Source organism: Macaca thibetana, chromosome 2, assembly GCF_024542745.1.
Source record: "Macaca thibetana thibetana isolate TM-01 chromosome 2, ASM2454274v1, whole genome shotgun sequence".
Lineage (NCBI taxonomy): Eukaryota > Metazoa > Chordata > Mammalia > Primates > Cercopithecidae > Macaca > Macaca thibetana.
The window spans coordinates 51,851,927-51,921,037 of NC_065579.1; the positions used below are offsets into that span (position 1 = coordinate 51,851,927).

General features: G+C 39.2%; 1 protein-coding gene across 2 annotated transcripts; it reads right to left on the reverse strand.

Moving 5' to 3' along the window:
• Window positions 1–14,077: 14,077 nt before the first annotated feature.
• Window positions 14,078–23,576, reverse strand: TM4SF1 (transmembrane 4 L six family member 1). 2 transcript variants are annotated; one of them, XM_050778221.1, is made up of 5 exons: window positions 22,853–23,576; window positions 21,015–21,104; window positions 20,778–20,923; window positions 16,733–16,913; window positions 14,078–14,915 (listed from the first exon to the last, which is right to left on the reverse strand). In XM_050778221.1, exons 1-5 carry the CDS (start codon window positions 23,027–23,029, stop codon window positions 14,901–14,903), a joined length of 609 nt encoding a protein of 202 aa, XP_050634178.1. In that variant the 5' UTR covers window positions 23,030–23,576; the 3' UTR covers window positions 14,078–14,900. The 2 variants fall into 2 exon arrangements, with proteins under 2 accessions (XP_050634178.1, XP_050634179.1); XM_050778222.1 differs by having other exon boundaries at window positions 16,713–16,913.
• Window positions 23,577–69,111: the final 45,535 nt, after the last annotated feature.

Here is a 69,111-nt window from a genome sequence, read left to right on the forward strand (position 1 = left end):
GGATTCCTGGCCCGCAGAAACTGTGAGAAAAAAACTGTTGTTTTAAACTATTACGTTTTGAAGTAATCTGCTATGTAGCTGTAAATAATGAATAAGTGCTTTTCCAAGGTTACCCCTTGAACAATCCTGAGGGATAGTTATTGTCATATTTAACTTAATCTAAGATGCCTCAATTTGAGGAAGACCCATCTATGAGCCATTCTTCTGTCCATGAGCTAGTCTATGAAATAGTTAAAAGGGCAAAAAATGCTGCTAATGAGTCTATGACCTGCCCTCAGTTGTAAGATACACTCAAATTTCAGGTATGTTATCGGGTGACAAAAATGTGCATCTTATAATTGATGAAACATATTGCCTGCATTTTTGTAACAGGGATTTCTTCTCATTCATTGGGAAAATAAAAGCTTTCTTTTCATCCCCATTATTCAGCTTGATGAGGAGTAGTCAGTCAGTATATGTTTGTTGAAAGGTTTTGTTTTTAATAGAGATGGATAATATACCAGGACTCGGTGGAGAATTTTTTTTTTTTTTTTTTTTTGAGATGGTGTCTCACTCTGTCACCCAGGCTGGATTGCAGTGGTGCCATCTCAGCTCACTGCAAGCTCCGCCTCCCGGGTTCACGGCATTCTTCTGCTTCAGCCTCCTGAGTAGCTGGGACTACATGTACCCGCCACCTCGCCCAGCTAACTTTTTGTATTTTTAGTAGAGACGGGGTTTCACCGTGTTAGCCAGGATGGTCTCAATCTCCTGACCTCGTGATCCGCCCGCCTTGGCCTCTCAGAGTGAGCCCAGATCTTGTTCTTAACTATCTATCCACGTGGAAAGTGTTTTGAAGACATAAATTCTTCTGAATCTCGTGTTAGTCAAAGGAAGGCTCTTTTCCAGATTTCTTAATCAGCACTGTCCTCTACATTTTCTTTTGCTTAACTGAGAATGTATTGCCTATGTGGCCCTTTAAAATCAGCCTAAGGCAGTTCCCAGCTCCTTAGAATAACTGACACTGAACGTCTACTCCATGCCAGCATTCTCGCTTACGTTATCTGAGCCAGACATTATCATTCCTGTCGGACGTATGAGGGAAGAGAAGCTGAAGGATGCTATGAAACTTGCTTAAGATCACAAAACTAAAAAATGATAGAGGCTGGAGTTCTACCAGGCTATTCTCACCGCCTGCCTTCCAGTGTCATTGCACCTTCTCTAAAGAATGGTGGTGTGGCCTGTCCATTGGCCTTAAAGGATTTTCACAGCAAAGCAAAAAAGGCAGCCAAGATGGGCAAGAGTTTTCAGAGACTTCTCAATGTGACTTTTACATGAATAACATGCTGTGTCTCATCTTGGGAACACAGAGTGTTTCAGAAACATTATCTCATTAGTCCTCACAACACCAGACATTTTCAAACAAATGAGTTAATGTTTGCGGAAAGTCCTTGAGATATGAAGATTGTAGGCACAGTGTGAAAGTACAGCATTGTCCTAAAGCCTAAACAAGGCTGTCGAAGGGTCACAGCCTTGGAGAGCTTTCCTGTGAAAATGTCAGATCTTTCAAGTCATGGAGATGGAGGAAGGAATCAAGCTGGTCAGGTCCAACAAAGCCATCTCTGGTTTGGGGATGGAATACATGTATAATACAGAGATGCCAAAGGGGATTCCACTGGCAACTCAGAACAGTTATTGATCCTGCTTGACAGGCTGAGGAGAGATGGATTTCAAAGCCTAGGTTCATTGGCAAACAGTTCTGGAAACGAGTAGCGATGTTTACCATGGGTGTAGAACTGAGAGCTGGAAGCATATGTTCTAGGAATTTACTATTCTTGAGGTCAGTGATTCTCAATCATGGCTGTATACTAGAATCATCTGAAGAGCTTTTAAAAATACTAATACCCAGGCATTGCCCCAGATCAAATGAATTAGAATTTCAGTGAGTGGGGCTTGCTCATCTATATATTTTTTTAAAGTGCCTGGATAATTCTAATTGGCAATTCTAATCTAACTCTAAGTGAGCTACAAGTGGTGAGTCTAACCTGACTCTAATTGAGGAGCATTCTCTAGGGCAGTAGTTCTCAGCCTTGACGGTTCTTTGTGATTCACGGGTTCTATCAAAAACTTACTGATGTCTAGGTCACACCTCATATATCCTGATTTAATTGATTTCAGGTTTGGCCTAGGCTTTGGGAATTTTGAAAGCTATTGGGTGATATTTTTAATACAGACCTTATTTTATTTTATTTTATTTTATAAGGTTTTATTTTTCCAAATATACAATTGGTTGGACTTGCTCCTGCATCTTCACCAGAAGCTGGAATACCTCCACACTGGGTGTTTCTGGTGTAACTTATTTGAGCTCTGTGCCTTGAAACCGGTTTGATAAGTCTTTTACCAAACAGCTCCTGAAAGGTTGCCCTGGACAGACAACTTTTACTCTTCAGTCTCTCAGAGACCTCAGTTGGGATTATAAGCTTACAGCTGGGACTTCCCTACTGAATTTGTCATATGTAGCTTTGTCAAGCGAGACTAGGTTACTGAGCTTGTCCCAAACTTTGCCTTTGGACCACTTCTTCTTTCTGGCCTTGCCACCAGATTTGTTCACTGGGTCTCTGTCTTTCTTGGCTGACTTTCCAGTGTCTTTCTTCTTCTTGTCATCCTTGGGCATCATCACGATGCCCAGGGGGTAGCAGTAACCACTTTAACCTCGCTAAGATGTCAGACAAAAAGCTATTTAGTTTTAAGATCACTTTTAAGTTCACAGCAACATTGAACTGAAAGTAAAGAGGGGTCAGTTCACATATACCTCCTTTCCCCACCCTCAAGCCCACAGCCACCTCCATACACACAAAATCTCCCCCACTGCCAACATCCTGCATCAGAGCAGTAAATTAGTTGCAACTGATGAACTTCCACTGACACATCATTATCACTAAAAGTCCATAAATTACATTAGAGTTCACTTGCTGTTGTTTATTCTATGGACTTGGACAAATGAAAAATGACATATATCCACCATTATAATGTCATACAGGGTAGTTTCACTCTCTTAAAAATCCTCTGTGCTCCACCTATTCCTCCCTCCCTCCTCACTAACACTTGGCAACCACTGATCTAGTTACTGTCTCTATCGCGTTGCCTTTTCCATGGCATTTATAGTTGGAATCATACCATATGTAGTATTTTCAAACTGGCTTCTTTCACTTCATAATATACATTTAAGGTCCCTCCATGTCTTTTCATCACTTTATAGATCATTTATTTTTAGAGCTAGATAATATCCCATGGTCCAAAAGTCCAGATGTACCACAGTTTATTTATTCATTCACCTATCGAAGGACATTTTGGTTACTTCCAAGTTTTGGCAACTATAAATAAAGGTGCTATAAACAGTCTTGCATAGGTTTTTGTGTGAACATAAGATTTCTACTTATTTGGGTAAATACCAAGGAGTGTAATTATTGGATTGTAGGGTAAGAGTATATTTAGTTTTGTAAAAAACTGTCAAACTGTTTTCCAAAACTGCATTCCCATCAGCAATGGATGAGAGCTCTTCTTACTCCACATCCTCACCTGTATTTGGTGTTGTCAATGTTAAGGACCTTGACCATTCTAATGGGATTATAATGGCATCTTGTTTTAATTTGAAATCTCTAGTGATTTCTGATGTTGAGCATCTTTTAATACGCCTATTTGTCTTCTGTATATATTTTTTGATGATGTGTCTGGTCAGGTCTTTCACCCTTTTTTTCATCAGGTTGTTTGTTTTCTTATGTTGAGTTTTGAGAGTTCTTTGTGTTTTTTGCATAACAGTCCTTTAAAAGATATGTATTCTGCAAATGTTCTCTTCCAGTCTGTTGTTTGTCTTCTGATTCCTTTTGATAGTGTCTTTCATAGAGCAGAAGATTTTAATTTTAGTGAAGTCCAACTTGTCAATTATTTCTTTTATAGATTGTGCCTTGGGTGTTATATTTTAAAAAGTCATCTCCATAGGTCATCTATGCTTTCTACAATGTTATCTTCTGGGAGTTTTATAATTTTACTTTTCACATTTAGGTCAATGATCCATTTTGAGTTTATTTTTGTAAAAGGTATAATTTCTGTGTCTGGATTCTTTTTTCTGGCATGTGACGTTCAGTTGTTTCAACATCATTTATTGAAAAACAACTGTCTTTTCTCTATTGTATTGACTTTGCTCCTTTGTCAAAGATTAGTTGACTATATTTATGTGGGTCAATTTCTGGGCTCTATTCTGTTTCATTGATCTATTGTTCTATTCTTTCACCAATACCATATTGTCTTGATGACTGTAGCTTTTATAGTAAGTCTTGAAGTCAGACAGTGTCAGTGCTGAATGCTGCTCTTCTCCCGCAACATCGTGTTGGCTACTGTGTATCTTTGCCTCTCCATATAAACTTTAAAATCAGTTTTGACACCCATAAAATGACTTGCTGGGATTGCATCAAACTAAAACGCTTCTGCACAGTAAAGGAAACAATTGACAAAATGACAAGGCAATCTATGAAATGGGAGAAAATATTTGTATCTAATAAGTGGTTAATGTCCACAATATGTAGGGAACTTAATAGCAACAAACAAATGAACAAACCTAAATAGACATTTTTCCAAAGAAGACGTACAAGTGGCCAACAAGTTTATGAAAAGGTGCTCAGCACCACTAATCATCAGGAAAATGCAAATCAAAACCACAATGCCATGTCACCTCACACCTGTTAGGATGACTATTATCAAAAAGAGAAGAGATAACAAACATTGTCAAGGGTGTGGTGAAAAGGGAACCCTTGCACACTGTCAGTGGGACTGCAAGTTAATACAGCCATTATGGAAAACAGTATGAGGCTTCCTCAAAAAATTAAAACTAGAACTAATATATAATCTAGCTATCTCAATTCTGAGTTTAATACATTCAAAGGAAATGAAATCAGTACCTTGATGAGATATCTATACTTCCATGTTAATTTCAGTATTAAGTGTCCATTGACAGATGAATAGATGAAGAAAATATATATGAAATATTTTAAGTCATAAAAAATGAGTAAATTCAACTTTCAACAACATGAGTGAACTTGGAGGACATTGTGCTAAGTGAAATAAGCCAGACATAGAAAGAAAAAAATGCTGCAGGATCTCACTCATACGTTTAAATCTTAAAAAGTTGAACTTATAGAAGCAGAGGATAGAATGGTGGTTGTCAGGGACCTGATGGTGGGGAAAATGAGGAGATATTGGTAAAAGATACAGACTTTCTGATATAAGATAAATAAGTTCTGAGGATCTAATGTACAGCATGGTGCGTATAGTTTATAATAGTGTACTGTATACTTGAAATTTGCTAAGAGGGTAGATTGTAAGTATTCTCACTACACACACACACACAGAGAGAAATGGTAACTATGTGGGGTGATGGATGTGTTAATTAACTGTGGTAATCAATTCACAATGTATATGTATATCAAATCATCACCTTCTACGTCTTGAATGTATAACATTTTTATTTATTCCGTTATACTTCAATAAAGCTGGGAAGAAGAATCCCAAAGTTCATGATTTGTGTGAGGAAGGGGAAAATGGGGCAAGAACTGAGGAGACAATTGTATAATAGAAACTACAGTTCTAAGTCTTTTATGGCCAAAATAATCATATCTGATGCATAACTTTATAGTTTATGATGAATTTTCATATGAGATCTAATTGAACCATCCCAATGTTGGTAGGCAGGTAGACGTAGTATTATCATCTCTATTTTACAGATTAGGAAACTGAGACTCAGAGAGAAAAAGTGACTTGTCTAAGATCAGCAACCATGACCCAAACAAAAGGTTCTTGAGTGAAGCCCAGCAGCCTGTTTCTTCAGTTGTTCAAATCATATGGTTGCTCAGCTACTTAAAGCTACTTTCTATGTACTTCACAGTTGTCATTTAATTCCCTGTGACATTAAGAACACAGTTGTCAGTTAATTCTCTGTGACATTAAAGAGATAATAATTTCCAAAGAAAAAAATTAATATTCACAAAGCCAAATGGGGAAAAAACAACACCTACTTCTGGTCTATGGGAACTGTTTAGTTTGCTTTACCTTCAAACCTGTTTCTGAGTGTTGCCAATGGGAGAGTGGAAGATGGGGAGCCATGGAAAGGGTGGTGCTTAAGGAGGGCCCAGGGAGCCTCTGCAGCCCTCCTCATTCTTTTTCTCTGTGCCTGAGCCCAGTCCTCCCACCTGGCATGGCTCTACAACCATGAAACCCTGATGCCCTCACATGCATAAGGAGCCCTGACAATGTGGACGTGGATATGTCTCTCATTCTGTAAAATGAGACTCACAATGGCCTCCAGTGTGATGCTTCTTTGGGCCAAAACAAAACAAAACAAAAACAAACCAAAAAAAAAAAAAAAAACACCTGATTGCTTTCAGGTTGCCTGACTCACAGGGCACCTCGATGCTCTGGCCAGGGACACTGAAGACTGAATCACCTAGCTTGCCTTTGCAGAAACTGTTTACTAATATGTCATTTCATTTCTGTCTTTTTCCAACCTTAAGCTTTGTGTGCCCCTCATCCACAGCATGTCCTTGCCCCCCATACCTCTACTCCCATGCATAAAAGGATGCATAGGCAAATGTACATGGAAGTCTCTTTTCAACCTCTGCAGGGGATTGTAGGTGACATATACTATTGCCCACACTTACATACAAGCGTACCCTATGATAAGCATTATTGGGATTAAGAAATATTGAGTGGTACTTCTATCTCTGAAATTCTGTTGTCTCTCCTATTTAGAGAAGACTCTTACAAGTCAACTACAATAGGACTTTTTTCCTCCGAAGTTGTGACATCGGAAATCAGGACTCGCCTTACAAACCCAGGGAGCTGAATTGTTTAAAGGACATATAGTATTTTCCTAGAGAATTGAAGCAAGAACAACAAGGTAGAAGCCCTGCAGACCTGTTTGAGTGCAGAAGACACGGACAAAGCATATCCATGTTCCCATCCATTGAACAGGCCGTGGCTTATAATGTGATAAATTTTCTTCTCTCATCCTAAGCTTTTGGTTGTCATTGAAGTACTCTTCCAAATTCCACGTATCTATTGTCATTTAATGAGAGTTTACTATGTTTCCAGCTCTGCGCTTTTTGTTACATCTGCTATTCATTCTCTTTCCAAAGCTGTAGCCCTACAGTCTCACAGTTAAATAATTCAGAAGTTTTGAGTTAAATAGGTTTTTACAACAAGATTTTTCAGAGCTAGTGGAATGTCCATGTGTGTAGTGAATCTTTTGGAAGATTTATTTGGTATATATTATTTCCCAGACTTTTTCAAGGCATCTCATAAGACGTGTTTAGTTCAGAAGATGCTGCTGAGGTCTCAGAGACTGCTATCCCTTTTTCTGTTATGAGTTGAGTTGTGTCTTCTTAAAAAAGACATGTTGAAGTCCTAACACTTTAGAATGTGACCTTTTTTGGAAATACAGGCTTTACAGAGGTAATCAAGTTAAAATGAAGGCATTAGAGTGAGCCTTATTCCAACATGACTGGTGTCCTTATAAAAAGGAGGAAATTTGGACAGAGAGGCAGACATGGGGAGAGGGAGGGCAATGTGAGGAGACAGGGAGAAGATGACCATCTACAAGCCAAGGAATGTCTGACATTTCCCAAAGCTAGGAGAGAGATCTGTAACAGATCCTTTCCCAGTGCCTTCAGAGGGAGCATGAGCCTGCTGACACCTCGATTTCAGACTTCTGGCCTCCAGAAACATGAGACAATATATTTCTGTTTTTCTAAGCTACCTACCAGTTAGTCAGACTTTGTTTTGGCAGCCCTAGGAAACCCATATGTTCTAGCTGGGTGGTGGGTAAATCAGGCTCAGTTTCTCCTCTCTTTACTTCTTTGTTTTAAAAACTATATATTTGAAAACTTCTATCATAAGTATAAAATTAACAAAAAATACCCATTTATCTCCTTTTCCATTGTAATAGAAGTATCCATTTTTATCTAGGCAAATAGCCAGCTACATTGGAAACAAACTTTTTCCACAAATGACCACAGAATAAATATTTTAGGCTTTGTGTGACTTATAATCTCTGTCAACTGCTCAACTCTGCCATTATAGGGGAAAAGCAACCATACACAACATGTAAATAAATCAGTGTTTCTGTGTTCCCATAAAATTCTATTGACAAAGCAGGCAACAGACCAGATTTGTCCTTTGAGCCATAGTTTGCTGACCCTGGATTACTGAGCACCTACTATATGCCAGGCACTATTCTAGAAGTTGGCAATGCAATAGTGAGCAACATAGTCAAGGTTTCTGCTCTCACAGAGCCGGAAAATCTTGTTCACAGCTGTGTCCTCAGCACCTTGTGCAGTGCATGACATACAATGAGCAATCCATAAATACTGAATCAGTGAGTGACTGGAAGTCCCCCAGACAGGAAGAGATGAGCCAAACCTTGAGAGTGCTAGGCTAGAGGAAAATTCTGGGAATCCTGGGATGCTAAGTAATGCAAAACAAAAGAAGCTCCACTAGCAGTTTGATTCCTTGACAAAAAACAAACAAACAAACACAAATCAGTGAGTTCTCACATGCACCAAATGCACCAAAAGACGTACAAAAATGATCACAGCAACATATTTCCTAAGATCCCAAAACTGAAAACAACTCAATGTCCATCAGTAGAATAATGGATATTATTCTACTCCACTGCAACATTTCACACAGAAGTTTTGTATTTTATTTTTATGTATTTATTTTTCATGTCAATGAATTCAAAGGAATCACACGTAGGTTTTTGTATAGAAACAACACTAGTTTCCTAAGAGGTGACTTTTCAAGATATCTATGTTCACTAGTTGTAGCCTACAACTAGAAGGCTCTGTGTGTCAAACATTCCACTTGCTACTAATTCTTACCACAACCCCTTTGTTCCCAGAACATGTACCCCACATGTATCCCAGAACTTAAAGTATAACAAAAAAATTAAAAATAAAAAAATGAAAAACTAAAAGAAAAAGAACAGGAATGGTGAGAGGAGATAACTTGGCTTTGTACACAATCTTGGTGGGAAAGTTTCTAGTTCCTCATCTTGAAGTATTATGTTAGCTGCTTTTTGTAGATGTTCTTCATCAAGTTGAGGAAGTTCTCCTCTATTTCCAGCTTGCTGGAAGTTTTTATCATTAATGAGTGTTAAATTTTTTCAAATACTTTTTCTACAACTAGTGATATAATCATGTGATTTTTCCTCTATAGCCTGTTGGTGTGATGGATTACATTAATCAATTTTCAAATGTTGAACCAGACTTTCATACCTGAAATAAATACCATTTGGTCATGGTGTTTAAAAAAAAAAAAGAAAAGAAAAGAAAATAAACCAAAAACAGGAACCCTTCAGTAAAGATTGTGATATAATTTCTTAAGACTGGTGGAAACAGCAAGGCAAGGACTTTGAGGTAGGGGGTTCAAAGGCTCTTGAGATATAAACTGCTGATGTTTTCTATTGAGGAGATGATGGATCTTTCAGAGAGTTCCAATAATAAATAATAAAGTTATTTGCTTAAGAAAGAGTCTCCTGGAATAGTAAAACTGTGCTCAACAAGAGTATGGAATAATAAAACCATGAGGATGTCAACAGTAAGCTGTGGAGCAGTTTATGGTTTCAGTTCTCCATGCCCAAGTTGTGTGAGTCTTGGGGGAGGAGGGAGTAGGTGATTTGGGTTCTTAATATTTGTGGGATTCATTCATGCTGTTTCATGTATTGAATATATGACAGTTTATTATATGGATATCATCTGAGACAGGAGTGGCCATTTCAATTGTCCCTTAGTCTTGCACACGAATCAAGGATATCTGTACACATGTAACAAAGAGGAGTGTGGTGAGAATTAGTCGCTGGTGGAATGCTTGACACAGAGCTTTCTAGTTGCAGGCTGCAACTACTGAACACAGGTACTCGAAATGGCACCTCTTGGGGAACTGTATTATTGCTCCTATACGAAAATCTGTGTGTGACATGTTCATGAGATATCTACTGTCTCTGTCTCAAGGAGTTAGCTACATTAGCTGAGATTACATGCAGAATTATTGTGTCCTCAAAATTGGGGGGCAGGGAAGGAGGAGAGATTGTTTTGATTCTATTTATTTATTTAAGATGGATTCTGACTCTGTTACCCAGGCTGGAGTGCAGTGGTGCCATCTTAGCTCACTGCAACCTCGGCCTCCTGGGTACAAGCAATTCCCCTGTCTCAGCCTTCCCAGTAGCTGAGATTATAGGCATGCACCACCACGCCTGGCTAATTTTTGTATTTTTAGTAGAGATGGGATTTTGCCGTGTTGGCCAGGCTGGTCTCGAACTCCTGACCTCAGGTGATCCACCCGCCTCGGCCTCCCAAAGTGCTGGGATTACAGGCCTGAGCCACAGCACCTGGCCTTGATTCTCATTATTTACAAGAATCATCCAAGTTGTCTCATGCAGAAGTAGTTTGTTCTTTTTAATTGCTGTATATTAGGAAAGTGTGTGTGTGTGTGTGTGTGTGTGTGTGAGAGAGAGAGAGAGAGAGAGAGAGAGACAGAGAGAGAGAGAGAGAGAGATGAGAGCAAGTAATTGATTCTAGGAAGTAACATGAAATCTAGCTCCGGAAAAACATAATAGACTTCTTTAACTACGATAATTAAAGTATGTGTCTAAATTGGTCAGGACTTGCATACAGAAAATATTTAATGTTAAGAGAAGGACAGCCAGGGAGGGTGGCTCATGCCTGTAATCCCGGCACTTTGGGAGGCCAAGGGGGGAGGATTATGATGTCAGGAGTTCGAGACCCCTAACCTGGCCAACATGATTAAACCCTGTCTCTAGTAAAAATACAAAAATTAGCTGGGCATGGTGGCGTGCGCCTGTAATGCCAGCTACTCTGGAGACTGAGATAGGAGAATCGCTTGAACCCAGGGGGCAGAGGTTGCAGAGAGCCGAGAAAATTAAAATAAGGAAAATCCAAGCTGTGGTACACAAAGCCCTGATAAAAATGCTCAAAGTAAAGGTATGTCATTACTTTCATTTTTAAAATACAGAAAACAGATACGTGGTTGATATTTGTAAAAATCTTACTTAGTGGCTAGACTAAGTAGAAACTGTGCACTTAACATTTCCCAAACACACAACAGAAATTATGGGCTCCCCATTATATTTTTAGCCTGTGGTTACTGCCAGCCTCACCTGGCCCATCCCTTCACCTAATTGCAGGCATAATTATTCCCCCGCATTTACGGCAGGATGACTCCTCTGTCCAAGCACAAGAACAATGGTTTTCTCACATACCTGGGGAGTTTCCCTTAAAGACTGTGCACTGTTCCCTGAATTATTTTAGGACTGCATCTTTTTTCTCATCTCATTTTTGTTTTATTTCTAAAAGTAATATGTGCTTATGGTAGAAATTTCAGAAAGTATAGATAAGCGAAATGAATCAAGACAAAAATCACATCGAATCTGATTGAAATTCCTTTTCAGTAATATATTTAAATGGTATTTATAATATACATATACCTAGTAGAGAGAGATATAGAACCCTTCTTTTCTATATTTTTGAAAATTTCTTTTTCATGTAATGTTGTGTGGTTCATACATTTACCTGATTTAACAGTCACCAACTACATTTATCAAACCAATTCCTTGTTATCAGAGATTTAGACTCTTGTCGTTTTTTTCCTGGTGTTACAAACAATACTCCATGATTATTCCTGGAAGCTGAACTACTGTGAACATCCTTGATGATTCTCTTAAAATAAATTTCTACAAGTAAAAATACTTGGCTAAAGGACGTGCTGCCTTTATATATTGTGGACACGTATCACCAAATGGCTTTTCTGAAAAGTTGCATCAAATCCCATACCTGTTCTCACCATGGGTAAGTGTCAGAGAAAACAATAAAAAAGAACTCACACACACACAAGAAACTCAAACTGTGGTGAAGGTAACATTCTATCAATTGTCTGAGATTTCAATACATGAGATTTCCTTTATGTAGGAATATATTTATAAATTTGGTAACTATGGTAAATTGACACTCAGAGGCCATGTGTACTACTCAAGTGATTCAGATTCTACAGTAATTTTTATTGTTTTAATGTTGCCAGGTAAGAATGAGCTGTTTTGGTACAGCCCCTGAGGGAGTTTCCAGCCAAATTGAAAGGCCTAGAATATTACAAACCAGGAGCGTAGGCTATAAACAGAACTTAACGAGGGTATAAGGTAACTTGATGACAATGTCTACTATTAAAGGATTCACAAACAAGGGGAAATGTTGAGTCACTCAAACTTGGGCTCTAGGATAGGGATGACTGAGGCTCTCAGGGGCCAAAGTCCCCATTAGGCGGGTGGAGTATCTGAGTGCCAGTGTAGGATAAGAGGAAGACTCTAGCCCCCGGGCCCTGGTGGCAGAGAAGGTAGATGAGGCAGAAGAGAGGAGCAGGGAAAACACAGAGCTCAGATTACACCTACTTAGACTCAAATCGGTTTTTTCGGTTTTTTTGTTTTTTTGGGTTTTTTTGCTACAGTTTTTTCATTTGCTAAAGATATGGCCTTGGACAGATTACTTAACCTCACTGAGCTTTAAGTCTACAAAATAGAGACAAGTAATACCTTCTAGGGCTGTTGAGAGATTTCAGTGGACTATTATGTGTAAAACTCATTATAATAAGTGACATACTGAAGGGACTCAAGAAATGTTTGCTGTTAATATGATAATGGTTGATAATTATTATTGCCATTTCCTTTGAGGATAGATTTAGGAAAAAATGATGCTTATGACTGATTGTCATGCCTTTGTTCTTGGATCCTGTGTTGCAGGAGTTTTTAATCTGGTGTCCAAGAACTCCCAAAATACCCCATGGATAAATATCTGGGGGAGTGGGGTGTTAGATGGGAAAGAAGTGTCATTTTTTACTAACTTATAACAAAAATTTAATATTTCCTTTAATTATGACTATGCAACAAACCAAAGTAGCATCAGTAATACTGATCATACTTTGATCTACAATAAAAAATTTGCATATGTTTTTATATCACATTAAATTTGCTGCAGGTATCTCGAAATATCATTTTAATTGAAATTGTATTTCAAAAGTACGATACTCAGGGAGGTTGGGGGACAAGGGTAGAGAGGGCAAATACTTAATGCATGTGGTTGATGATGGGTTGATGGGTGGACCAAACCACCATGGCACATGTATACCTACGTAACAAACCTGCACGTTCTGCACATGTATCCCAGATCTTAAAGAAAATAAAATAAAAATAAATAAATAATAAAAGTGCTTAGCATATTGGCTAAATCTGCTCAGGAAAAAAAAAAAAAAAGTACGATAGTTCTTAGACCCACTCATTAGAAGGCTGTTAGAACACATGTTATCGCTGTCTGTCCCCAGGTGCTGAAGTGACAGAGCTGGCTGTCAAGACAACTACACTATACATTTTTAAAATTTTTTCATAAAATATCCTAGTGTATTGGTTTTCTTCATAATTCTATGCATTTTATGTATTTATGAACATTATTCTTCGAAGATGTCTGTAGGCTTCACCAGCCTGCCAGAGGGACCGTGGTACACAATAGGCTGAAATCTTCAATCAGGGGCCGCCCACTGCAGGGCAGCTTGCCCACAGGAGGAGCTCTGCTTTCTAACAACTGGTTATGCTTCTTTGTAAATTTGCTTGTCTGTTGTCCAGACCAATGAACACCAAAAACAACATTTCTATAGAAAATTCCCAATAAGTCCGGGAATCCTGTCACTTGAAAGAGCCTAACCCTGTAAGTAAGGAGAAAAATGCCTGTTACCCTTCCTGGGAGGCTGATACCTGCAGCACCTGGTAGAAAGGACAACTGCCTAACTGAGGTGATGATCCCACAGGTACAGCAATGGCAATTTACAGACAGGAGAAAGAGGAGGAGAAAGAGGATGAGGGAGAGAGAATAGGATAAAGAAACCAAAAGACAGGAAGCCGTTAGCAACAGGGGCCACATAACCTGCAAACTGGGAACAAAAAAGGGGGAAAAACAAAAGAGAACTTTAAGGACAATGAAACTAAACAACAAAATGGTAGTGAATACTTTATTTTGTTGTAAACAAGTTAGTTTTAAAGGTATTTCCTCGTAGTCCTCCTGCCCTCACTCCTCCCCCGTTCCTATAACGCTGATCAACTGCTTTATTCAGTTTCCCATCTTTCTTCTGGCCCAGTCATCTCAGCCTTTCTTTTTTTAAACACGTGATCCCTAGTACTCGTCCTTGGAGGACAAAAGGCTTTCCATATGTTGGAAAAATTTGAATCTCATAGTATTCACAACAACTAGCAGCATTGTAAGTTTTGATGCATTCATTTGGATTGGAACATTCTCAATCAGTCCTTCCGCTCTAAGTAAATATTTGTTTCTCACAGAACACAAGGCAATTCAAAGGGCCTCTTGTTAGAGATTTATAGGTGTATGAATGGGAAACATCATACAAGCAGTGAAAACAAAAATCTTTCCAGGTTGTCGGATTTTCTCCCTCTTGGTCTCATAAAAAGCAACTAGACATCTTTAATTTAAAAAATACATGCACATATATACAATAGTGATTGGAATGTTATTTTTATCCAAAACATTATAGAGTTTATCTCAGATATACTGAGGACTCTCACTCAGTCTGTAAATTACCCCCAGAGGGTGGTTTGTTTCCTCATTCCTTAAAAAAAAAAAACATAAGTTTACTAAATGTAAACACTGACATCCTGTGAAGATGCCAGTCTTTACAGGCCTTTGTAAAAGTAGAATATGAGGAGTATGTTACACCAGTACAAAGTTTTACAAATGAATACAAGTAAAATATATAAATTACAATGAAATAGAGGAAGATTGTGGCTCTGTCCTGGGGTGGTTCTTTTAGCAGTCATATTGCTGTAAAGAAAATAAAATACCGTTAGGTTATAATCAGGATAAATAATGATGACATTTTAGTCCTTTAAATTCCTATTTTAAGCAAACATAAACAGACTGACCTCAGCTTCAGCAAAGCTTAGGCCAACCGTACTTAGGGCTTAGACAATGCTCACGAAATGTTTCCTAAACAAAACCGGATCCCTCGTCCTCCATGAGTAAAAGCCACAGAAAGGGCCCATGGAAACTGCAGGATACTGATGCTGCATTGCTTTGAGTCCATTTGTGTAGGGTTTTAATCTTAGGGATTTAAAAGATAATGCCATGGAAGTTTCACACCGATATGAGCTCAATGTGGGTAACCTTTCAAGTTAAATGCTACCGAGTTATAGACCTGACTCTTCTACATGAAAAGCTCTGCCCTTTGAAAGTGTCTTTTGTCCTATAAACAAAGGTAACAGATCTTCCCTGTAGTATCTGGGAAGAAGCCATCCCTACAGCAACTCAGCTGGGAAACCCAGTGTATTTACTACCCCAGATCAGAGGAGAGTATCACTCCCTGCCAAATCACTTCAGCCATTTTGGTCATCGGCTCTTTATGCTTGTCCCCAAAATGTACTAAGTGAGTGCATTTAGTACAAGTAATCACTTAGTTTGAACTCTGCCTTGTATGAAATTCAAGGCTAAAGGTAAGCTGCATTACAGCAATCCCCAGAGGATACTTCTCTGCCGTTCCCCAACCATATTGCTTGAAAAAAGCTCCATATTGAAGGTTTCCCACTCCCTTATTTTTTTGGAAATTTGCCAAAGAAATTATTAATCTTGCTATACGTGCCTGATAAGGAAGACTAGATTTCATTTTAACTTTCCCCCAAAATTACAGAAAGTTTCCTTTTATTTTCAGCAAAGTTTTTCATGGTGGCAATGGACTTTTAATTTTCATTAGGTTTTCGTCTTATTTTTAAAAGAAAATTAACAGATCTGGCACCAGAGGAGTAATTGGTTTGAAAAATATAAGACATAAAATAACCCTCTCAGAGATAGGATCAAAGCTGGACTGACATCAATTCAATAATATATATATTTTAGGAGGATATAGAAACAAGAACTTTCACTGCTACAAACAAATGCATTTTTTTTCTCCTAAATCATATCAGGAAACAAGTGCTTCCTGGTTTTCTCTCACAACGAAAGGGTTTTCATGAGCTGCTGTTCAAAGGCTGCTAGTGATTCTCCATACTTACTGCTTAGGCATTTTTATGACTCCTTATTAGGAAGGAATTGCAGAAAATCCAGGAGAACAACAAGTGTGGAATAAAGGTTAAATGTAGGAGCTTTTGCATAAAATGACTCAAGGTTTGAAGCCTGTCATTTCCTGAGTAGGTGATCTTAAGCCTATTGCTTAATATTTGAGTCATAGTCTTATCTGAAAAATGGGTTTACTATAGTGCCTGTTGCATAGAATGGTTGGCTATTACTTATGTATACTAGTTGGGAATATGACAGCAAACAAAGAGTAGACATCGCTTTTTTTCTGTCTCTGCAGCGAAAGCAGAAGCAGTGAATTAGATCCTGAAGGGAGCGCTGTGTCTATGGGCAGCGTGTTCCTGTGTGCATAGAACCAACTGCAAAGAACTAAGACAATCCTGTGACTGTGAGACTCGAGGAAGCTTGTTCCTGACAGCTGAAGTGAATGCTATAATTGTGTTGCTACAAAGATGATACCAGAATAAATGCTGGTAGGTCGAGCATGTTTGGTTTTGCCTTTTTCTTTATGATGAAAACAACGGTATATTAACACCAGGGCCAGACTACGACATTTTTATGCAGGTTCTTACCTGTTGGCGAGAGCAGCAAAAGCCACATATGCCTCCAAGCACTCCATTTATTACTTGAATAAGACACAAGATGAATTCAATTCCACCAAGAGCCAAGAGGATAGAAAACAGAGATACATTCCATTCCACAATGTGCTTGGGTTCAGTGCACTGGGACCATGTGGAGGTATCCAGAAGGTACCTGTGGGTAAAAAGAGAAACTTCTGACACATGGCCATACTTAGGGGATACTTCGTAAACTACTTTTGTTTGGTGGTTTTTCATTCAGAAAAAAAAGAATGAATTTTTCAATATCCTGTGTAAGTTTCTTCCAATGCATGTCATTCCATAAAATGGAGGAATCTAGCCCAGATCCTACTATAATGATAAACATAAAATTATAATTTATAATTTTTTTTTTTTTTTTTTTTTTTTTTTTTTTTTTTTTTTGAGATGGAGTCTCGCTCTGTCGCCCAGGCTGGAGTGCAGTGGCGCGATCTCGGCTCACTGCAAGCTCCGCCCTGCGGGTTCACGCCATTCTCCTGCCTCAGCCTCCCGAGTAGCTGGGACCACAGGCGCCGCCACCACGCCCGGCTAATTTTTTGTATTTTTAGTAGAGACGGGGTTTCACCGTGTTAGCCAGGATGGTCTCGATTCCCTGACCTTGTGATCCACCCGCCTCGGCCTCCCAAAGTGCTGGGATTACAGGCGTGAGCCACCGCGCCCGGCCAATTTATAATTTTTGACCTCTAATCTAGGATTACATGGTCAGAAATTCTCACCTTATAATGATGTTTATATTCCCTAACAGACATCTGAATTCTTATAAACAAAAATAAAAACGCAGAACTGTATTTATGCTGTGTTTAAAGCTAGGTAAAATTCATGTATGTGTATGGAAGTAACCTATGAGCAAATGTGGAAAAATGAAAATAATTCATGTGCTAACGTAATTATAGGTGTTTTTTAAAACTGTTTTCTAATTTTATTGTTGTTATTGGTATAAAGATGGGTATTTGTATTCAATATTGAGTGAATACTTAGAAAATACAATCTCTTTAGGCTAGTTTTTTTTTAACTTTAAAATATTAATTTAGATCATTTTATTACATCTCAATTTGTTACTTTTGAAAATTATCCAAATTCTGGCAAGTTTGGAGATTTAATATGCTTAATATGCTAGAATTTTTCAATTGAGACCTTTGGAACAAAGCTATTTTTTGCTTTTAAGGAATAAATTAATTTGCAACATGAAGCACAGGGGGATTAAACCTAACTAATTTGATAGCTCTTTACTTTTTTTTGAGACAGAGTCTCACTCTGTTGCCCAGGCTGGAGTGCAATCACGCGATCTTGGCTCATTGCAACCTCTACCCCCCAGGTTCAAGCCATTCTCCTGCCTCAGCCTCCCAAAGTGCTGGGATTATAGGCGTGAACCACCACGCCTGGCTGATGCCTCTTCACTTTCATGATGCTGTGCCCAAGGGTCCATAATAGCAGGTAGCACACTGCATTCGCTCATTCAACAAAGATTATTGAGCACACAGCGTGAGTCTGACACTGAGCCAGAGCTGGGGATATAATGGAGCACAGGGCACGGGTTCTGTCCTGAAAGAGCATGGCTTCTAAAGGAAGAGACAAGTCACAAGTAATCTCAATGCAACAGATATGCTGATCAGTAAACAAAATATGGAAGAGCCACAGAGGAAGGGCACCTAACCTAGTCCAGGGAGAACACCTGATTATACATCTATTCAATAAGGCTGAGCTCCATGAAGGTAGGAGCCAGACCTATTCATCATTGTATATCCAGCCGCTAGCATAGTATCTGACACACAATAGCCCCTCAACACATTTTAAAAGCAGTTGAATGATAAATAACAACATGAAGTTACTTGGTGAAATATCAGCAAACCATACTGAGGTGATACCTGACTATAGATTATAGGATTTAGTCAATTTTATAAATACCTGGATATTCTTCCAGTATGAATTCTACTTCTGATAGCTCTCCTAGAATTTCAGCCTTTGCTACAGAGTATTTGGATTCTTAACGAAATATAATATAATCATGTGGGAAAATCAAGGTTTGACTTGATTCCACAAAGAGGCCTGGTATAATTCTTTTCTTATCACGACTTCCTGCCACAACAGAACAAAGGGGCTTGGAATTTGAGACCTAACTTTAGAATAGTTCATTGAGCCAATCAGAGATTATAGTTGTTCATTTCAAAAACAGTTCTGTCTTTGTGGCTCTGACTTGCTGCATGTCAGCAGAACAAAAATCTGTACTTTCAGGTCGCAATGTAAAAAAAATTCTTTGGCTCTACCTGGCTCCCGGGCAACTAACCTGTGGCTTGTGACTGTTAGTTATTTCCCATATTGAAATCCTTGGACAGTTTTAAATGAAGAATGACGTAGAACAGAAGGAAGGTTTCTTGTAGAATCCACGGTGGATAATGGGAGGGGCAAACAGTCAAATAGCTATAAAAACCATTTAGCAATACTACCACCGCTTCCTGCTTTATGGCTGCATAAGTCATGACTTTTCTTAGAAGTATGTTTGTGCAATAGTTTTGTATGTTTGTACATATGTGAATAGTCATTTTCTACTAGTACATCCAGTATATTCTGATAAAAGCTGAGTCATGATTGATCACAGTTTTGAACACCAAAATTTCAAACTTCTGTAAGTATCAATTTTTCTTCAAAGGCTACCATTGGGTTATGTTTATTGTAAGGTAGTGGATAATACTAACAGTTAACAGTTGCAATTGCTCACGATGTGGCAGCCTCTGTGGGGAACATTTTACATATTATTTCATTAATTCTCATGACAATCGCAATTGAGTTACTCAACTGAGATGCAGAGAGCTCAGTTCACCTTTTCCTGTAGGTAAGTGCAGAGCTGGAATTGAACCCAGGTAATTCAAATTCATGATCTCATAACTATGCTAAATTTATGAGATTCGTATATCCTCACTACATCCTTTAAATTCATGGGGACAAACACTCTTGATAATATAATTCGTTATTAATATTATTTTTAATCATGAATCTCAAAACTAAACCTTTCAAAATTCACTTCAGAAAGTTGAGTAGGGAAAAGGTAAACTCAGAATCAACTCCTGCTCAAAGAAACATGTCATTCATTCATCACCACATACATCCGTTTCTATCAGCTGTGCTGTTTCTGTTCTTGATAACTGATAGAAAAAATTAGTATCAACATAGAATGGCGGAACAGCACGAATTATCCTGATATTACAATTGTGAATAGGCCTTACTTATATAGCTTAGTAACTAAAAATGGGAGCATTGTACATAGTTCATATGTTTTATATGAGTCTATGTGTGTATAGGGGTAAGGGCATGATTTGCCCTGGGTTTGGGTTAAATTCATATAGTTGCCATTCTTATTATATATGGATTCTATAATACTTTCTTATAAAATAGTAAAATGTATTACACGTAATCAGCCAATTGTTCTGGTATAATGTATGAAGTAATTGAGATGCACTGTGTGAACACAAACTCTACATCTAGATTGCCTGGGTTCAAATGCTAACCGCCACTTTCTGGCAACGTGACCTTGGATGAGTTACTTCATCTCTCTGGGATTTCGTTTCCTCATCTTTAAAATAGGAAGTCACTTCATAGGGTTATTATGAGGACGGAATTACTGATTCTATTCAAAAGCACTTTGTATTTGGGAAGCTGAGGAAGGAATATTGCTTGAGCTCAGGAGTTAGAGGCTGCAGTAAGCTATGATTGTGCCACTGCATTCTGGCCTGGGTGACAGACCAAGACCCTGTCTCTGGGAAAAAAAAAAAAAAAAAGAAAGAAAGAAAGAAAAGAGAAGAAGCATTTAGAACTTGTTTAGGTCAGGGACTGGGCATCCATCCTTGGATACCTATTGCCTAAACCATGCCTGAGTCAGTGAGAATAAACAGTGGCTAGGTGGGTGGATGGATGGATAAGTGGATGCCTATCTGGTTTGATGGAGCTGCCACTATATATATGTGGTGGATAAAAATGTGTAGCCATGTAGAGAATAATTACGTACTGGCCCTCGGTGCTGGCAAAGGTGTAGTTCCACTGGCCGAAGGAATCAAGACATAGTGGTCCTTCTGCCAAGCCAAGGGCTGCCACAATGACACAGTAGCCAGATCCTGCAATTCCAATGAGAGCAGCCAGTACAGAAGAAAGCATCTAGGGAAAAGGAGAAACACAGGAAGTGAGCCACAGAGTGCCACAGCTACATCTCAGGAGCCATTTTCACCACCAAGGCAGGAGGACCTACCGCACATCGTTTGCCACAGTTTTCATGGCCACAGCAGCCACAGCAGTCATCCTGTTCCAGCCCAATGAAGACAAATGCTGGCAGGAGCATCTGGTTAGGAAACAAACAAAGTCAAGTCATTGACTTGCCCAGGCTCATATGGGTCGGGTTAGGCATCTCTTGGTAAAATATATTTATTTCTAATGATGTTAACTGGCTTTGATTAAATTGACCAAGTATCTCAAAGAATGTAAGCCTCTGAGGAGAAAAAAAAAAAACATCTAAATGTCATATCTGCTTGTTTTCAAGTAATCTGTCAAAGCATTTTTTAGGGTGAGGGTGTAACGTGGGAGGAGTAAAATAATAAACTATAAATGTGTTTATTCCACAAGAGTTTGTCATACAGTCCCAGACACAAATTCCGTTTTGGAAATAGTAAACCCTTTTTTTTTTTTTTTTTTTTTTTTTTTTTCTGAGACGGAGTCTCGCTCTGTCGCCCAGGCTGGAGTGCAGTGGCCGGATCTCAGCTCACTGCAAGCTGCGCCTCCCGGGTTCACGCCATTCTCCTGCCTCAGCCTCCCGAGTAAACCGTTTTTTTAAATCTGATTTTTTCCCCTTGTAAAATGCAGAACATACCAACAAATCTTTAATAGAATAACTGAAACTTTTTTGTAAATGGGAGACATGAAAGCTATATATAATAAATATGAACTGCTTCCTTTATTATACAAATGCATAGTTTTAACTTAACATTATTAAGCTCTTAAGATAAAGTAAGCATGAAATACTTCAGGTTCAAGATCGAAAGAAACTTAAGTGTGATGTTATGTTTAAGACAAATAATCATGTTAACAAGATAATAATGCTTAAATCTGAGGCAGACGGGCACGGTGGCTCATGCCTGTAATCCCAGCACTTTGGGAGGCCAAGGTAGGAGGATCACTTGGGCCCATGAGTTCAAGACCAGCCTGGGCAACATGGTGAAACCCCATCTCATTAAATAAAATAAAATTAAATAACATCTCATTAAATAGATAATTTAAGGCAGATTTGCCATGCCATAATCAGTGTATTAGGTTTAAACGTTTTAGTATCTTTTACTTGATTAAGAAAATGTATCATGTATGGTACCATTCCATAAAATTTCTCTTTAAAATTTTTAATCCCAGTACTTTAAAGTAGCAAACTTAAGTTTGTTCACATTCTTTCCATGCTGTGGTTGAAGCTAATGCTTTCAGCTCCCAGGTTGGCAGGGAATTTCCTTTCACTTCAATCAAAAACAAATCTTGGAAAAAACAACACATTCCACTGTTAGCTTCAGACACCGACCTGCTGCTAACTGTAGGGTTTTTCCAAGATGCCACACCCCAGCCTTACATAAAGGAGAAACTTAGAGTTCTTTTAAAATAGCAGTGCACTCACAATGCATTATTTTTCCCTATCACAAATGGCTGAAAAGAAACAGCAGAGAATTTGGATTCAAAAGTGTTGATTTAGGCAGAGAACCAGCCAACCCCTCCCAGCTCCCCAGAGCAAATGTTAAATGACTACCCGCTCTAGCAGAAACTCTGTAGTCTCTCAAATCTGATTTAAGAGCGAATATCTGTTTCCTACCCATAGAGTTTAGCAAAAAGGCAGTTCACTTTTAGTTGAAAGAGGGTTTTGTAAAACAACATCTAATAAAATTACTAGGCTATACTGTACTTACCTCGCTTTTGTATAATCTGCTTTCAAAGGAATGAACAACAAAAAAGTCCCTTGATTTGGAAATTTACATTACAAAAAACTTTCCATGAAAATACATAATGAAAACATCTAGGAAACAGGAGAGAATTCAGTAATAATCCTGAATGACTTACCAGCAGGCCCCCTCCTACGATGCCAGAAAAGAACCACACGAAGCGGCTGAGGTGGTTTTCGGAGGCATACTTTGTTTCCCCATTGGGAAAGTAAAGCAAAATATTAGCTATAATGCACAGGAGGGCGAGCCCCACCAGAGAATGTCCGATGCATCGTGCACACTTCCCGTAGCACATGGTGGTCTGCTAGGTTTTCTCCCCTTTCTCTTTGTCTTCAGCTCAGTGATACCCCAAATTAGACGAAAGTGTGCCCTTCTGGTGGAGAAACCAAACACCACTCTCAGCCCATTCCTGCTACCTCTTAAATACTGCGATTCTTAGTCACTGAGTGGATGAGGTACTTTGCTTTCATTGGTCCTAATGGCAGGCTCTGGCTGTGGTGCGAAGAGGCAGGGGGAATGTCCCGCCCTTCAGACGAAATCCTTGGGACAGGCAAAACCAGGGGCAGGACGTGAGAAACAGCCTCAGTTATAGGCAACAGGGAAAATGATTAATCTTGAACAAGGCATTGACTGTGCAACTCCTCCACAAGATAAAGAATCAACAGGAAAGCCTAACATGACTTTCCAGTAACTGCCAAGTGTCTGAGATGCGACAGCCCTGGTTGAGGCTTTGAAAGACAGTGGGCCGTGCCCCTGCTCCATGCAGCTGTTTGGACAGCTTCCAGTCTGAGAGCTCTGTGTTCATTTCTACCTTTGCGCTGATTTAATTTACAACCTGGGGCAAATCTCCTGAGCTCATTTCCTTGCCTATTAAATACAAGGTGTCTGAGACATCACCCATGGATTTGAGGAGGCTGTTGGGGAAACTACAGAGCAAACTTCTTTACTCTGCCTACAGCAAGCTCTGCAGGACGGATTTCAGTGCTCAGCCTCCCTGGATATCTGCCCTTAAAACAAATCTGCACAACAAAGGTGGCATCAGTCAGCACAAAGGGCTCAGATGCTTTTTAAAAATTATTGAGTGTTGCTGTCAGGAAAAGCTATGCCAGGAAGGGCCAAGGAAGGCTTAAAGCATGGGACAAAAGTAAAAAGAAGAAGAAGAGAGGGGGAGGAAGAGAATGAGAGGGAAAGAGGAAAGGAGGAAGGAAAGAAGAGAGGGAGGGAAGGAGGGAAGGAAGGAGGGAGGGAGGAAGGGAGGAAGGAAGAAAGGGAGGGAGGGAGGGAGGGAAGAAGGAAGGAAGGAGGGAGGGAGGGAGGGAAGGAGGGAGGGGGAGAAAAAAGTAAGAGAAAGGGACTTGGCAAGCAGAGTGGAGAAACAAGGTTCAGAGAAACAGAACTGACTAGGACTGTCAAAACCCACACAGAGGTAAACAGATGGTTTACCCAGCCAGATCCTGAGACCAGCTTCCACAGGCTCCCCACACAGGGCAGATAAGGGGTGTTAGACTAACTTTCTATGTGGTTACCTTGCAGAAGGAGGGGCTGGGCACTGAATAAATTTAAGCCTTGAACAGCAGATTGCACCAGCCAATGGATGGCGGTGGGAGGTGGACAGGGTGGTTGGGTGGGGCCAAGACTGGAGGGCCTGGTCACCAGGACAGGATAGAGAGTACAGAAAATAGAAAAGGCCCAAGGTAGGGAGGCTTTAGCTTAGAGAAGGTGAATGAGGTTCGTGAATCTAGAGTCTGAAGGATTTGGCCCGAAACTAGAGCGTGTGACACATACCAAATTTGAGGAGACCAGCTGTGACATGGCATGGGACCAGAGGAGGGCCCAAGAAGTGTGGCCTCAGCACACTAACAGGGGTGAAGCCAGGATCCAGGATGGCCTGAGGAAATAAATCAGTGGAGTCGGGAAGCCTGGAACCACCCAGGTGCTCAGGCAGAGGCAGGTAAATCCTCACAAGAGCGCCACTGGGTCACCACCACGTGTCCAACAATAGGGAACCTGTGTTCAGCCTGATGGCTTGGAGACAGAATTCCACTGGTGACAGAGCCTGGGCCCTGTGGGTGAATGACAGCATCCTTTGTTGAAGCGTAATCATTGCAACCCCACTCTCTGCTTATCTATCCCACCTGGGGCCAAAACAGGGAAAACTGATTCTTAAACGACTGATACGGTTAGGCTTTGTGTCCCCACCCAAATCTCATCTTGAATTGTAATCCCCGTAATCCCCACATGTCAAGTGAGAGACTGGGGGAGGGAACTGAATCATGGGGGCAGTTTCCCCCACGCTGTTCTTGTGATAATGAGTTCTCATGAGATCTGACAGTTTTATAAGGAGCTCTTCCCCCTTTTCTCGACACTTCTCTTTCCTGCTGCCTTGTAAAGAAAGTGTCTTGCTTCTCCTTCACCTTCCACTATAATTGAAAGTTTCCTGAGACTTCCCCAACCATGCAGAACTGTGAGTCAATTAAACTTCTTTCCTTTATAAATTACCCAGTCTCAGGCAGTTCTTTGTAGCAGTGTGAAAATGGACTAAAACGACGGCTTTGCCCTCAAGCGCTTAAATTTCTTTCTGTCTTCTTTCCCCCATCTCCAAGTCAGTAGGGAATGGAGAAGAGTGAGGGGCTTGGAAAGAGAAAGCCTGGAGTGAGACCCCCAGCTCTGCTATATTCCAGCTGTGTGGACTCAGTCCAGTCACTTACATTCCAGGACTGTTTCCTAATCTATAAGACAACGGGCAGGGCTAGATCAGTAGTTCTTAGAAGGTTTTTGAGAATCTTAAAATAAAAAATAAAAGATTTTTTGAAAATCTTGGAATAAAACCCTCTCCCCAGAGAAAAGAAACATACATGCTGCAGGATGCTGCTTATATGTGACTTCGTCAAAGAAGTCCTCTCTGAAGACCTATCTAGTGAAGATATTCCTCTATCTCCAGTTACGCTCCATCACGTTACCCTGCTGTATTATCATCACAGAATTTATCAGCCTCTGAAGTTACTCTGTGTATTTGCTTGTTTCCTTTTCTGTTGGTGTCTCCCCTCCCAACAGAGTGCAGACACCTTCTGCCTTGTCCACCATTGTTTCCCCAGTGCCTGGAGCATGTCTGGTGCATCATAGGTGCTCAGTAAATACTATTGAAGAGTTGGGTGAATAAAATAAGTGAATCTATGAGTTTTTAAGCCTCTTGTTAACCAGGCTGATGCTCCAGCCTCCCCACCCTCAATTTCATTATGCCTCTCTGTGAGCTCAAGATCTCCCAGCCTCTCACACCATTGCTCCCAGGCCCTACCACTGTCTGGTTGTTTGATTTGGGGCAAGCTATTAACTACTGTGTACTGTGTACCTCTATTTCTATAAGTCATTCATTCACCAACATCTATTGATTCCTACTATGTGTTGTAAGTTCTGGGGATATAGCAGTAAGCAAAGCAAACAACAAAATTCCTGCCTTTAAGGAGTATCCACTCTATCAGAAAGAGGGAGGCAAATAAAAAATAATAAGTAAAATACAGAGGGTATTAGATGGTGATAAGAGCAGAAAAGGGAAATAGGTGGGAGGAGAAGGCCTTACTAGAAGACCTCTCTGAGACAATAATAGAATCTGCCTCACAGGGTTGTGGTATACAGAACTGAGTCAATGTGTGTAAAGCTTGAAGATTCTGGCATTTAGCAGTCACTCAAAAAATGTTACTTATGATTATTTACTATTTTTATCAGCCCTCTCTCTCAGAGGAGATGTCTCTACTTTATCTGTGATTCATTATATTTACTTTTCTGGGATTCTATCACTCCAATATATGTTGGATTCCTTTGTTATCTTTCCCGATAAATTTTAAAATACTGGACTTCCCCCAGTTACAGTAAAACTCATTTCTAGCTCCTTCATCCCTTCTGGGATCACCCTTAATCCATGACACCCTTGGAAGCAGTGGTTTTTACTGCATCACAGAACTGCAGGTTCCAGAGCATGAGCTGCTGGTTCTCAGCCCCATGTTTTGGATATGCCAAAACTGCCAGAAAGGCCCTGCTATTCCTGCCCAGCCTACCCTACCCCTGCCTTGTTACCCTGACTGAACTTGTTACTTCATCCATGATGCCTTTCATCACACCCCTGCCTGCTTCCCCCGACCACCCCACCCTCCGCGTGCTCATGACTCCTGCTTTGTTCTTACACACACCACACCTCCATGGCAGCCCTGATCTGACCACGATGCACAAGTGTGTATCCTCCTTAGCTTCCCCACCTTCACTGAAGTCTCAGAGAGCAGGGACCTTCTATTTTCTTCTTTGAGGGCACAGCAGCTAGCATGGTGTCAGGCATTTAGTTGGCTCTCAATTAATATTTGCCAAATTTTGTTCAGATGAAGAGGGAAGTTGAATATGTTCAGTTCTAAGATTATCTGCATTTAAGCAAAGTCAAAACATCTTATGAAAAGTTAGGGAAAATTGACATTTACTATATTTAAATTAGAAAATGTTCAATTTTACCTATCATTAACATAAGCAACTGGTATATGCTTCTTAGGGTTAGCTCTTTCAACGTTTTCATGCATAGAATGTGGCTTGAAGAATAATTCCAGGGGAAACTCCTTTTGCTTATATCAAGTGCTATATAAGCATAGATTTTCATGCTGAAAGAAGCCTCAATAGAGTGAATGGAATCATTGTGGCCATTTTATAGTTAATCCCACAGGGGTTAAAAACTCTTCCCAAGGTCATCTAGCTAGTTTGCAGTGGAACTGGGTTACCTTTAAGAATTAACATAAACAGTCTATGATTCTATGTGGTTGTGGGATTCTAGGAGGAAGATTTGAACTCAGATCTCCTGCACCCTAGTTGTGTTTTTCCACATGTGTTTCTCCTTCCTTGTAGGTTCTTAGTCATTTGAACATGACAAATGTAATGATTCCTATATAGTAACCATGCTCATTAGCGCCTTCTGATTATAGTAACAGAAGCCAGTTGAGTTACCTAAAACAAAGGGGCATTAATTACAAACTTCAAAGGTGGAGATGCAGATAGGATGATGGAACTCATGGATAGGGCAACAAAGGTCTGAAAATTCTGAATGTCCTACTCCACATTTTGCATTTTTGACTCTTTCTATCCATATACTTTATTATTCTTAGTGCAGTCTCATTGTCTCTGGTTCTCAGTTCACACACAAAAAATATGGCTATTGACAATTCTGAAGTTTATGGTTTTCTCAGTTCAAAAGATTCATCCCAAGTCCAGATTGTGAGAGAGGGGACATGCATTGGACAAGACCAGGCCAGGTGCCCATGCCTGTGGGGTCAGGTGCCCATGCCTGTGGGACCAGGCGCCCATGCCTGTGGGGCCTGCATAAACTTGGCTGCTGGGAGCCATCCCTGCAACCAGGTACATGGAGGAGAAGTCGTTCTCAGGAAAAGGTGAGTGTGGGACCAGGCAGGGAAGCCAGTTGCTGTCCTTTATTTGGAACTATAATCAGGGTAGACAACCACAGTAAAGAGATGCAGAGGCAGGGAGCAGTGTAAAACCACCTTACACACAGCTTCCTGGCTTTCCCCTCACTTTAGGTTATAGCTCAAATTATTATTGGGCTAAAAAATAAGCTCTGTTGGCCCAATTAAACCAGAATTAATCACCAATTCCCGATCTCTATCTGGTAATTTTAGTTCAACATTGCTCAGCTGATGGCTCATTAAGCCAAGAACTCTCCCAGGTCTCAGTTGCCATTTTCAGACAAGACACCTCCTGGGGTGCCTGCCCTATGGTCTGAAGCTCAAGATGTGGCTCTGGGTCTCCCTTCCTGATGGCTAGCTACCCAGAAGGGCTGGTCTGACTTCCTGTTGAATGAGTGAGCTGATGGCATCCAGGGCACCTAGGACATCTAGTGCACAAATACTTGAAGGGGGAAGGACTCTCATGTTCTGATTTGAGTATCATTTCCTTGGGTTGAATAATTAGAGCCTGGCATGTGAGATGTGGAGGGCTTCAAAGACCATTTGACTTTCAACAGAAAATGGTCTATGGTCTAAAGTGACACACCCTGATTCAGCCCAAGGGAAACAATGTCTATGGGTAAGGCCAAGAATCTGCATTTTAAGTAAGTCCCTCAAATGACTCCAGTGCACAAGCAGAGTTGAAGTTCACTGATGTAGGTGGCCCAACTTTCTAGTTTTATACATGAGGCTACACAAATCCAGCAAGGTTCATTTCAGTTGAGAAGAAAAATCATTGATTAAAATAAAAAACCCTAAAAAATTTAAACTGATGAATTAATGTGTTTGCACCTTTTGAACCTGGTTCACCAAGTGGTTCTTTGTGAGATAGGAGAAGTAGCAGGCCACTTCCAGTTCTTCTCTCTGTCTGATGAGACACCAGGTCCTCCCTGGGAAAAGTGGCAAGTTCTCTCATTCTGGCCTCCTTCCCCAGATCACAGCTGCCTTTGGGGAGAATGACAAACCTGTTCAGGGTTCCTGGGTAATACGTACCCACTTTCTGTGCATTCAGGGGAAGGGGAGTGTGGAGTGGAAGGAGAGTAGGCACATGCAAGTCACTCTGATGCTGTAATTTAACTTTACAGCTCCCTTGTACAAAGCTGTTTACAGGTGAGGAAACTGAAGCTCCTCTGGGTTAAGCATGCAGGCCAAAGTCACAAGGCTGGTGAGTAATTAGGCCTGGATTCCTCCTACGCGGGGCTCCCTGACTCACATACCCACGCTCTTTCCTTCACACACTGGGCGGATTTTAATACAATGTTGATCAGATTTGGGGACTGTTTCTTTGGCATTTCTAAATAACATAACTTTGAGACATTAATCACTTGGATTCTACTTTAATTTGACGAATGATTTCAAGGTTAACCTGATGTCTCAAAATTAAAGCTACAGCTCCTGTTCTACAAACTTAGTTTTATTGTAGCAAAAGAGAACTATCAACAAACAAGAGATGTGTGCAATTAAAAATTTTTAAAAGAATTGTCTAGATTCAGTAGAGGAGAGAAATAATAAAGCCTATTTTCATTTCCTTTACCCTGGTCTAACTTATAAAAGTATTTCCCTACCTGTGTCACTGGTCACGATTGCAAGTTGTCCAGGTTCTCGGCATTTTGAGCAAAGAATTGGACAAAACGCCCAGCAAAGCAAAGAATGAAGCAACAAAAGAAGAAAAGCAGGGATTTATTGAAAATGAAAGTACACTCCACAGTGTGGAAGTGGGCCCAAGCTGCAGCTCAAGGGCCCGAATACAGAACCTTCTTGAGTCCAAATACCCCCTGAAAGTTTCTCATCGGCTACTTCATGCTCACTTCATATAAATGATGTGGTAGCCTGAAATCAGTCTGATTGGCTGCAGACAGCAGCCAACCAGAGGATGAAGTGAAGTTACAAAGGTCACACTCCCCTGCAAACATCTAATTGATTTCAAAAAGCAACCAGAGGGTAGGGTGAAGTTACAAAGTTATACTTCTATACAAACTGAAGACTCCGCCCATGATCAGTCTAATCAGAGCCACAATCAGACCATCCAGAGTCTGGAATGAAGTTACTAAGTTGCAAACAAAGACTGTACCAGCAATCAGTCTGATTTGTCGCTTACAGCCAATTTCCCATCTGCCACGCAGGAAAGGTCAAAGGGAGTAGCCTCTGGTCCTTTTGTTACTGAGTAATGGAAAGTTAGGGTTTTCCTTGCAATTTAGTTCTAGGAAGTCGATGTGAAAAGCCTTAGGTTCCCTGTTTCCAGACTCTATTCTCCTGCCTCACATGGTCTTTTGACCTTATATAAAATATGCTTGCTTTTTTGCAGAAAGGTTGGGGTGGAACTCTCCACTCCTGCTTTCATACCATTTGAAGTTCAGACCAGTGAGACTTCCATCAGTTGGGAGTTGAAGATGCTACAAGGACAAGAACTGAGGATGGTTTGCTCAGAGCTGATTTTTAGACACCATTTTCCAGGGATCCCTGGTGACAGAGGAGCATTTTTTTGTGGTTGAGTTCTGAATTAAAAAGTTTCCTACTATACATTTGTTTGGTCATTTCTGTGACTTCAGTACTCTCAGAGACTTGGACCAAAGCCTAAATAAGAGGCAGTGTGAGTATTCTCCAAGTAATCATTCCAAGTTGGTGAGTTCATACTACACCTAGACCTCATGGCCTCGCCACTCTCAAGTCAGACTGGTTTTTGTGGCTGTCAAAGTCCAACATGGCAAATTTCCCACTGATACTAAGTGAGCTGAAAACTCAAATTACAGTTGATTTTGCCCTAGGGAATTTTACCAGGAACAGCTTTACAGCAGTGGAGAGTTGAAATGTGTGTGTGTGTGTGTGTGTGTGTGTGTGCGCGCGCGCGTGTGTGTGTGAGAGAGAGAGAGAGAGACAGAGAGACAGAAAGAGAGAGAACAAGTGAGCAGCATATGTATTAGAAAGACAGACACCCCCAAAAATGTGACAGATTTGGTTTGGCTACACTGCTTGCTCTTCTGGCCCAGGTGGACAGTTGACCTTCTTTCCCCCTCCCTGTTCATAGTCTCTGACTGGCTTTGATGCGGTAGAACCGAAGTCCAAATAAGCATGACCCTAGACTCTAATACAAACACCATGCTTCAGATTTCCTCCCCAGAAAGGGAGTTGAGATTCTAACCAGCTGAATCATCTAGTGACAACTCCCTTCATTGTGTTAAGTTACAAAAACATAGTTGTTCACTATGGGAACCCTGATGGGAAATCCATTCCACTTTCAGGTTAAACAGTTAGCCTGGCCTGTTTCACATGACTGTAAGATTAGTCTACAAGGTCCTGATATTTCAATAATGCCTTCGCCGTGATTTGGAAGTTACTTTTTCAGACTTAGAAGGTGAGGAAAACCTGAGCAAGAATTGCAAAGCAACTGAAAAACCAATTTGAAACACAAACACTATCTGGAATGTTTATAATGCATTTATTCCTTGCCCAATAGAAACCAAATAAGCTTCTCTGCTGAGACCCTTCAGAATAGCTGTCCCTAAGAGGAACTAAATCAGGAACTGGGGATAGCTGGCAAGAAGATTTATCAAAGCAAGCTCAGGATGTGGAATCCCTCATTGCCCTGGATCTTCTTTTGCAGGTGTAGATTCGTAGAGTTCTCATTCACCATCCTGAGGACACCAGGGGAATAAGGATTGCGGGGCCTCGTCCTTCTTGACTTTCTCCCCCTCTGATTTCCTGACTGTCTTCTCAATGGTCCTGATGTCTTCTATAATGAGTTGATGTTTTTAGGAATCAGAGTCCTGGACACAGAGACACATCCAGGTTGGCACCAAGCTTGTGTGAATTCTTTTCTGACTTTTTTTTTTAAATGAAGGAGAAGGAAGAACATAAACAAGTGTAAGTGGAAAGCACTTTTTTTTTCTTCTAGGATCACATATGTGATACTTTACAGGGATTTCTTCTAGGTTGTCCATACGTCAAAAACAGCTAAAAAGATTATTACAGGGAATTCTTAAAGTCTTAAAGGAAGATAGTCTCACAGGAGGATGAGATCCCTGACAAATCAATATTTTAATTATTGTCTTAAAAGGATATGGAGCAGAATTTTCCCCTCATTTTCATTCTTCAGTTAGAGCTTCTGATCAACATAAGGATCATTCACCCAACAAATATTTACTGAGCAATCACTTAGTGCCAGGCATAAGTCTAAGAGCTTCACACATGTATCTTACTATGCTCCACAGCAACCTTCTAGGTAGGTGCTATTGTAAACACTATCACACAGGGTATAAAACTGTAAGAGCTTAACTGCCTTTCCCAAGGTCTCACAGATTTTCCAGGGTGGCCAGGATTTTCATTCAGGCAGTCTAGATCCAGAGCCTCTTAACCACTATACCGTGTTGCCTCCAACCTGGGGGAACTGGTCTGAAGAGAACAAGTATTACCACCAGTGTTAATACCATTATAGGTAAAATACACACAGTGCCCAGATATTGCTTTCTAAATACGATTCTCCAGTGAAAGAAACCAAGGCACTTTGGACTTTGGAGAAGTGACTGACTGCAGGGCTGAAACAAGAAGAATGGGAGATAATTCTGGAATATTTTGTGCCGGTGTTCTGTGTTCTTTTATGAGATGGTCATTCAGGTGAGGTCACAAAAGGACATGTGAGGAGGCTCAGGAAAATGCAGTTTACTGTACCCACAGATCCTAAAGACAGGAGGCACAGTACACCACAAAGAGCCTCAGGGGAAAGCTCCGGGGTTGCCAGGAGGCAGAGGGGCAGGAGTGAGAGGAGAGCCAGGCCACGTGGCCGTGGGAAAAGCAAGGCAGGGTGAACTGTTTAGGACTCACTGGTTTGAATATTTTCCATAGGCTCTAAGTCATGGAGGTGTCCTCTAGTTGCTTGGTATCTGGTCTTGGAATGACTAAAGCAGAGAAGGGTTACCTCTTGTGTGTATAGCCAAATAGAAGAGGTAACGATCTGGTCCGGTTAGTTTACATATCAGAGACATGCTCCTGGCGTAGGGGAGTGTTGGTCTCTCTCCCCAGCTCTACTGGGAAAGGATTCACTTTGAAGCTTACTCCAGTCATTGGCAGAATTTATTGCCTAGTATTTGTAGGACTCTCGCTTTTTCGAAGTCAGCAGGAAAACAAGCCTCTAGAGTGAGTCTGCCAGCAAGACAGATCCTTACATAATGTAACACAATCACAGGAGTGACATCCCATCACCTTTGCCTTATTTTATTGAATCCCATCACCTTTGCCTTATTTTATTGGTTAGAATCAAGTCACAGGTCCTACCCACACTCAAGAGGAGGGGATTATATGAGGATGTGAATACTAGGAGTCAGGGATTTCAGGGGGACACGATAAAGTCAGCCACGGTGATGCTGTGTTCTCATTGCATCCTATGAGGTGGATTACCATACCCCTTAGTCTACTACAAGCGATGTTAACTTGAATCACTTAATGAAAATGGTGTCCACCAGGCTTCTCCAGTGCACTTACTCTTTTCCCCCTTTGTAAATAGTATTTTGTGGAGAGATACATTCGGACAATGTCAATATTGCCTTTTCATCAAACTTTTAGTTAATATCTTTATGAGCTCATGAAGTCCTATTTTGTTCAATGAATTATAATCCATTACTAATGCTCAAATTGTCCCAGATTTGGCCTGTGAAAGCCCTTTAAAGCTGGCTCCTGTGTCCTTTTCACAGGACATTATTCTTTGGCCACTTCCTTACTTTCTGGATGTATTGTTTATATTTTTTATTTTCTGTATATTATAATGTTTTGATTTCTTAAAAACCTTGATTATAGCCTCATAGAATATCCAGCTAAACTGCCCAAAGTCGCTACCTACAGGAACTGTGAGATAATAATTATGTGTTGTTTTAAGCTGCTATGTGAAAATTGATTGACTGCAATATAGAAAGCTAATATAGTTGTTTCTATTTTATTTTCGCCAAAGATGCCTGCAATCTTCAGTTGCATCAAGATAACAAAAGTAAGGAAAGACGGAGGAAACATGCTGGGTTGAAGGAGACTGAGGACATATAACCACACAATGCAAGATACTATCTTGAACTGGATCCTGGACCGGAGGGAAAACTATTGATATTAAGGACATTACTCTGACAACTGGTAAAATTTAAAATTGGTAAAATTTAAATATGGACTGTGGGCTAGATAACAGCATTTTGTAAATGTTTAATTTCCTCATTTTGATTATTGTATGGTAGTTATGTAGAAAATTATAAAGTGAATATGACAAGATGTTAATTTGTGAACCTAGTAAAGGGTATATAGGAGGTATTGGTACTATTCTTGCAACTTGGCAGTCAGTTTGAAGCTATTTCAACATAAAAAGATGGAATAGTCCAGCCATGTTTGTTCATACCTGTAATCCCAGCACTTTGGGATGTCAAGGCAGGAGGTTCTCTTCAGCTCAGGAGTTCGAGCACAGTCTGGGCAACACAGTGAGACCTCGTGTCTACAAAAAAAATCAAAAAATTAGTCAGGCATTGTGGCACACACCTGTAGTCCCAGCTACTCAGGAGGCTTAGTAGCTGGGACTACTAGCTACTAAGTGGGAGGATTGCTTAAGCCCAGGAGGTCAGGGCTGTGGTGAGCTGTGATTGTACCACTTAAGCCTGGGTGACAGAATGAGAAAATAAAAAATAAAAATCCTAGTGTGTGATTTTACTTTTAGAATAGTATTAGAAATCATTCAAAGAGCTCTTTTGCCTCTGTGGGAACTTTAGGGACTTGAGGAGCACTGAGATATAAGATACTCACCTATCAGTGTCACATAGGTATAAAGAGCATGAATGATACATAACCTTTTATCACATTATATAGGTTTGGTGTATTGTCAGGAATTTGATGTCAAGACTTGCCCTTTATGACTAATTCTTATGTGTCATTCACCTAGAAGCAATAATCCTTGGATAGGTGTGCAGTAAATTTGGTGTGACAACAATGTTGTCTTTGGTAGACCCTGATGGGACACAGTCCAGCTCTCTTTCTGGCCTGAGGCCCTTGTTCCTCCTCCTGCTGAAAGCGTGCTGTGAGTGTTGGCCATCCACAGCCCAGGTTCTCTCAGGGACTGCCCTCTACCTAAGGAAGCTGCGTCACCCAAGCTATGGCCCCTCCCTGAGGAGAAGCCATCTCTAACCACTGAGGAGGCAGACTATACCTGGCTTCCTTGCCTCAACTGACAAACTTGGTAGCAGTAGGGAGTTGAATTAACTCATTACTTTTAGGTCCTATACACGTGTTGTTGTTGTTTTTTTAAATCAGAATTTAAAAATTCACATTCCTTGTGGCTCAGAAATGTTCCTGTCTGCATTCCATAGGAAGCAGCAGCAATGTTGTCAGGCAGCCTAGGGTTCAGGAGGTGAATTGATGGGTTTGGAGAACGCATGTGCTGAAGACGGGCTTCCCTGGGAAACAGATTCTGTGTGGAGATGAGCTTATAGGTGGTCTCTTAGGGAGTACCCTCGGGATCATCCCTATGAGGGGAGAGGAGTGAGGCAAGCAGGGCTGGGCAGCAGATGAACTCTGATGCAGTTCAACAGAGGCCTCCGCCAACCCCACGGACAGCTGTGGAGCTAGGATGACCTTACCAAGTTTGTCAGTATCACAGACCCTCTTGTGATACAATGTCCCTTTTCAGGACAAAATGATCTTTAATGATTTTGTTTACTTAAAAAAAATTTTAACATATACAAAATTAGAATAATATAATATAAAGCCCCATAGATTTTCTCTCACATGGCTCCAACAATTATCCGTGACCAATTTATCTGCTTTGATACCTCAACTATTCCCACATTATTTGAAGCATATTCCAGATATAATATTATTTCATCTGTTTTTTAATATCTTTAAAAGAGAATGAACTATTTGAAAAAACATAATCCTCATAGCGTTATGTAAAATATTATAAATTAGTAAAACAAGTTCTTTAATATCATCAAATATCCTTTCAGTGTTGAAATTTCCAGTTGTTTCATAAATGTTATAAAAGTTGTTTTGTTTATACAGTTTGTATATTTGAATCAAAATCCAAATAAGGTCTGCGGATAATGATTGGTTGATAGTCTCTGAAGGTTCCCCTCCACCTACCTCTTTTTCTCTCCCTTTCAGTTTCTTGGTGAAGAAAGCTGTAGAATTTCCTGCAGTCCATAGACTGGAAACCTGCTTAACATGCCAATTGGACTTTGGACCTGGAGGCTTCATCAGATTCAAAGTTTTTTGTTGTTGTTGTTGTTTTTGCTTTTTCCTGTATTTGGCAAAACAACTTTTTATGTGGGATTGTGCTTTTTCATTAGGACACACCTAAGGCCAAGTTGTTTTCCTTTTGATAAAGCTCACTGTGGGTGGCCAATGTCTAGGTACGATCATTCATTAGGAATTATGAATTTTATCATTCTGTTTTAATTTATTAACCGGATTACTTTTTATGAAAAGAAACTTCTCCTTGTCAATTATTTGATGATCTGGAGACTCAGTTTGTATTAAAAAGTTAGAATAGGGCCGGGCACAGTGACTCACGCCTATAATCCCAGCACTTTGGGAGGCCAAGGCGGGCAGATCACCTGAGGTCGGGAGTTTGAGACCAGCCTGACCAACATGGAGAAACCTTGTCTCTACTAAAAATATAAAATTAGCTGGGCATGGTGGTGCATGCCTGTAATCTCAGCTCCTCAGGAGGCTGAGGCAGAGAATCGCTTTAACCCTGTGGGAGGAGGTTGTGGTGAGCTGAGATCGCACCATTGCACTCCAGCCTGGGCAACAAGAACAAAACTCTGTCTCAAAAAAAAAAAAAAAAAGTTAAAATAAATGCTAGATCCTTTGCCTGGATTTACCAATTTTTAAAATAATTTGTTGGTTCGCCATCATCTACCCAGTATGACCAATTAATTTTCATTTTGTTTAATATTAGTATGAACTTTATGCATTCATAATGTATTTCATCATAGCCATTACAGTTATTATCTTTATATTGATGCTTAAGTTGCTCTGTCTTTGGTCAGTAGAAGCCTCTTCCAGTTAGTTCATGAGTCCTTTTACCATGGCCCTAGTCATCTTCATAACTTTCTTGCTATGTGGTATTAATAAGAGGTGCCGGGCTCATCCTGTACATTTCCTGCCCAAGACCTGCAATCAGTCATTTCTCTAAGAAGTCCTGGTTCTTTTTGAATGGTATTTCAAAACCATCATATAGGCTGAAGGAGGAGTGCCCTGTAATTTTTTTAAACTCCTACCTTGAGAGTAGGTAGGAAAAAGAGATTCTGTTCCTATCCTTTTTATGTCCTTCTGTAATATTCGAACTTTTATCACGTATATTTATTATTTTATTTTCTACACACAAATTATACATAAGTACACAGTTGAAAAAAAGTCAAAGTAAAAATTTTCCCCATGCCTTTCCCATACTACTTCCTCTGCCAGAGATAACTATAGTTAGCAATGTGTTGTGAATTCTTCTAGAGTTTTTCTTAGATAGTATTGTTACCTAAATAAGACTAAGGCACTTAGGATTCCAGATTACATTTTAATCTATTTGGACTATTCAAATAAACGGAAGTCTGAGATAAAAATATAATGGACAGCTATTTAAATCTTCTTTGGGATCAACAGCCCGGGCCTCCGCGTTGCCAACTCCAGGGGGTGCTGTGTACATTCAGGTCTCTGTAACTAATGTCCCCTGGCGTTTGCAACACAGCAAACCTGCTAACAAACCAATAGGACACTGAGCAAGGGGTATGAACGCACAGAAAAGAAGATGGTTCATAAATATATGAAAAGATGTTCAAATTTCCTTTTGACAAGAAAGTGCAAAATAAAACCAAAATATTGTTTTTCATCTCTCAGATTGGCAAGGATTAAAATGCTTGTTAACATACCCTTATTCAGTGCTGCTGGAATGACTGCATTTTCAGCAGTTTGGCAATATGCATTCAATTATAAACGTATTTGCAGTTGCTAATTTAAAACACTTCTAAAAAATATACCCTACACATATACTTGAGTGTTCGGGAACTGATGTATGTATAAGGCAGGGTTTCTTTAACTAAAATTTGTCATTTCCTTTAATTATGAAAGCATGCAGGAAACTATGATAGTATCAGCCTATGCCTTTGTTACCAATAAAATCACAGATGTTTTACGTCACATTACAATTGTTGCAGATATTTTGAAACAGCATTTATGCTCATTCATATTTTGAAATTATAGGAATTTGATCTTATTATGTGTTAGTAAATAAGTACATATATTTCTAAATAAATGTTTATATAAAGAATATTTTGATGCCTATATATCAGCATAATTTGTTTCCTTTTAATCCTGAGGATTTTGCATGCACTGAAAAACATTATATTAAGAAGAAATTAATAGGCTTCACCAGACTGCCAAAGGGGTTCATGACACAAAATAATTACAAATTTACAGCATCGTGTATGTAATAGCAAATTATCAGAAGCAACCAAGAGTGGAAACTGACGAAAAACCATTTGTACCTTGCTGTAGAGAATACTCTGCAGCTGAAAAAAAAATAAAGAATGAAGAATCTGTCTAATAAAATGAAACTATATCTAAGATATTTTACAGAGAGTAAAGCAGGGTACAAAATAATTTATGTAGCAGGCTGCTACTTGTTTTAAAAAAATGAAAGAGAGAGTGAATATGTACAAATGTCTGTTTGCTTGTATGTGCATAAAATAGCTCTGGAGGACACACAGGCAACTGATAGTATTGGTGGCTTCTGGGGATGAGAACTGGGTGGTTTGGGGCTGGAGTGTTACGGAGACTTTTTCCTGATAAACCCTACAGGACCTTTAAAACTTTTGAACCTTGCAAATGTATAATCTATTCAAAAATTAAATTTAAAAAAGTGAACACTTAAGAACTCCTTACTGGACTCTGTACAGGAGATTCATACACAGCCCCAAGGCAGCACCTGGTCAAGTCCTTTCTCCCCAGCCTGCTCTGCAGCAAGCCCTGTAGTTTCTATGCCCTCAATCTCCTATTCTGAACCCTCAGTCATAACTTTCTCCCTAAGCCTTCTTTGGCTCTTGCCTTTCCCAACACCTTTAGCGTTTTCTCATTAGCCTATTCTAATGCAAAACAAGCACACTCCGGCCCTGTCTCTCTATTTTTGCTGCACACAAATTGTTACAAGTCAACTAGGCTTTGGTGGAACTGTTCTTAATGGGCAGTGAAGTATGTGAATATTCACAAGTTTTTTGTTTCAAGTATTTTTTATGTTTTCGTAGTATAATTATTTTAAAATGAAATCCTATTCATAGAATGAGGGCAAATTTTTAGTTTGTTGGTCACAAGTGGGGCCTAATCACTACTATTTGTAAGAGGGCATAAATATTATGGGATTAGATCGCTAAAATATTTCATCTTCCCAAAACTCCCCTGATAAATTTTCTACTATTTCAAAAATGAAGCCAAGTTTCAGCACAGTATAGTGATGACCACCCTTGTCCAATACATCTTTGGCTATAATATAGGGTACATTTATATTATAAAAGTAACATATTTTGAAGAAAACATTAATGCCAAGCCCTGAGTGATGATACTAGCATGAGTAATGATTGCCAAAATTATGCAAGTTGCAAAACAAATTTAAGCAGGGTTTATAAATATTTGTTTAGAGCCTTATAACAAACGCTGACTCTTCTTGAGATTTGGGTCAGCAGAAGGAAGCCTGCTATATTTTTGGCAAATATTTTGTTTAAAAGGTTCTTTGTATGATCAACAAAACTATAGCAAGGTCTTTCCATAAGAATCTGCATGACCAAATAATTTAAAATTAAAATATAACCTTATTATTTTCATGGTGGACTCTGGGAAAATATCTGAGTTCTCAACAGAAACTGCCAGTTTGTTTTTGAGTGGGAAATGTGTTTTCTTTGGAGTCATGAACAGGACGAAGAAAACTGGGACAACTGCCAAGACTGGGCTTCGGGCATCTCCATGCTGCAGAACAGAACAGGGCAGCCGGTGGATGTGGTGGGGGTGGGATTTAGAGAGGAGAGGGGTAAAATTTCCTGTGGCTTCTAAAGAGCTGTATAACAAGGTGAGTTATTAAGAAAGGAATAACTTGTATTTCCAGCTTCTTTTCTCATTCATGACACCTAGTACAAAAGTTTTCCCAGATTGTGTTCACAAAGGAGAGGCATGGATGTTGTCTTTGGAGTTGAAGACACAGAAGCTACCTAATGTAAGGAAACATTTGATTTTCCTCAGGCTAGGAGTGGGGAGTGTGCACAGGAATCAGGCAGGTTTCTGGAAGGGCGCTGGCTCCCTCATACACATGTGCTGGCCAGGAATTATTTCGGGATGTGCTTTAGAGGCTCAACACTTAACGCCAGGCTCACAGGAGACATTGAGATCCTGAAGGTCTCTGTGGGCCTGTGTGTGGTCAAGGAGTGGACCATTATGAGGCATATCTCTGGTCTGGCTGGAACATACGGCCTGTTCAACGCTTTCAAACACTGGTGAGCCACCAATGACTCTGACAAGCATGTTGCAAGCTTCTGTCATTCCAAATACTAGGAGATTTTTGGATGAACACCGAAGCCCCCAAATATTACTGAGATTGAATTTTCTACCATCATGTGAGTGAAAATACAGAACTAATTTTTCTGTCACATTTACACACCAGAAAGTGGCACAGTGACATTCGCACCTGCTATATTGGAAGTATTTCTATGCAGTCACATTTAAAGTTCACCTCCCCTGGGCTACTACTGCTCCCATGCAAACATACATGCAAGCACATTCTTCTATCAACATGTTGGAAGTAAGATCGGCTGGGGCTGGCTAACCTCCCTACCCTTCTTGACATACCCCTCAGTCTTCATGTTGTCTGTCTCATTTGTCTTCTTTACTTGTTGGCCTCATTCACTTTTCATGGAATTAATTCTGCAGAAAATCTAAAGAACCCAATATTTGCCTGTAACTCAAGGGCATAATTTCAGTCTCAAAATGGTCATGGTCTAGAGTTTGATGTTGAGTAGAAGGTAGAAGGATATGGTGGGAGGACATGAGAGCAGTACCAGTCCATGGAACGAGGACAGGGAATTTTAGTGGTACAGAGGGGTAGGTAACCCAATCTGGAACAAGAGGAGGGGTCAGGTGAAGATTTTACAAGAAACTGATGACTTAGTATCAGCAGATCTTAAGTTGCGGAGAGTAAATAGGGACAAGAAAAGCATTCTAGGGAGATAGATTAGTCAGGAAAATGCTTGGGGACATGAAAAATACGGTCTGCTCCCTGAACCTCAGAGTTTAGCATTGTAAAAATGTAAGCCCCAGGGGGAGCAACCAAACACTCTTTCTCCCCATTCTTGTGCAGTTTCTACACATGCTCTACAAACTGCCCTTAACAGTCATCTAACTCATTTCTCCACCTCTCAAGAGTCTGCCCAGTGTGGATTCATGTAAGAAGCAGCAGCAAATCAAGCAAAATGATTTCTAGCAGCAAAATGAAAGACTAGACTGTTGGGAGAGTTTTATCAGACAATTTCGGAGCTCCTCCTGCTATATAGGATTAATCAGTATATATCAGTCAAATGCCTAGACCCTTTCATTTCTGTACCTAGATTAAGATTTGTAATATAATCATTTTCTGAGAACAAGCATACATTATGTAGTGCTTGTTAGTTGAAAATAGAATTATGAAATTATTTCATACATAATTTGATTACCTAAGCTGACAGGACACAGAGAGTTAGTTCAGGGCATGGATTTTCACATAAAGACAAATGTTGTTTTCAGACTCAATGTAGAAGGTCTTCTTCAAGGTAAGATTTTATCGTTGGCTAATTCCTCCACATAGATATTCCTTCCCCTTCCACTTTATTCTGTCTTAAATTGTCATTCCTTTCAGGAAATGTCCCATGAACCAAACTCAGTTTGTTTTCAGCACACTGTTAATTTTGCCAAGAATAAAAAGGGACATCATTTCTATGCATGTTTATTGCACATGTGTTATTTGTCAAGAATTCATTCAATCAAGTAAATAAATGGAAGAGATGATGAAATTAAGGAATTGCTGCCCTAACATCTCTCTTCCTTAAAAAAAGAAGTTTTGAAAATTTTGTTCCTAGGGAATAATTTAAGATTTTCAGTGAATGTCTTTTTAGAGCAAGTTTTTAAAACTTTTATTTGCACTGTGGACCCATGTGGTAACAGAGTAATACCTGTACCCCTCTCAGAGTAATGTTTTTAAAGGCATAAAATAGAATACATAAGATGACAATTGAATTAGAAAAATAATTATATGGAAATACAGTTATCAAAATTACTCTTAAAACTTCATTATAAAATAACATATGTGTTTCTTAACATATTAAATAATAAGATCCAGCTGCAAGTCTAGTAGCTACCATATTTTGAAGTTGTGATTAGTGCAAAGGATAGTTTCAAGATACAGTCATGCATTGCTTGATGGTGAAGGGTGAAGGATGAGGGTACATCCTGAGAAATGGGTCAGTAGGCGATTTTGTCACTGTGCAAATATCCACAAAGTGTACTTACACAAACCTATGATGATATTGCCTACTACACACCTGGATGTACAGTACAGACTATTGTTTCTAGGCTGCAGCAAGTTACTGTACTGAACACTGTAAGAAATTGACATACAACAGAAGGTATTTGTGTGTCCAAACATAGAAAATGTACAGTAAACATATATAATCTTAGGGGACCACTGTTGCATATGCAGTCTGTAGTTAACTGTAATTTTTACGCAGGGCATTACTATATGTAAAATTATCTTGTGAGAGGAAAATATATTTTTTACTTACCTTGGTGACATACTTATAGGAACAGCTAATAATTGCCATGGTTTGGAGTCTAAATTCATAACTGAGAGAAATGCTAGAGGTTCAGGAAATCAAAAACAGGAATTTTTTCTTCATCCAGGCCCATGGACTGCCTGAATTCTATCCCTGGACCCAAAGAACGCTTGTTTTCAGGGGCCCAAGATCAACATATTGACTCAATTTCTGCCATTAATATAGAGATGACCCTAACGAGATCAATTTCTTCACGAGAAGGCAAGGAGCTTCTTAATCTCTGATTACAAAGTATGAGAAGGAAGAGGAGGTTTACTATTGTGTTGTCCCTCGAAGATGCTTCACTGCAAACTCATTCTGCACTCTCTCCTACCCTAATCCATTCTATTTCAGAATTTACTTTTTAAAAAGTTTTAACCCAGAGGTAGCCCAGAAGAATGAAACAACCATGAGCTTGACAGAGGCCTCTTGAGCCCCAGCCTCATCTCCTATGTGACAATGCTATGTCCCTTAACTTTGACTGTCAGTTTATTCACCATAAAACAGGTGCAATTATGCCTATCTAGCAGTGTCCTAGTGATGTTTAAACATGATGACAATTACGAAAATGATTTGTAAGCTACGAAGAGCTGTGCAGTCTTTTCTATGTCTTTTTCTCACTATAGTACACAACTAGGGGATACAAGAAAGGCAAAGCTAATGACAGCACATTAAGGAAGAAGAGCCCAGGTTCGATTGGTACAGAGCACGAGAAAAGCAGAGAATATTCCCTACACACTGGAGGATCTCAGAGCTTTTTTCCCTGCTACTTCATGGCTATATAAAAGCATTCTCCCCCACCAGCCCTCACAAGAACAACAAAAGTCCATGTTTGCTTTAGTCACCCAAGTGTTCATCCTTCCATCCACCCACAGTCATGAGAGGATGTTAGAAATGGCTTTGCAGGTGCCAACCAATTGGAATTACACGGGCAAATGATCCAAATAGATATATTGATATCTCAAAAGGCAGACAAATGACCACAAATATATATATTAAAAAATTCTCAGCATCATTAATCATCAGAGAAATGCAAATTAAAACCACAATGAAATATCACCTCATGCCTGTTAGAATGGCTCTTATGAAAACAACAAAAAATAACAAATGCTGGCAAGGATGCAGAAAAGGGGGAACCCTTAAACACTGTTGGTGCGAGTGTGAATTAGTAAACCCATTGTGGAAAACACTGTGGAGGTTTCTCAAAAAACTAAAAATAGAACTACCATATGATCCAGCAATTCTACTATTAGGTAGTTATCCAAAGGAAAGAAGTCAGTATATCAAAGGGATATCTGCATTCCCGTGTTTATAGCAGCACTATTCCCAATAGCCAATGTATGGAATCAACCAAAATGTCCATCAACAGAAGAACAGAAAGAAAATGTGACATACACAATAGAATACTACTTGGCCATAAAAAAGAATAAAATTCTGTCATTCATGACAACATGGATGAGCCGGGAAGACATTATGTTAAGCAAAATAACCCAGGCACAGAAAGATAAGTACTGCATGTTCTTACTCATATGTGGGGGCTAAAAACATTCTGTGCTAATAGAAGTAGAGAGCAAAATTTTGACTATTACAGGTTGGGAATGGTAGGGGGCTGGGGAGGTTGGGGAGAGGTTGGTTAACAGATACAAAATTACAGCTAGATAGAAGAAAGGAATTCTGGTGCTCTACAGCACTGTGAGGGGAATATGGTTAATGATGATTTATTGCATATTTTTAAAAAGCTAAAAGAAAGGATTTTGAATGTTCACAATACAAAGAAATGATACATATTTGAGATGATGAATGTGCTAATTACCCTCATTTGATCATTATCCATTGTATACATGGGTATTGAAATATCACTGTATCTCATAATAAGTACAATTATTACATGTCAACTAAAAATAAAAAGAAAAGTAAAAAATAAAAATTCAATGTATACATAGCACTCAAGGGCACATTTGCTTAATCCTTAGAGTGACATTTTGTTCAGTGCAAAAGAGTGATGCAAGAAGTTAAAAGGAATGTGCAGGGTATACTCCTTACTAATAATACTAATAATACTTCCATTTATATAAACTTTTATTGTCTTCAAAGCCCTTCTAAATGTACAACCAAAATGTTGAGAAAAGGCTATATGATTGCTACATTTACTGACCAGAATTGAGCTATTTTGTTTGATGCTCCAAACAATGTTATGATATAGGTAGAGAAGGTGTTTTATTACTTCATCGTTATTATTATTATTATTTTACAACTGGAAAATCTAAGACTCAGAGAGTTCAGAAACTTGCCCAGAATCCAGAAAAAGTAGCAAGACTAGATGTAAACCTATGTCTCCAATCCTAGTACCTTTTCTCTTCTAATATACCATACAGTTTCTAAGATAATTATGAAAGGTAATTAACCTGAATCACTTGTTTACCTTTGAAGAGAGATTTTCTTTCCAGATCTCCAGTTGCCTGTCAAGACCAGCCCTCTGTCAAGACTCTTGGAGTCATGACTAACAGGAGGGGAGCAGGTGGCAGCGTGGCCACCTGCCATGCAGAAAGACTGGGTCATTTCCTGTTGGTAAAGGGTTTCCTGGTTCAGGTTTGTCAGGCATTCTAAAATTGAGAGAAAAACAAAAGCATCTCTAAAGCACATGGAAAAATAAACACCAAAGTCAATGCTTCTGTGTTCCAAGTGAAAATGTCACTTTAAAGAGAATCAGCTGTTATTTTTAGAAAGAAAGAATAAAATTTCAGCTCTGTATACCAAAAGTATAACCTCATCCATTAGGGACACTGATGTAGAAGCAAGTAGACACTATTCAAAGTCTGCAGTTCCTACCTAACTAGGTAATGCTTAAATAAATAATCGGTCCCCATCATGCAACTCAATGTTTAGCTGAGTTCAAACATACTGCTGCCAACATTTTAAAGTCAACAACGATATCTAAAATAAACGTAGGCTGACTAACACACACTGGTACTTTAATGAAAATATATTGTGAAATAGCTCCTTACCAATAGAAGTTCTTGGGCTCTTTCTTTGGATAACTGTGGACTATTCGGAAGAACGTTAAGCCACCTATACATTTGTTAATTAGTTCAACAACATCCCCCATTTTTTGAGCACTTACTCTTAAGAACTTTAACGATCTGAGATTTTATCCTATTTTATCCTATTTTGAAGCTATTTGTTAGCTTGCCAGTTTCAAAGAAGCTGGTAGAAGTCATGAGATTCTTGGGTCAGAGACAAGTGATTTTGTTGCTTACAGCAGTAGAAGTAGCCAGTGTTAGCATTTTAGAGGAACTCTGAGCTTAGGGAAACCAGGCCTTTTACACTGAACAGGAAGCATGGTTACTCATTACTCTTGAGACACTTTTTCACTCTTCCAAGGTGGTTTGCTACACAAACACCCTTGAAAAATAGTGCAGAACAAAGTCAGTCAATTCCTTTACTCATAAGACATGTAGAAATGTGAGAAATCCAAGGAGAATTGTCTCCAGACACTTACTCTCTACCAGACATTTTAATAGATGCTAAACATATGAAGATAAAAAGAACATGCTACCTAATTCTTGATAAATATAATAGTGCTAATAAATTCAACTATGACATTAAACTCTCAAGTTCTGTCCATAGAAAATGTGGGAAGTTCAGTTAGTTTAGTAACCCTCTTTAAATTCTTCTAATCAAGAAAATTGGTGAAGGATTCACAAGGCAGAAAGCCTGGCTTTTCATCACCAGCTTGTTTGCCAGTGAAGTGTTAAAAGTGCTACGTGTTGGCAAAATGGAACTAACGCATTACAATTACATTAGAGTGCAATATCTCAGCACTTTTCAAAGTGTTCAGTCTGTGGCGTAATGATCAAGATGACATAAAGGCAAAGGTCACGGCAGGGGAAGTAGATAAGAAAAAAGTGAAAGCTGATAGAAAAAAAATATTATCAAGGAAACCTTTCTTAATTGTACTGGTAGGACTTTGCTATAAAAGAAATTAGAATTAAGCCACACCAAAATTCAGACCAAAACAGCTGACTCTAGCAAATGCATGAGTTACAAATGCCTTTAGAATACAATTTAGAGGTGAGTTTTTCTTTTTTTCTTAAAAACAAGCAAACAAACAAACAACAACAACAACAACAAAATGGGATACATGTGCAGAACGTGCAAGTTTGTTACCTAGGTATACGTGTGCCATGGTGGTTTGCTACACCTATTGACCTGTCCTGTAAGTTCCCTCCCCTCACCCCCCACCCCCACCCCCACCCCCGCCCCCCCAACAGGCCCTGGTGTGTGATGTTCCTCTCTCTGTGTCCATGTGTTCTCATTGTTCAACTCCCACTTATGAGTGAGAACATGCAGTGTTTGGTTAGAGGTGAGTTTTTCTATAGGGTCTTGAGCATTATTACCAGAACAAATTTAAAAAAAAAAATTTAAAATTCCACTGAAAATACACGGTCCGACCTTCTGAAAAAGACATAGATATGTTTTCTAAATCATTTCAACTTCAGTTAATTCTTTATAATGCCATTTCTCCCATTATTCTGATCCAGTTCCCTTTAGGCTCACTTGGTTTTTGACAAGGAACTTTTCAAAAGTAAATTGACTTCCTAGGCAGACTTTTCCACAAGTGAGAGAAAATTCTGACCTGACAGTATGGATATTTCAGACTCCTTAATAGCACTCTTTTCTTTTCCATTCCAAATTGGTTAATTGGCGATTTGATTTGTCAATAAGGCTCTTGTGAATTTAATTAGCATAAGCCACTTCCATCAGAGTCTTTCTCCCAGGTAACATGAAAAAAATTACTGGATATTTTGAAGATGCAAACAAACTGTTGAGAAATACTTTGTTCCTAAGTGGGCTAATGCTGAGGCCCCACTGACAAGTTCAAGTCCTCTGGAGACTGAATGGCTTACCTGATGGCTGTTCTCCCTTTGATTTTTTTCAATATGATAATAATTTTGCCTTTTTCCTTTCATTTTTCCATGAAAGTTAAAATTTAAGAACCTGTTGAAGATCTATCTCTAGTATAGTACACAACAGTCATGTCTGTAATTCTTTGATCTGTCACAGGTACAGGAGTTCCTCTAGGACTATAGATGTATGTTTATAAAACTGGTAACATATACTGCACTTGATTTTAGCCAAAAGGCTGAGAAATGATTTTTTATATATATGTGTGTGTGTGTATATATATGTATGTATGTATATGTATACACACACACAAATATATATATGCATATATAGGATTGCCTATATATATATATAGTATTTTGAGACATAGTGAAATAATATTGGATAACAAAGGCCTAAATGGAAATACAATGTATGTTTAGATTCTTTAAAATAATTTAATATTTAATATTAGTAAATAATTATCCTCAAATTAATTTATCATCCTGAACTATTTGAATCATTTAGCACTTCGGAAATTTTTTAATTTCCTAGTGTCTTGGGAACTTTTTCCATGAGTATTGATTCCAGTGTACTTTGATTGTGAAGCAAGGCTGTGAAACAAGTCTTGTTATCTCCATATTCAGAGGCATCCAATGTTCTGATTGTTCTTAGGAAGATTATAAAAGTCGTAAAACTTACCACTGTGAAGAGAATTAATAAAATACTTTTATAACATCTATTGTCTGTGTCTGAAAGAGTTAATGCTAAGGGTAATGTGGCTGTTAGGTGGGCTTCTGAGGAAATGGTGGGAGAGGCCCTGGTGAGGCATCTCCATGAGAACCTGCCTCATAAACCCATGCACTTACCCATAGCAAGAGATGTCCAGACCAAAACTTTCTTGGATGTGTAAGGAGGAAGGAAGGAAAAATCAAACCAGTGGAGCCAAAGTTGCTTCTCTATGATTTCTTTTTGGGTCGCCATCAGTCAGAGGTGTGTGCCTTTTCCCAGCTGTCGATAGCCTGAGTCATAAGAGAAGGAAGATAGCAGATCACCCAGAGGAGCTGATGAGCCATAGCCAATCAATTTTAGCAGGAAATGTTGTGGGCATTTGATTTGAAGAGAGATTAAACATGTGCACAGGGGCCAGGGGGAGGTCTGGTGTCTACCCCCTGCATGGAGTTTCCAAAAGTTGTATATTTTATAAACAAATGTGGCACATCTTATAAGGTTTTTAGGGAACAACTTTGATATGACAATTGTGAAGGCCATGATGAAAAGACAAAACAGAAAACAGTGTGAAAGTAGGAGCCTGACATTACGAAGAACGACACCTTTGTGTGTTTGCTCCCCCAACAGCCAGCACCAGGCCTTGCTTTCCGCCAGTGCTACCACTACCACAGATTTGCACTCTCTCAAGTTAGACGCTGGTATTATTTCCCCAAGCAAAACAAGGGATATAAACAAAAAAGAAAAAAGAAAAGAAAAAGGAAGAAAAGAAAAGCACCCATCCACCTGAGTTAGAATCTTGGCTGCCGTTCTCTAACTTGACTCAGTTACTTGGCTGAGTCTCCGTTTCCTCACCTGTAGGATGGAGTTTTTTAAACACCTACCTCCCGGAGCATTATAAAAATTTAATAAGATAAAGTTTGCGTCTCGGCTTGGGTTCCCAGAAGAGACCTGAAACTAGGACCTGAGTGCAAGTAGTTTATTTGGAAGGTGAAGGGAACTCTCAAAGAGGAGTGGGAGCTAAGATAAAGGAAAGGAAGGAACTCTTCAAAGGAGCATTAACCGAGCCTGGGCAACATAGTGAAACCTTGTCTTAACAAAAAAACAAAAAATCAAACAATTAGCCAGGTGTTGTGGTGCATGCCTGTAGTCCCAGCTACTAGGTAGACTAAGGTGGGAGGCAGACTGTAGCGTGGAAGCTAGAGGCTGCAGTGAGCTATGATCATGCCACTGCACTCCAGCCTGGGCAACAGAGCAAGCTCCGTCTCAAAAAATTACACAAAAACACTGTTAGCAAGCCACCTTTCCTTGTGTGTTACTGGAGCTTAGAATATCACTAACAATTCTTTGAAAGAAGGAAAAAAGTCAGAAAATATATATGCATACATACAAATACACATGTATATTTGTTCATGCAAAAAATATACTTAAACACAAAAAAAGGTGTTAGAGAGGTTGCCTCTGGGGAAGAAAATTGGAGGACAAGGAAACATGAGTAAGAGGCATACTTAAATTTGCTCATATCACCTCCCATACCTCAAATTTTCCGTGCTTGTGTATACTTTTGAATGAAGAAAATTGAGAAAGTTTGCTAATACTGATTATTCCTTAGCCCACTCCCTTTTCTTTTTTAATCCTGAGGCTCATTACCTGACAAACTCAATGTTACAGAATAATTTTTAAAAGTTTTAAATGCGCAGCTGGGCCTAGTGGCTTGCATCCTGTAATCCCAGCCACTCGGGAGGCTGAGGCAAAACTGCTTGAAGCTAGGAGTTTGAGGCCAACCTGGGCAACATGTAAGAGCCCATCTCTATTTTAAAAAAAGAAAGAAAGAAAGAGAGAGAGAGAAGAAGAAAGAAAGGAAGAAAGGAAGGAAGAAAGAAAGAAGAAAGAAAGAAACAAAGAAAGAGAAAGAAAGAGAGAGAGAAGAGAGAGGGAGGAAGGAAGGAAGGAAGGAAAGAAAGAAGGAAGGAATGAAGGAATGAAGGAAGGAAGGAAAGAAGGAAGGAAGGAAGGAAAGAAGGAAGGAATGAAGGAAAGAAGGAATGAAGGAAAGAAGGAAGGAAGGAAGGAAAGAAGGAAGGAAGGAAAGAAGGAAGGAAGGAAAGAAGGAAGGAAGGAAAGAAGGAAGGAAAGAAGGAAGGAAGGAAAGAAGGAAGGAAGGAAGGAAAGAAGGAAGGAAGGAAAGAAGGCAAGAAAGAAGGAAGGCAAGAAGGAAGGAAAGAAGGAAGGAAGGAAGGAAGGAAAGAAGGAAGGAATGAAGGAAAGAAGGAAGGAAGGAAGGAAAGAAGGAAGGAAAGAAGGAAGGAATGAAGGAAAGAAGGAAGGAAGGAAAGAAGGAAGGAAGGAAAGAAGGAAGGAAGGAATGAAGGAAAGAAGGAAGGAAGGAAGGAAGGAAAGAAGGAAGGAAGGAAAGAAGGAAGGAAGGAAAGAAGGAAGGAAGGAAAGAAGGAAGGAAGGAAGGAAAGAAGGAAGGAAGGAAAGAAGGAAGGAAGGAAAGAAGGAAGGAAAGAAGGAAGGAAGGAATGGAGGAAAGAAGGAAGGAAGGCAAGAAGGAAGGAAAGAAGGAAAGAAGGAAGGAAGGCAAGAAGGAAAGAAGGAAGGAAGGAAAGAAGGAAGGAAGGAAAGAAGGAAGGAAGGAAGGAAAGAAGGAAGGAATGAAGGAAAGAAGGAAGGAAGGAAAGAAGGAAGGAAGGAAGGAAGGAAAGAAGGAAGGAAGGAAGGAAGGAAGGAAGGAAGGAAGGAAGGAAGGAAGGAAAGAAGGAAGGAAGGAAGGAAGGAAAGAAGGAAAAGTTCCATATGGGAAACAACTCAAATGTCCATCAAGGGATGTCTGAATAAGTCATGATATGAGGGACTTACATGAGGGAATGTTATTTGGCCATAAAAAGAAATGGAGTACTGACACACAGTACAATGTGGATGAACCTCAAAAATTTGCTAAGTAGAAGATATCAGACACAAAATTCACTTATCTTATGATTCCATTTGTAGAAAATATCCAGAAGAGGTAATCCACAGAGATCAAAAGCAGATTTGTAGTTGCTAGGGACTGGGGTTAGGGGAGAATGGGGAATGACTGCTTAATAGATAAGAAGTTTCATTTGGGGATGATGAAAATGTTTTAGACTTAGAGGTGGTGGTTGCAAAATACTGTGAATGTACTAAATGCCAGTAAATTGTTCACTTTAAATGATTAATTTTATGTTATGTTAATTTCATATCAATGAAAAAACGTTTTATAATCACAAAAGCAATAAATCAATGCCCACTTTAGGTTTAAAGAACAGAGGTTTAAAAAGAAAGAAAAGAGACAGGAAAGAAGGAAGAAAGGGAAGAAGGGAGGGAGATACAAAGAAAAGGAGAAAGAACCACTCCTATTTCCATCACTCAGGGAAATTCATCATTAACATTTTGAGTTAATATTTTGGTATATTGGTATTACCTTGCAGTCTGATAATAATAGTCAACTATATTCCAGACATACAATGTTTGGTATTACATAACCTTCGAGTCCTTTTTTTCTCTACACAAATATGCTTTTTTAAAGAAAATTTTAAAATATTATATTGTACATATGCCTACATCTCCTGCTTTGTTCACTTAATATAGCACAGGTTTTCACATCGTTAGTCTTCCACATGATGTTTAATGTTGTATTGTACTCTAGAGCATAATGTACTATAATCTATCTGACTAATCCCTTAATGTTAGATGTTTAGGCATGCAGAGTTATTGTTGAGAGATGAAAACATAAAGACTATAGTTATGAGACTGGTTCTTGTGTGTGACTTGAGGTACCAGCTTTTTCCTTGATAGTGTCACCTCATTCATGTAAAGTCAGCACAGCTCCCTCTACTTTCTCACAACTGACGCACCCCCCACCCCTTAGCCAAAATCATATATAAAGTGTTTTATTTATAAAGAAGCCTTTTGTTAATATTGGGAAACTGAAAAAAAAAAAACACAGTACATTAAAAAATATTTCACAAATCATTCACTCATGATTATGACACTAATTGGTAACTGTGGAATTATCTTTTAAATGTCAAGATACAAGGAGGTGCTCATTTTATTTTACAGAAAGTATCACAGGGTTTGAGCAAACTTGCCCAGGAACCAGAACATTTGCAGAGCAGAAATGCAGAGAGAAAATGGAGCATGTTTATCAAATAATGTAAATAAAGTTATCGGTGGTATGATAGCTTCTGAAAACAACAGACTCTTGTATTTAACAAAGTCATTTCAACCATCTGTTCAAAAACCACGACTCCATATAAGGTCAGGCTTCTAAAGGTACAAAGCTGAAAGGAACTTTATAGGCTTGAATTATCAGTTTCCCACAGTGTCTGCACCCTAGGGGCTTGGAGGGATGCTGCTGTCTACTGCACCGTCTCAGAAAGTGGGACTTGAGAGGCTCGGACCCTGCCCTGTTGTTTGCAGACTTGAAGGCTCTGAGAAGTGCTTCTATAGCAGAGTAGTACCCTTGGGAGCTAACTGGCTAAATGTATGATAAAAATCATTATGAAAATAACAGTTTTAGATAACTTGATGTTACAATCAACATTGTCATATATATTAAATTTGACCCAACTGTTAGAAAATCTTTTGATATATGTCTTGTACCTTAAACATAATGTTAATATATGCTATTCATTCATTCAATAAATATTTATTTGGTGCTTGTTGCCAGACACCCTTCCCAACTCTGGGGATATGAGGGTAAAAAGAGAAGAAAAAGCCGTTCTGCCATGGATCTTACATTCTCATGTTAGGGGCTGTCAATAAAATAAACAAGCCAACAAATTAACAAAATAATTGCAATGACTATCAATAAGTGCTATGAAGAGAATAAACATGGGCTGAGATTGAGAAAAATGAAGCGAGATGTCCTTTAGGTAGGCACCCAGGGAGGAACTCTTAAAGGAGATGAAGTTTAACCTGAGATCCGTCTCCAAGAAGAGAGAGATCTAAGCTTGGGAGTGTGGGAGGAGGGACATTCCAAGTAGAGGGAACAGCCTCCCAGGCCTCTGACGATAGATCATACCTGGCATATCTGAAGAACTGAAAGAAGACAAGCATGGCAAAGTGTGGTGATGTAGGAGTGGGACAAGATGAGGCAGAAGAGATGGTTGGGACCCTGTTAAACAAGGCCTTGGAGGCTGAGTAGGAACCTGGCTGTTTTTCAGAATGCGAAGTCAATCATCACGTTTGTAATGATGCTTTCCTAAAGGTCCTACTCAAGAAGTTAAACAAACTCAAAGTCAATGAATTGCTCTATTTGAAGAATAAAGACAAGAGTTATTTTAATGCCAACTCAGGAGACTGACAGCATCATGTAGCTAAATTCAACCAGTCAAAGTGGGTTGGGGCTAGGGTGATCATATATCCCAGTTTGCTCAAAAGAGTCCCAGTTTACACCTGAATTTCCAGCATCCTCTTAATGTGTACCATTTGTCCCCAATACTTCACTTTTTAATGGAGTGTACTTGTTAGTAGTTGCATTAAAACAAGCCAGAATGGATTAGGCAGACAGCTACTTTATACTTCCAGCTTCTCTCCTTTCATGGTGTAATGGAATAGTGTGTGAGATGTATGTATAATGTTGACTTTTCACTTTGACATATGGTAAAATCTGGCAGACACTAACAATAACCCATTTCTCTTTTTTCAACTCTTTCAAGAAGCAATGTAGCTAGTATTTTCTTTTCAGAAGAACCATACAGGACTGCTGCTGATAAAATGAAGTTGGCAGTCATTCCTTGGAGATACTGCAGGTTCAGTTCCAGACCTCCACAATAAAGCGAATATTGTGATAAGCAAGTCACATAAGTTTTCTGGCTTTCTAGTGTATATAAAAGTTATGTTACATGCCAGGCATAGTGGCATGCACCAGCTACTTGGGAGGCTAAATTGGGGGTACCACTTGAGCCCAGGAGTTTGAGACCAGCCTTGGAAACATAGTGAGACCCTGTCTCTACAAATATTTAAAAAATTATTTTCCAGGCACGGTGATGCATTCCAGTAGTCTCAGCTATAGGCTGAGACGGGAGGATTTCTGGGCCCAGGAGGTCAAGGCTACAGTGAGCCATGATCATGCTACTGAACTCCAGCCTGGATGACATAATGAGACCCTGTCTCCAAAAATAAAATACTTTATTGCTAAAAAAAAAAAAAAAAATGCTAACAATCATCTGAACCTTCATTGAGTCATAATCCTTTTGCTGGAGGAGGGTCTTCCTACCCACAAGAAGCAACTCCTCATCTGTTCAAGTTTGATCATGAGATTGCAACAACTTAGTTCCATCTTCAGGCTCTACTTCTAGTTCTAGTTTTCTTGCTATTTCCACCACCTCTGCAGTTACTTCCTGCCTGAAATCATGAACCCCTGAACGTCATCCACGAAGATAGGAATTAACTTCTTCCAAACTCCTGTTAATGTTGATATTTTGACACCCTCCCATGGATTACAAATTTTCTTGATGACATGTAGAATAATGAATCTTTTCCAGAAGGTTTTCAATTTACTTTGCCCAGATCCATCAGGGGAATCACTATATATGACAGTTTATGAAATTTGTTTTTGTATAGTAAGACTTGAAAGTCAAAAAATTATTACTTGATCCATATGCTGCAGAATAAATGTTAGATTTTCAGGCGGCGAATGAGAATTGGTTTCAACTTAAAGTCACCAGTTGTATTAGCTCTTAGCAAGGGAGTCAGCCTGTCCTTTGAAGCTTTGAAGTCAGGCATAGACTTTTCTTCCTCTCTAGCTACAAAAGCCTTAGGAGATATCTTCTTCCAATGGAAGAAGATATGTTTTACTTACATTGAAAATCTGTTCAGTGTAGCCACCATCATCAATGATCATAGCTAGATCTTCTGGCTAACTGACTGCAGCTTCTACATCAGCACTTTCTGCTTCACCCTGTACTTTTAAGTTATGGAGAGACAACTTCTTTCCTTAAACCTGATGAACCAACCTCTGCTAGCTTCAAACTTATCTCGTGGAGCTTCATCACCTCTTTCAGCCTTCATAGAATTGAAGAGAGTTGGGGCCTTTCTCTTGATTAAGCTTCGGCTTAAGGGAATGTTGTGGCTGGTTTGATCTTCTATCCATACCACTCCAACTTTCTCCATATCAGCAAGAAGGCTGTTTCACTTTCTTATCATTCGTGTGTTCACTGGAAGTAATTTTCTTCAAGAACTTCTCCTTTGCATTCACAATGTGGCTAAGTTTTTGGCTCAAGAGGCCTAGCTTCTGGCCTGTCTTGGCTTTCCACGTGCCTTCCTCACTAAGCTTAATTTCTAGCTTTTGATTTAAAGTGAGATGTGTGACTCTTCCTTTCACTTGAATATTTAGAAGTCATTGTAGGGTTATTAACTGGTCCAATTTCAATATTGTTGTGTCCCAGAAAATAGGGTGGTCCAAGGAAAAGGAGAGGTGGGGAAAGGCTGGTTGGTGGAGCTGTCAGAAAACACATAGCATTTATTAAGTTCAATGTCTTATATGGGCATGGTTTATGGCACCTCAAAACAATTACAATAGGAACCTCAAAGATCACTGATCACAGATCACCATGACAGATACAATAATAAGGAAAAAGTTTGAAATACTAATAATAAGGAAAAAGTTAGAATTACTGAAACATGGCGCAAAGACATGATGTGAACACATGCTGTTGGAAAAATGGCAGCAATAGACCAATGCAGGGTTGCCACAAACCTTTAATTTGTAAAAATCATAATACACAGCTCAGTAAAGTAAAGCACAATGAAACAAGGTATGCCTGTACTCAGTCCAGAGCAGTTAGGGACAGATAACTCCTGGTCTCAGGTGGTGGTAAAAGAAATATTCTATGCTGCTTGTCCTGCCAGACAGTCTATCAGCTTGTGCCACTCTCTATAAATGCACAAAGTCAGCAAGTCACTAAGTTAGTGGGAAATTATTGGTTAGGTACATATAAAATATGTACAGAAGGCAGAAGACAAGCAGTCCTGCCACAGAACTTACTGTGTAGTCTGAATGCTGCAATTGTTTTGCCAGTTATTGAACTGAATGGCATAAATCCAAATAAATCCATGACTATTTTGTTTTTGGGCAATGTTTTTTTATTTTACAATAAACTCTTTCAATAGCAATGACCTCAAGGAAATGAAAACATGAGTTTAGTACAAAATCAAGTACAAAATTGCCATTTCTCAAGAAAATAAATGATTAAAGTGAAACTTGCATAAAATGTAGACATTTGCCATCCACTGTGGGACCCACTGTGATATCATGGACCACTTGAAAACAAGGAAACACAAATCTGCTGAAAAATCATCAGGGTCTACTTCGAAAGTTAATAGTAAATTTAAGAAGATTCATATTGAATATGACATCAGTTGAGCAGGTGCAGCTTCAGAAGGTGCATTTATACAACCTCTTTTAAATCATAACTTTTCATTTAGGTTAAATAAATGATCCTTTATCTATTTTAATTTTCTTCTTTTTAAATCCCGTTTTCTCATGTACATACACTTGTAAAGTGATAGTGTATAATGATAGTGGATAATTAGCATAAGAAGAACTTGCCAAACAACTGCATGTCCTCAATTTTATATCAATGTCATCTGGTGATTCAAGTAAAAATCTAGTTAACTCTGATGACAGTTGAAGGCTCTCATCCAATTCACGGAATCAAAGTAAAACTTGCAGGATTTTCTTTTGTTGAAAGTGAAACATCTGAAATTATTGCGAATGCTATTGTAAATTCGATTACAGAGTACAGCATTGAGGATTAAATGATTTGTTTTTGCATCCATAATATGCTTACAAATTCTGGCAATGTACAGCATTGTGGAAAAAATAATGCTTCTACTAAATTAAACTTGCAGAGCAAAAATGTACTTGGAATTGATTGCCATGCACATGACTCATAATTGGGTTAAACAAGCTATGATATTTTGCCAATTGACATAGAAGCTGTATTGCCAAAACTCACAAATATTTTTACATATACACAGATAAAATAACTGAACTACATAATTTTCATGGTGATACTGATATTGAAGAAAGAAAATACTTGGGTATAGCAACATGTGAATCCACTCTTTGCTGTTCATCATTAATTAGATTTCAGAAACATTTGAGTCTTTGAAGAACAAATTTGTAACACAACATAAGTATCCTATATTGCCACTGACATTTTAAATGTGTCCTGTAAATTTTGGTTGCATTTCATTCAAAATCAGCTGGAAATCTTTAATCAAGGTATAAAATGAGTAGAGCACCCCAAAACTTCAGCTTTTAAATTTTGGCAAACTGAAATTATTGAAGGCAAAGCTTATAAACAAGAAGATATTAAAATTAAGCCATACAAAAGCATGGCAGGAACTGAACAAAACAAGAAATGAGAGTTTAAATGGTTTATAAGATTTAGTTTTAAAGCTTCATGATTGTGCTCTGGGTTATTTTAACTTATATAAAAAATGTTTGCTAGACATCTCATTTTTAGTTGCATAAGTTTGTATTCTATATTAGAATAAAATGAAATGGAAAGGACCTGTATTTTTGCAGTATCTATATTTGTTCAAACACTCAAAGAATCATATTATAGACAACTTTTAAATAATTTTTGCCTTTTTTTTTTTTTTTTTTTTGAGACGGAGTCTCACGCTGTTGCCCAGGCTGGAGTGCAGTGGCGCGATCTCGGCTCACTGCAAGCTCCGCCTCCTGGGTTCACGCCATTCTCCTGCCTCAGCCTCCTGAGTAGCTAGGACTACAGGCGCCCGCCACCGCGCCGGGCTAATTTTTTGTATTTTTAGTAGAGACGGGGTTTCACTGTGGTCTCGATCTCCTGACCTTGTGATCCGCCCGCCTCGGCCTCCCAAAGTGCTGGGATTACAGGCTAATTTTTGCCTTTTTAAAAATGTTTGTCAAAGGTACCAAACTGATAGTCAAAAGATGCAAAAATGAAGGTATTTATAAAAACATTTAGACTTAAATATTTATATATATTTCAATACAAAAAATAAAATTAGGGTTAAAACTCTTCTGCTTATAATTTTCTCTGCACTTACCAAGTATTATGCAGACCTTACATTTTATTATTATTATTATTATTATTATTATTATTACTATTATTGAGATGGAGTCTCACTCTGTCACCCAGGCTGGAGTGCAATGGCACCATCTTGGCTTACTGCAGCCTCTGTCTCCCAAGTTCAAGCAGTTCTACCTCAACCTCCTGAGTAACTGAGATTACAGGCACTCCCTACCATACCCAGCTAATTTTTTGTATTTTTAGTAGAGACGGGGGTTCATCATGTCGGCCAGGCTGGTCTTGAACTCCTGACCTCAACGGTCCTCCTGCCTTGACCTTCCAAAGTGCTGGGATTACAGGCATGAACCACCGCTCCCAGCTGTAAATTTTAAAAATTTGATATATAACTACAGGAAAAAAAAAAGGTGCTAATGGTTTCAAATTAATTAATTAGAAGATATAAATTTGAAGGCTATTTCACATAATTTTATGAAAAATTAAAAATAAAAAGACCTTATTGAAAAAGAATATATACAGTCTTCAGAAAAAACATACACTGTGATATGGTGTTAGAGACAGGGTATATCTAGGAAATATAGTGAAGTATGTTACTGTATACCAAGAATAATTATTCTTATGTTATTAAGTTTCAAAGGATCAATATGAATAAGTCTTTTTAAATTTTTCCTTAGTAAATATGAACATGTTATTTTTATTTTTGGAAGCAATTTTATTTTTAAAAATAGTTTTTGAATAGAACTATTATATCTTATAAGTTCAATAATAATGAAAATAATTTTTCATTCAACAAGTATTTTTAAAACTATATAGTTTTAATTATTTTTCACAATCCCTTTTATTTTTAGACATGTCCTGGTCTGTATGATAAACTATATAGTCACCTTAGTTAGGGCAGTGTCAAAGAAACAAAGCTAAGGCACAGGGCCTGAAATTGAAGAAACAAAGCTAAGGCACAGGGCCTGAAATTTCTGGGTGCCCAAGCCAGCTCGGACCCCCTCTAAAGAAATTAAGCCTCAGGAGCACAAATGCTCAGTTCCTACCTGTGCTGAGGTCATCTGCATTTAAAACATTTGCTGACGAAAGTTTTCGTTGGTGCACAGCTCTGTCATGAGAAGAGGTGCATAAATACTCATCTCATGCTCCCCCAGACTTGATTCTCAATCTACAATTTATGTAGGTCACACAACACTGAGCACCTCATCAACTGAAGAGCAGGTATTAGACAGGTTTGCCCTTCCTGTGTGGGTGCTTCAGTGGAAGGCAAGGAGAATGGGAGGAAGTAGGCCAATGAAAAACAGGCAAGAGTCCCTCAAAAACCCTGCTTTGAAAACTTGGGCCAAAAAGAAAGAGCATGAGGGCCAAATATAGGGGAAAAAAAAAAACATGGGAAGTTGATCTTTGCGGATGGTTTTTGAGTTTAGTTTGAAAGCGATTGAGGAGGGGAAGGGGAAATTCACAATTTTGCTCAGAAGCCATTTGACTTCAAAGGTCTTGCTACGCAAATCACATATGACTCCAATGTTTTCTCAACTACAAAAAGTCAGAAGGTCTTTCACTGAATGGAATGGCATGTCCTGCTCCACCCTGAAATAGCGGAGTTCAAGGGTTCTTAGCACTTTCCATTTCTCATGGTTTCTGTCTCTCAGAATTGGAAACTCTGGGATAAGATCAGTTATAATTCCTATTAAGGAAAAAAATCAAACATTTTAGCTAAAGCTAAATCCACAAGAAAATTAGATAAATCACATATGATTCCCATTTTAAAGGAAAGGAAACTCAAATACACCCTTCATCATTTCCATAAAATTATTCCCATTTCCCTTAAAATACAACTTCTGAGATACAATTTTTCTAGGCTTTTCATAATATAAACCAATCAACCTCTGCATCTTATGTTTCCTTAACTCTTAGACATGATCTTTCTCTCTTGTCACCTGGTCCTCTGTTTCTCAAATACTCGTGCCCTTTTCTCTGTCCCCAACTAGAAACCCCTCCAACAACTTTGCTTCTAGAATCTAAACACTACCCTTTCTTCAAGTATCAACTCCAATCTTTCTTCTGCTATGGAGTCTTCTCAGTCCACTCCAGTTCACAATGATTTTTCATTTTGGAGAATTTACAGCACTTTTTGACAAGTCACTTCACCTTTGGGCATTCTCATTTCCTTATCTGCAAATGGTGACGTCATCCACTTCATGTGGTTTGGGAGGACTGAATGAGTGACACAAATAACCCTGTGGTTGGCCATAGTAATTATCAATCACTGTTTGCCATTGCATTTGGGGATAGAGTGATATTATAATTTGCAGGGACAGAGTGAAATTATGGAGAAAGTCCTTTGGGTCTGCCAGCATTGGGTTCCATCATCACTTAACCCCCTGAGTTTACAAAATGCAAATAATAATTTTTATCACACAGAGTATGGTGAAGATCAAAGAAGAGAATGTAGATAAAGGTCTTCCTGGCCCTAGTACACTCAATGTTGTCCCCTGCTCCATTTCATTAAAGGCAATTGATTCATTTACTCATTTACTGAACATTTATTGAGAGCTTAGGATACAGCTGTAAACAAGACATAAACAGTTTCCCCTTCCATGACATAGCAATGGCAGTGTCCTGATGGGGACTCTCAGGAAGTGTATAGGAAGGGCACCTGATCTAAACTTGGGAGGTCAGGGAATCTGGAAGCTGAAGAAGGGTAGGAATTGGTGTGACTGGAAAGGGGGGCTATTGTGATTGTGCATTCTAGGAGAGGCACACAGCACATGCAGAGGCCTACATGTGGAGGGTGCGGACATATGTAAGTTCAACATAGCTGGACACAATGTGGACAAGATGAGGCAGGAGAGGTCATGTACCCATAGATATGTGTGGTCTTTTAGTGTTTGCAAACATGGTCCACTCTGATCCTCAAAACAACCCAAAGAGGTGGTCAAGGCAGGAATAGCCATCTTCATTTTAAAGATGTGCAAACAAAAGTTTACAAGAATTAAATGACTAATCCAAGCTCAAAAGTGAATTAAAGGTGAAGTCTTGTGACAGTTGACAGTTGCTAGGCTGCTATCTGGATCATTATTATACTCTTATTTTTTAAATTTCAAGCTGTGACAAGCGTGTTAAGACCAATCATGTTTTAAAATTTTATTTTTGCATCCCTCACAGTGCAAGTCACCTAGTAGGTGTTCAGTAAATGTGTGCTGATGTTTGCATGAATTGACTCACTTTCTATAACTTAATGAGGAGAGACACAACAAATCATAACCAGGTAAAAGCAGATATATGGATACTAACATACATGGGTTAAAATTAAGTACTGTTGGAAACCATTACAATGTCTCTGCATTGTAGCTAAGTAATAGATAAATAAATGATGCTACATCCATATGCTATTATATTATGCAGCCATGACACTGATGTGAATAGAGCTTTATGATATATTAAATGGGGGGAGAGAAAAGTACAAAATAGTGTATTTTAATATTGTATATATGTATACCAAATGGTGTGGCAGAAGAAGAATAGATTATATTACTTGTTTATATATAGACCGTCTCTTAAAGAAAACTCAAAACTGGTAATAGACATTGCCCCTGAGGAGGAGAACTACATGGCAGAGGGATACTGGTAAGAGAGAATTTTATTGTATACCTTTGTGAGTCATTTTATTATATTATCCAGTTTTTAAATTATAACAAACTTTAAATATTTTCTATTGGAAGCTCTGATTTCACTGTGCTCTTGGTTTTTCTCTTAGAGGCTTTGACTTCCTATGAGATCTAAACAGAAACTAGTCTTGTAGGCTAGGTTTGGTTTGGTTTTGGTTTTTGCATAGGGTTTAATTTCAGAGGCGGTGGTTTGCTGGTAAATGTTTAACAGCTGGCTCCCTAAGTAGTTTCGCTTTGAATATTGGTTGGTATTTTTGTTTATGTTAATGAATAAGATGAAAGTAAAACGAGGAAGATATATATCAGAACTTCATTCATCAGTGATGTGAGCAGTTTATTTGCTAAATTGTTTAATGGTTCCCAAATACCCCCCAAAAAAAAAAATTCTTGGTTTTTATGCTAGTCACAATGTAATAGTTGGAGATTACAGATTTTAAATTATTACCATTTTCACTATCATGTTCTTAAGTCTAGTCAATCAAAAAAAAATAAATTTCACTTTGAGTTTTGTCTTTTGCCAATTTCCATCACGTAAATAGTCCCACCAAGGCTGATTTTGAGCTACCAATGTTACATCACTGAAAGTAGAATTAAGAAGAAACAAAATAACTTTAAAAGCCTAGGTGTTAGTAAAATGTAGTAAAATAATTCAAAAACAATGAGTTTTTAGAATGTTTTCAACTTTGTTTTTAATATCATATATTTAATTGAAAGTGTATATTATTTAAATTGCATAATAACTGTGTTTAGCTTTTAAAAATCTAACAAGCAGCTCTTAAAAGCCTGCACAAGCAAGCTCCAACACACTCCTGCTCCTGTGGGAGAGAAGGTCACCTTGGCTGATAGAACATTCCAGAATATTTTCCTATGGTAGGAGCATATTAGGAATGAATTTAAATAAAAGGGTATCAGCATTTAGCTGACAAAGAAGAACCTGCTGACTTTACCCTGAATAAAGATAAATACTTAATAATTCTTGTTGATCACAAATCAAATCTCAACACCCAAGCAGTTGAAAAAGAAGGCCAGAAAGAAAAAGAGAAAGAGGAGAGAGATGCCTTAGTGTTCCTTTCAGCTCAAACATTGTAATAATTTAAGGCTCTATTCCAAGTACTGTCTTTGTACCTTAGACAAGTTACTTGTCCTCTGAGAGTCTTTTTACTTCTTCATCTGTAAAATGGGGAGAAATGAGATGATTGCGAGGGAAAAACATGATACTGGTGGTTCATCAGAAACAAACTAGCAGTTGAATGAATAAACAAATTGTGATTTACCATATGAGGGACTTTTATCCAGCAACAAAGATGAATGGACTCTGGATACACACCACATGGATGAATAGCACACTCCTTTAACTTGAGTGAGTTAAAGAAGCCAGACTCAGGCCGGGCGTGGTGGTTCACACCTGTAATCCCAGCACTTTGGGAGGCCAAGGTGGGCGGATCACGATGTCAGGAGTTTAAGACTAGCCTTACCAACATGGTGAAACCCTGTCTCTACTAAAAATACAAAAATTAGCCGGGCGTTGTGGCGTGTGCCTGTAATCCCAGCTACTTGGGAGGCTGAGGCAGGAGAATGCTTGAACCCCGGAGGTGGAGGTTGCAGTGAGCTGAGATCACGCCACTGCACTCCAGCCTCGGTGACAGAGCAAGACTCCATCTCAAAAAGAAAAAAAAAAAAAAAGAAAAAGAAGAAGCCAGATCCAAAAAACTGTACATACTGTGTGAATCATTTCTATAAAATTCTAGAAAATGCAAACAAATGTATGGCAACAGAAAGCAAATACATAGTTGCCTACAGGGAGGAATGGGAAAGAAGGATGACAAAGGAATACAAGGAGACTTTGGGAGGTAATGAAATGTTTGTTATTTTGATTGTGTTGTTGGTTCCATGTGTCAAAATTTATCAAGGTGTATTTTTTAAATACTGCAGGTTATTGTATGTCAGTTATACTTCAGTAAGCTATAAAAGGTAGGAGAAACCAAAAAGCAGTTTTTTACTCCGTGATTTTGAGTTCATAGTGAATCTTGTCATTTAAGAAGTCATTAAGAGTTATGAATCTGTTTTTCTTAGCAATGCTTTCTCACTGTGAAGGGAATGCAAAGTTTTCAAATGGTTTGTGGTCTTATCATGTCCCGTGAGACCGATTCACAGGCAAAGGATCATAAGCTATCATGTTTCAGACACTCGAAGACTTACACGAAAGTGTAGCGTGTGTTCATTGCTTCAGTTCGTGACTACATACTATGAGCTCTTCTCTTTTCACAGAGGTGTCCACCTTTACACAAGTTTAGCAGTTTTGCAAACTGTTAGTTGCCAAAATACAGACCCAGTTTCTGGGAAAAGGTTAAAAACAAATACGACTAGCTTAAATGACAAAATTGGCTGTAGTCAGTGTTTCTATTAAAGGTTCAATAGAGATAGGTAGATAGATAGATGAGATAATTTTATATTTTTTCAGGGATATATAAACATGCTACATATTTACATATAAAACAGTATGTGGGAAAAACCTGAGTCACACACCCCTGCCATTTCTGGCCATTTCCTAATGGTGAGCAACGTTAAGAGGTTTTTACTACCTTTCTAGATATACATGGAATTATGCATTTGTATATTCCTCTCCTTCCCCATTTAAAAAAAAAAAAAACAACAGCAATCTGTGTTTTAACAAGCCTTCCGTGTAATCCTGATGCACACTGAAGTTTGAGAACCACTGACATTTATAGACTGAATTATGTCCCCCACCAAATTCCTTGTCGAAGCCCTAACCCCCAATGTGACTGTAATTGGAGATAGGGATTATTACAGAGGCATTAAGGTTAAATGAGGTCATAAGGTGGGGCCCTAACTCCATAGGACTAGTGTCCTTAAGAAGAAAGAAGAGGCCAGGCGAGGTGGCTCATGTCTGTAATCCCAGCACTTGGGAGGCTGAGGTGGGAGAATGGCTTGAGGCCAGGAGTTTGAGACCAGCCTGGGCAACATAGGGAGACTCTTTCTACAAAAGATAAAAACTAAAATAAAACAAGAAGAGAGGCAGGGCGCAGTGGCTCACGCCTGTAATCCCAGCACTTTGGGAGGCTGAGGCAGGTGGATCACCTGAGGTCCGGAGTTTGAGACCAGCGTGACCAACATGGAGAAACCCTGTCTCTACTAAATACAAAATTAGCCGCGCGTGGTGGTGCATGCCTGTAATCCCAGCTGAGTTCAGGAGGCTGAGGCAGGAGAATCGCTTGAACCTGGGGAGCCGAGGTTGCAGTGAGCCAAGATCGCACCACTGCGCTCCAGCCTGGGGAACAACAGCAAAACTCTGTCAAAAAAAAAAAAGTAGGAAGAGGAAGCGATACCAGAGATTTCTCTCTTTCCACATGAGGGAAGGCCATGTGAGACCACAGTGAGAAGGTGATGTCTACAAGCCAGGAGGAAAGGCCTCAGGAGAGACCAACCGTCCCCTGGTACCTTGATCTTGAATTTCCAGCCTCCAGAACTGTGAGGAAATAAGTTCCAATTATTTAAGCCACCCAATCTGCAGTGTTCTGTTATGACAGCGCACGCAGACTAATACCCTGACCTAACATAGTTGTATCTTTTTGGGTGTTATCAGTTGTGAAAGGTGGACATCTTTGTCCAAAATTCCCAAGGCAGGAATTACAAAGCCTGGTTCTGAACTAGAAATGATTATGAGGCATGGGAGACAAGGGACAAATGAAGGGAGAAAACCCAGATGACATTTCAGTTGGTCATCCCAGCTCATGTATTACTCATTTACTACTTAAAACTATAAAACATATAAATTTATAATATATCAAACTTGTGAAACCTCACCACTCATAGATAACTACTTAACGCATTGATATTATCACTGAAGGGAATGGGACATTTTTAAATTGTATTTAATATTTTTATATGCATAGATACAATATTTTATTTTCTCAACAGTGATCTTACTTTATATAATTTTGTATCCTTATTTTTTTCACTAAAGTGTATCTAAAGCATTTTCCCCATGATGGGGAGGAATTGGATCCACCAGTTGGTAGGGAGGAGAGGAGGTCACAAAGCTTTGGAGACGGATCTTGAAGGTGACCCAGGGTCTGGGCTGGATCTGTAGTTGTCCAAAATAGGCAGGCAGCTCTGAGCAAGCTGTTCCGAATCTAGGGGCAGTTACACACTTGGAATTCAGCGGGGAGTTGGTCTGATACCAGCACATCCATCCTCACTTTGCAAGATCCTTGTTGGTAAACTGTAGAGTTCAGGGGCTGGGTCCAAATTCAGGAAGGAAGAGTGGCAACAGCTAGGTAGGGGTACCTATCCCAGGCCCTAAGTATGCTTATTTAGGGGTAAGGTGGCTGTGAGAAAAGAAATAAGGAGAAAGAAGGAGCAAAAGAGAGAGATGAAAGATAAAGCGGCAGAGACAGACAGACAGAAACAAAGAAACTCCTGGATACCACCTCCAGTCGCACCCATCAACATCCTGATTAAGGTTAAGCCTAGACTTAGTCTAGGATGGATTAGGAAAGTAGTGGTAGGGATGGAGAGGATGGGGTGGATTCCAGAAATAATCTGTAGATAAAATTGGTCTAACAATTGGTGGGGAAGCAAAGGCAGGAGTACAAAGAAGTTTCCCAACCTTCTCTGCCAAGAATCATCTGGAAGGCTTGTAGACCTACAGAATTCCCAATGCCTTCCCTGGATATTCTAATTTAATAAGTCTGAGGCAGGGCCCAGGAATCTGTATGTCATTCTTATTGTGGGAAGAATGACTTCCGGATCTCTGGCTTAGGTAACTGGAAAGCAGCAACATAATTAACTGACTTCATTTTTAGAGATATTAAGTTTAAAATGCCTTTGGAGCATCAGAATAATGGTGACTAAATCTGTTGAGCATTTACCTTAAATGCACTATTGAATTTAATTCATGTACCATTCTTCTGAGGAAATTACAGTACTATTATTGTACTCACTTTGCAAACAACGAAACTGAACTCTAGAGACATTAAATAGTTTTTCATTATTTAGATAGCTATTAAAGGGCAGATTTGGGTTTTAAACCTAGGCACATCTTATCCCGAAGGCTTTAGCTTTTTTAACTATGCTTTACTCGGTATAGCCTTAGGTAGTATTACCTGAGTCAAATTACAGGTTAGGGCTGAAGATAATGTTGAAAGCAAAAATTTGTTTCAGATTGCCCAAGGGAGCCTGCAGAGAGAGGGGAGTATTGAGCCAATGGTGGAGCTTTGTTTCTGTTGGAAAAGGAACAGGCAGAGGATGAAAGGCCTTAAGGTTCATAGAGATTCAAGGAGAACCAGGAGAGAAGTGTCTTATAAACTAACCAAGCTGATTTGCCAGAAAGAGTGAATTTAAACTCATCAGAGAATTCCAGTAAAATGAATTATCCACTGACTTTGGTGACAGGGTGTAAGTTCTGTGGCACGATCTTGGCTCACTGCAACCTTCACTTTCTAGGCTCAGGCGATCCTCATGCCTTAGCCTCCCGAATAGCTGGGATTACAGGCGTGTGCCACCATGTCTGGCTAATTTTTGTATTTTTAGTAGAGAGATGGGGCTGGCTATGTTGGTCAGGCCGGCCTTGAACTCCTGACCTCATGTGATTCATCCACTTTAGCCTCCCAAAGTGCTGGGATTGCAGGCATGAGCCACCGTACCAGGCCCAGGGTGTAATTTTTTATCTTCCCCAGGAAGGTGTGGGGAGAAGCCCAGTCTCTGAAGATTAAGGAGTGAAGAGATGAGGAAAGGGATTGTTAAATAAAAAGTAACTCAATGATACTTATTAAAGATGGTAGGGAAGACTTTATTCAGGACCATTTTGATAGACTTTATTCAAGCACCTCTACATGGAGTCTCGCAGGGAGGGAGAGACATTGGTCTCAACTCCAAGTACAGCATGGGCAAGTGGGAATTTATAGCCAAAGAACAGGGTGGGGGTCAGTGGATGGGAAATTACTAAGAAGAAACATCAGGGGGATTCTGACTAAACCAACTTAAAAGGATTTTTGCAGAAGTCAAGCCAGAGTGACCAAACATCACGTGGGGGATGGTGGAGGATGAGGAACCCATCAGATATCAAGGGTGATCAGATATTGGGTGGTGCAGGGGAGTTGGGGGGGGCGGGCCTTGCTAAACTGACTTAGCAGGGCTCTTTGCTAAAACTGGGTTTTACATGGAAGTACATAGATGGGCCTAGAAGCTTCAGGAGTTTGATTAAGGTTGGGTTAAGCAGAGACTCTTCAGGACAGTGACTGAACACCAGTTTTCCAAGGGGCTCAGCTGTAACAGAATAATCTTATAATGTAAGTTATATATTTGTTAACTGCACTCATCTCTAAGTAATATGATTATTACTTAACTTCCTGACTTCTTTTATTCTCCCTGAGGCTGAAAGGATGCCTTTCGCCTTGGGAACCATTGTTTTGATAGAGAAGAGGCAGGGCTGGAGAAGGGGCAATTTGTGGAAAGCAAGGTTTCCCTTATGTAGCCTGTGGTGGATGTGAGGAGATAAACTGTGGTCCTAACTTCACCTGGAGGCCGACAAACTAAGGAAACTAAAAAGAACATGTAATATCTTTTTTAAAACATGTAATTTCAACTTTAAAAAGTAACCATGTATTGATTATAAAGTTTTTTAATAGGAAACTTATTTAAGAACAAATTTGAGACTCAAGGGCAAAAAGGACATAAAACCATGACCAGAGGGGCTTTGTAGTGA

Coding starts and splice junctions, on each gene's coding strand:
- TM4SF1 (XM_050778222.1), bottom strand. CDS start 23,029: ATGTGCTACGGGAAGTGTGCACGATGCATCGGACATTCTCTGGTGGGG. Junction 21,105..22,852: donor TCGTAGGAGGGGGCCTGCTG/GTAAGTCATTCA, acceptor TTTCCTAACCAG/ATGCTCCTGCCAGCATTTGT. Junction 20,924..21,014: donor ACTGTGGCAAACGATGTGCG/GTAGGTCCTCCT, acceptor CCTTTTCCCTAG/ATGCTTTCTTCTGTACTGGC.